General features: G+C 31.1%; 3 protein-coding genes across 7 annotated transcripts; 1 reads left to right on the top strand and 2 right to left on the bottom strand.

The window, feature by feature from the left end:
• The first annotated feature begins 4,333 nt into the window (after positions 1 to 4,333).
• LOC139492186 (proton-transporting V-type ATPase complex assembly regulator TMEM9-like) lies at positions 4,334 to 23,027 on the top strand. 4 transcript variants are annotated; one of them, XM_071280367.1, is made up of 6 exons: positions 4,361 to 4,499; positions 6,525 to 6,649; positions 13,048 to 13,138; positions 14,827 to 14,949; positions 18,203 to 18,241; positions 21,157 to 23,027. In XM_071280367.1, the coding sequence occupies exons 1-6, from the start codon at positions 4,425 to 4,427 to the stop codon at positions 21,316 to 21,318; spliced, it is 615 nt and encodes a 204-aa protein (XP_071136468.1). In that variant the 5' UTR covers positions 4,361 to 4,424; the 3' UTR covers positions 21,319 to 23,027. The 4 variants fall into 4 exon arrangements, with proteins under 4 accessions (XP_071136470.1, XP_071136468.1, XP_071136467.1 ...); XM_071280366.1 differs by having other exon boundaries at positions 14,827 to 14,958; XM_071280369.1 differs by lacking the exon at positions 18,203 to 18,241 and having other exon boundaries at positions 4,334 to 4,499; positions 14,827 to 14,958.
• A 2,629-nt stretch (positions 23,028 to 25,656) lies between these two features.
• On the bottom strand, positions 25,657 to 52,427 carry LOC139492183 (C-Jun-amino-terminal kinase-interacting protein 1-like). 2 transcript variants are annotated; one of them, XM_071280361.1, is made up of 11 exons: positions 52,226 to 52,427; positions 50,260 to 50,557; positions 48,129 to 48,258; positions 42,616 to 42,963; positions 41,365 to 41,532; positions 40,879 to 40,959; positions 39,367 to 39,467; positions 37,767 to 37,871; positions 37,073 to 37,149; positions 30,702 to 30,800; positions 25,657 to 30,078 (listed from the first exon to the last, which is right to left on the bottom strand). In XM_071280361.1, the coding sequence occupies exons 1-11, from the start codon at positions 52,267 to 52,269 to the stop codon at positions 30,006 to 30,008; spliced, it is 1,524 nt and encodes a 507-aa protein (XP_071136462.1). In that variant the 5' UTR covers positions 52,270 to 52,427; the 3' UTR covers positions 25,657 to 30,005. The 2 variants fall into 2 exon arrangements, with proteins under 2 accessions (XP_071136462.1, XP_071136463.1); XM_071280362.1 differs by having other exon boundaries at positions 28,405 to 30,078; positions 41,365 to 41,484; positions 52,226 to 52,426.
• On the bottom strand, positions 32,632 to 35,150 carry LOC139492116 (zinc finger protein 862-like). Its single transcript, XM_071280256.1, has 2 exons — positions 34,172 to 35,150; positions 32,632 to 33,284 (listed from the first exon to the last, which is right to left on the bottom strand). The coding sequence occupies exons 1-2, from the start codon at positions 34,419 to 34,421 to the stop codon at positions 32,632 to 32,634; spliced, it is 903 nt and encodes a 300-aa protein (XP_071136357.1). The 5' UTR covers positions 34,422 to 35,150.
• Positions 52,428 to 54,649: the final 2,222 nt, after the last annotated feature.

Genomic DNA, 54,649 nt, shown 5'->3' with positions numbered 1-54,649 from the left:
AAATTTTGAAGGAACAACTAAATAATCAGTAGTTACTCATCTTCTTTGAACTTGTTTATCAAGCTAATTCTTTACTATTGTTGAATTATAGTATAGCATTTATACTCATATTGGTGGTATTTAAGTATTCCAAGAACTGGATGTGGTTTTGAAGATTTTCTATCAACTTAAAAATTCTTCTTTCCAATGATAATTAAAAAAGGAAAAGAAGGCATGGCATATACGTCAATGAGACAACAGTCGCAAAACCTTGTAAAATAAAAAGCTCCAAAAAGTACAAAAAGTCAACACAGTCTTCAACAATAGATAGGTGTCATCAAAGCTCAGCTAATTCTTAAAAGATGTGAGTTCGTGGTCTAGTGGTTAAGACGGATGGCTACAGTGCTGAAGGTTCCGAGTTTGATTCTGACTGGGGATGCTAAAAATATCAGTATATCAGAAGGATGATTTTCACCCTCTCGCACACATCTCTGGTACCCAGACGGGAGTTTAAACTAGTGTTACGAATTTGCAGTTTAAGAAGGTTATAAAATTTCTACAGTTATATATTTTCCGATATCTCTATGAGTTTCCCATTAAATCTTTTTATCGTTGAAAACTAATCTAAAATCATCCCTTTATCCTTGATTGCTATCAGACGCTTTACCTGTACAGTTGTTGCTAGGGTGCTCTCTTCTAGGTCCACATTTGAAGTATAAATAGTGGGTATATTCAGTGTAAGTTGTCATTTGTATTGGAGACGTTGCAAGAAGAAGAGCAGTAGTTAAGACAGTTAATTGTTTAAGACAAGTAGCAGGATTAGTCAAACAAAGTGGAGTGTTTGAAACCTACCGAGAAGAGATAGATAGTTTTGGTTCCGTAGAAGTTGTATAAACAGGGTTAGTGCTAAGGTTTTGCATTCCACATCTCTCACTATTGCAGTGAGTGTTTGCTGTTAAACCATACCTTAGTGCTACCCTGTTCCAACAGTTTTATAAATATATTTTAATAAAGTTTCATACGTCTAAAGTTTACAACAGTTGGAATAGTTTCCATAAATTTGTTTTGATACGTTTCAGCCCGTTTGATACATTTATGTTCAACCCCGTTTTATACATTTAGGTTTCAGGCCGTTTGATACATTAAGGTTTAGCCCTGTTTTATAGGTGTTGAAATTCGTTTTATGAAGTATAGCATTTGTTTCATATTTGATGGTGATAGTGTAAACCTTTTGATGACTTTAGAACTTTTGAATTGCTTTTCAAATCCCATGAAACTGGTACGAACCCGAGGATAAAAATATCTAAACGTCCCTGCCCGGTTACACGTTACACTAGAATGGAATGGAAAAGTGATTATCGTATGCGTCAAACGTTCAAGCAGCCGGGATTAGCGATAAGGTGTATGGTTCCCCTGTTTCACGAAAGCCATGAAAATTGGTATTAAACGAGTAATAATGAATCCACAGTATTGCATTTGGTCAGGATAACAGAAGACAGTTATTGATAGTAATGAAGAATTCAAGCAATAATTTCATTACAATGTTGACATGTTAAGCTTGAAGAACTATGATTCAAGCTTCACAGAAAGATGCCACTATAAGCCTCTGCATCTAAAGAAAGAAATAAGGGGCCTAGATGGCACAGCAATTTATGTAATTCAACTTGTGGTATCACTAGCTTGTCAACACTGAGGTGAGATCGAACCCCACACATTGCATAATTCAAATCTCAATTGACTGGGATTGTCAGTTTTCTTGTCGAAAGATGTGGTTTCTGGGCTCTCTAGCTTCTACCTATAAAAAATGACCACCACAAAATAGCCTTTAGTAATAAAAGTGGCATTAAACAGTAATCTACAAATCAACTTAGTGAAATATCCTTTCAATGAATACTTCTTGGTAATAATAGAGGGGAAGGAATCTCTGGTTTTCAACAATTAAAAAAGCAAGTCTTGAAGAGGTATGTTAGGGGCAATCAAAATTCATGTTGGAAGTAGGGAGAGAAGCATAGGTGATCATAGGTAAAAGGCCAACATTAGTCCACAAAAACATGAAGATTGTTGAGTGAAACCAACTGTAAAAAGGGTTTTAACCACTCACCCCAAGAAAATGTTGCACATGACAAAGTTTTCTATGGTGAAAGGAAGGTATAATTATATGAATAAATCTGGTTATCTGTGACACAAATATGTAAAGGTCAACTTCAAGTCATGAAAGTGTCAAAAGTTTTCAAAGAGATAACTTTAAATTTGCGGGGGCTAGGATGAAATTTGAAAAAAATAGGCAGGACAGGAGTTTTGAGTTAAAAAAAAAAAGGCAGGATGAGACACTTGCAAAAAAAAAGTCAGGACAATAATTTAGGTAAAAAAGTCAGGATAAACTAAAAAAAAATGCAGGACCGAACAGAGGGAAATATAAAAAGGCAGGACAGAGATTACAGCTAAAAAAATGCAGGACAAAATTTTTCATCTTAGTCCCCCCCCCATAAAAATCAAATGGTAGCTCCCTAAATTGATGTCCTTCATTTCTTATTTTGCAGCTTTTTAGACCATTTTATATATCAATGAAATATCAGTAAATGTAACTTGATCCTTAAGTAGCATTTCATAATTGGGTTAGTTTCATCGCACATTTTTCATCAATTTACCAAAATTGAAACTTATTCCAGAATAAAATAACTATCATTTTATACTCTATAAACCAGACACTCACTATTAAATGCATTCAAGTGACATTTGAAACTTATATAAAAGTTGATTAAACAAGTATTTAGGGAGCTACCATTTGATTTTTATGGGGGGGCTAGGATGAAATTTGAAAAAAATAGGCAGGACAGGAGTTTTGAGTAAAAAAAAAAGGCAGGATGAGAAACTTGTTAAAAAAAAAAGGCAGGATGACAATTGGTGTAAAAAAAGTCAGGATAAACTAGTAAAAAAAAAGGCAGGACCGAACAGAGTAAAAAATAAAAAGGCAGGACAGAGATTACAACTAAAAAAAAAAGCAGGACAAATTTTTTCATCCTAGCCCCCCCCCATAAAAATCAAATGGTAGCTCCCTTATGGTTACCTGACATTACTACTTGCTGTCATAAAACACATTTTGATGGATGCATGTCATATTGAGAAAATTTCTAGGATAGAATAACAGGCTAATACATATCTAGTGTGCTTTGGATAGAGCAAAATGTACAATCCTAAATATCAAAATCTTAAGTTAGGATAAGCAACACACTTTTCATCATATGTTAGAACTTTGCAAGCAATTTTTTATGCAGAATTTTTGTGGCCAATGATTTGATTTTTGTGTGTTTTATTGTTACTTTTAAGCACTGTTGTTGGGCTATTTCTTGTTGGCCAGTTTTTATTGGTGGAAAATGCTGAAGTGCCTGGAGAAGAAAGGTACATGTACTTCTATACTATTTCTGTACTCAGTATAGAAAGTCCCTGGAGAAAACAACTGAAAAATTGACAATCCTAATTATTTATGATTGAAGTTGCAACAGCGGGGTTCAAACTCACAACCTCAGTGTTTTCTGGATAGTGATTATAGTAGTAAATACTTGGACCAAGCAGCCACTGAGGCCCCCATGTGGCTAATGAGATTCCTTAATATTAAAAAAAAAGCTCTTTTTGTCCACTTCGGCTTGTCATACCTAAAGCCTCTGACATTTGATAGATTTATTGATTGATTGGTATTTATGTGTTTTATATGGCATTATGGACACATGAATACAAAATCAATAAAAGCAGATGGAAATTATAGGAAATATATGCATTATAGGGACAGAAGAATTCAGTCTTATAAAAATATAAAATGTTATTTACATGTACCTGGGAACAGTATATCTAATATATATATATATGTTCCTGCATGTACATATTATATTTTTGTTCTTTTTGTATTATGTAAAACACTTTTTGATAAAACAGTCATATTCAAATTCATTATAAATATTTAAAAACTACAAAAACCTTCAACTTTTATATATTCTTGTTCACAAAACTGAGACACAACTAGACCTGTAGATCAGTTTTATATCAGTAGTAAAAAAAAAATACAATGTAGCGAACAGTTTTTACCTTTACACTACTTACTAGAATGAATTAAATAATATTATGAAATACCTTGGAATAATATTTATGCAAAATAATCAAACTGTATCAGAAATACGATTTTATAAAATATATAAATGCTATTATAAAAATCATCTTTTCTTTTTTTCAAATTTTCTTTTATTTCCCAATTACACTTAATTTACTGAACACGATACAAAGAGAGATAACTAAAAAAAAACTAATGTAAATTTTGTCATGTCATATGAGGTCCGTTTCGGTTTATGGAAAAAAAAATCCATTTGGTATTTAGTTAGAACTTGAAAAGAGTTATTTCCCTTGCAATGCAAAATTTTATTTCCTGAAAAAATTATAATACACAATATTTAGTGATGACAAATTATTTATTTAAAATGAGACTAGATATATGCTTGCTTTATCTCCTGACATTATTTTCATTCTTACAGGTAAAGTTATCTGTTATACCACTAACTGTGAAAGTAGTACCTTAAAAATAATGTAAAGAATAAATGTCATCAAGGTTTTTCACTTTTTCAGTTTTTGTCGAAGTAAAAATATCTTTGTATGTCTCAGATCATTTGAGAATATCGGAATGTGGCAATCACGATATTGGCATGTCAGTTAACTTCTTTTATACATATTTCCTTACCAATACTAGAATTACGTGATTTTCTTCAACAACATGTCATGTTAAAAAAAAGATACAAAATTTATATGATTTAAAAAAAAACATTATTTCTACCGGATAATGGCCACAATCAACTAATTGAATATTTTGCCATGACTTCGGTGCGCATACGGACCCCTCCCCCCTCCCCCCCCCCATATTGTTTGAATTTAGTTCAGCTTTGTCACCATGGCTTTAAAAGCCTCGACTGACGGCGCTGACACTACCCCAGGAGGAAGATTGTTCCAATCTTTGATGGTTCGTGGAAAGAAAGAAAATTTCCGGTAATCATTTGATGTTGCTGAAATTTGGAAGCTTCTGTCATGCATATTTCTTGACAATCGTTTAGGTGGAATCAAACGATCTTCCTTTGTCACAGCAACTTTCTCGTTTACTATTTTAAAGAGCATGGTTAGTCTTGCATCTTTTCGTCTTTGTTCGAGTGATCTCCATTCTAGGTGGTTTAGCATCTTGCTTACACTTGAGTGATTTTGGTGTTTATTCATCACATAACGTGCTGCACGTCTCTGGACCATCTCTATTCGGTCTATTTCTGTTTTGTTGTATGGATCCCATACAGGACTGGCGTATTCTGTTATTGGTCTAACAAGTGTTTTGTACGCACTTTCCTTTACAGACGTTGATCCGATGTTCAGGTTTTGCTTTAGGAAGCCGATTGTTATTGCTATTTGTCTGCCATTACTGCACATCACACAGGTTACCGTAAAATTTTGACGTCATAATACAAAATATCTGACACCACAATAGTAGTCCGAGATTACTCTGACGTCCAACAGCTGTTTTGCCGGACAAGCTGGGGCCGTGGGACGTCAAAGCTCGTCCCATCAATCAAAAAGTGGATATTTGCCCACCCAAAATAGATGCGCTGCCTTGTCGCTTCTGGTGCCAACTTACAGCCTTGGAATTATATAAATCTGGCATCAATCTGTTCATTTTTCATATGAAAAGTAATCATTGTATGATGTCAATAATTCAAGGCGGACTGATTCTCAGGTCAGCCTGGAAAAAAAATTATAGCTAAGGTGTATAAGAAAGTTATTTTGATACGGTTCACTTATATAACAAAGCAAACATAAGCAACTATACTTTATAAATCAAATCACTATTTGGGGATCTGCTACACAGTACACTTGAACTATAGACTTCATGCAACAATCACCTTTTCCTTAGTGGAATTAGATGTTTTCTCTTGAAACACAATGCTCATACCACAAAACAGAGACCAATTTTTAATTTTTGTGGCATCTCATACTTTTTCGAGTTATGTCCCTTTACAAATGAAAAAATTGCTGCAGTTTACCTTTCTGTTCAATAACTAAAGTTTTCCTCAACCAAATGTTAGGAAACACAGATCAAGTATACATTTTGGTGGTGTCACTTTTACCATTCTAGAGTAATAACCCTTTCAAACATTAGATGATAGCATGCTTAATTATCTGTGTCCCATGGACACATATTTAACATTTATTTTAAAATAGAAAGACCATTTTTGTCAAAATCATGAATATACAGCCCAGTTTAATTTGCCTTGATTTTGACATTCAAACAAAATTTCAGTTGAAAGGAATTGAAATTCATGTGTTCATCTTATTTTGTTGCAGGATGTTGAAAAAAAACTGTCTGGTGTTTGATATGCAATACATACATATATTTTTCAATTTTGAATCATTAAAAGTTATGAGTCTTTGCCATAGAAAAAAATATGTTTGAAATATAAGTAAACTGTGTATTAAAGTTTTTTGTGAATGACATTATGCTATATCTTCCATGCATTTATTTACAGGCAGCATCACAAGACACAAGTTTTGAAGATGTAAGATGTAAATGTGTTTGTCCTCCGCTAAATGAAGTTAACTCTACACAAGATAGAACAGTTTACATAAGTGCTAATGTTAACCCAAACATGTGGTGAGTTGTTAAATCAAGGTAATTTGAAGACACTGTACATTTTTGATTCTACAGATAGGAATGGATAGAAATACATGGTTTCAACTTGTATAAAGAATAAGAATAAGAATAAGAATATTTTATTATTCCAATCAAGGGCCCTTGATGGGCAGCATAACATGTACACATAGAACAATACATCATGATTTGTAACAGAAAAACATTTTTATATAATAAAATGAAACATTAAAAAAAAAGTTCAGACAGGTGTTATTATCTTCATTCTATAAAAATCAAATACATTTAGTTCCAGGCAGGATCAGAACCATAAAATCATTACACTATCATTGTTATTACATACATTAATTAACATTTCGTCTAACATCTAGACATGTAATAATATAGCTCCCTAAATATTTAAGTACAGACAAATTTTCATTAGTAAATAACCAAACAAATTTTGAGTCATTTGAAAGATGTATAAAATTAGGACAAATACAGTTTATCTCCTTGAAAAATATCTCCCTATCATTTTTGGATGCTGGACAACTAGTTATAAAATGTTGTTCATCTTCAACCAGATTTAGAGTACATTTCTTACAGATCCTTTGATTTCTTTCTATATATAATGTGTTATACCTGTCTCTTTCTATTTTGAGATCATGTGCACTGATTCTGATTTTACATATGGCACTTCTCAATTGAAAATTGTTTAAAGATAGATACATTTCTTTCGAAAAACAAGTTTTAAGTTTGAAATAGGTATCTAATTTACTACTCTGTGTATCTGTTCTTTTTGTGTTCCAAAATTTTATAAAACTATTACAAAGTTTTTGCTTAACTGACTTGATAAAAAAGTTGAGTTTCACCTCCAAATTGGAGCTTTTTAAAAATGAAATGTATGGATGAATACCAGCATTCAATATTATTATTAAACATGTTTTTGTTACACATATATGTATCATACAGTAAACCATCTTTCATATTCTTTATTCTAAACCAATATTTTAGCATTGATAATACAACTGAAAAATATAAAGGGAATCTACCAAGCTCTCCTAGCACAGCTAGGTTAGAAGACTTTTTGTTTACACCTAATATATACTTCATATATCTTAAATTGGATTTATCTAAAAAATCATTCATATAAATGTGCTGTAATAAATATTCACTTTCTTTCTGGCATGCTGCAGAGCTAGTTTTAAACATACCTGTAATTTCACTGCCATACATTAAAATGGGTTTTATTGTATGGTCATATATATGTAATAGAGTAGAAATACTTGGATTGGAAGATGATAAAGATCTTTGCAATTTGAATACAGCTTTTAGTGATTTTTTGTATAATTCTTCCTTTCCCTGCTTAAAAAGTCCACTAGATATAAATTTTAAACCTAAATACTTATAATTATTAACACATTCTATTGTATCTTTTTCGAAATAAAAATATTCTTTTAAAAGTTTACCAGGTTTGTTAAATATAATAACTTTGGTTTTAGATAGATTGACCTCTAAACACCATTTAGTACAAAATTTTGATAAATCATCAAGTTGTTTTTGAAGACCTGCCTTGGAACTAGAAAAAATAACAATATCATCTGCATACATGAGGCAGTCAATTCTGCGACCGTTTATATCAACAGCATCTGGGCTTTCCTTAAATACATCCGGTAAATCATTTATAAAAATCTTGAAAAGGTTTGGACTAAAAACATCCCCTTGCTTTACTCCAATTTGAGAATAAAAATTAGGAGTAAGCACATCACCTATTTTAACACATAATTCACTTTTATTGTACATGTCTCTCAGGATTGCATAAAAGTTACCACCTATATTATATTTTAAAAGCTTATATTTTAAACCAGAATGAATGACTTTGTCAAACGCTTTTTTGAAATCAACAAAGCAAGCATAAAGTTTCCCACCTTTCATACTGGTGTACTTATCCATTATAGTTTTTAATACAAACATGTGATCCGATGTCCTACTTTTACTTGAAAAACCAAACTGACATGGATTTAGGATATTATTTGTTTCTAAATATTTATCAAGCCTTTTATTTAGTATTGAATTGAATAGTTTTCCTATACACATATTAATTGCAATACCCCTGTAGTTTTCAGGTTTAGCTGGATCCTCAGCTTTAAAAATTGGACAAATATATGCTGATGACCATTTTTTTGGATATATTCCTGAAGAAAATACAAGATTAAAAAGTTTTTGAAATAATGTAGCCAAAATACTAGCACCACTCTTCAGTATTTCATTTGGGAGGCCATCTAAACCGACTGCCTTTCCACATTTTAACTTACAAATAGTGTCTAACACCTCCTTAGAGGTTATCCTAAAATCCAGTTCATTGAAAGAGTGGCTTAATTCCATGTTTTTAAGTAACTTGTCAATTTGATTAATTCTAGATTTATATTTATCTGGTATTTTATTAAGTGATTTAAAGTAGGTATACCAAACATTTGTATTTACTGTTTTTTCTGGACCCTTCTTTTTTAGCTCACCTGGCCTAAAAGGCCATGTGAGCTTTTCTCATCACTTGGCGTCCGTCGTCGTCGTCGTCTGTCGTCGTTAACAATTTTTCAAACATCTTCTCCTCTGAAACTACTGAATGGATTTGAATGAAACTTAACATGATTGTTCCTTAGTATATCCTGCACAAAATGTGCGCTTCGATTTTTGATCCGTCAAAAAACATGGCCGCCGTTACTTAAAATAGAACATAGGGGTCAAATGCAGTTTTTGGCTTATATCTCAAAAACGAAAGCATTTAGAGCAAATCTGACATGGGGTAAAAATGTTCATTAGGTCAAGATCTATCAGCCCTGAAATTTTCAGATGAATCAAACAAACCATTGTTGGGTTGCTGCCACTTAATTGGTAATTTTAAGGAAATTTTGCAGTTTTTGGTCATTATCTTGAATATTATTATAGATAAAGATAAACTGTAAACAGCAAAAAAGATCAGCAAAGTAAGATCTACAAATAAGTTAATATGACCAAAATTGTCAATTGACCCCTTAAGGGGTTATTGTCCTTTAATGACAATTTTTCACAATTTGTTCATCATATTTGCTAACTTTAAAAAATCTTCTCCTCTGAAACTACTGAATGGATTTGGTTAAAACTTAGCATGGTTGTTCCTTAGATTATCCTGCACAAAGTGTGTGCTTTGATTTTTGATCCGTCAAAAAACATGGCCGCCATTACTTAAAATAGAACATAGGGGTCAAATGCAGTTTTTGGCTTATATCTCAAAAACGGAAGCATTTAGAGCAAATCTGACATGGGGTAAAAATGTTCATTAGGTCAAGATCTATCAGCCCAGAAATTTTCAGATGAATCAAACATCCAATTGTTGGGTTGCTGCCACTTAATTGGTAATTTTAAGGAAATTTTGCAGTTTTTGATCATTATCTTGAATATTATTATAGATAAAGATAAACTGTAAACAGCAAAAAAGATCAGCAAAGTAAGATCTACAAATAAGTTAATATGACCAAAATTGTCAATTGACCCCTTAAGGGGTTATTGTCCTTTAATGACAATTTTTCACAATTTGTTCATCATATTTGCTAACTTTAAAAAATCTTCTCCTCTGAAACTACTGAATGGATTTGGTTAAAGCTTAGCATGGTTGTTCCTTAGATTATCCTGCACAAAGTGTGTGCTTTGATTTTTGATCCGTCAAAAAACATGGCCGCCGTTACTTAAAATAGAACATAGGGGTCAAATGCAGTTTTTGGCTTATATCTCAAAAACGAAAGCATTAAGAGCAAATCTGACATGGAGTAAAAATGTTCATTAGGTCAATATCTATCAGCCCTGAAATTTTCAGATGAATCAAACATCCAATTGTTGGGTTGCTGCCACTTAATTGGTAATTTTAAGGAAATTTTGCAGTTTTTGGTCATTATCTTGAATATTATTATAGATAAAGATAAACTGTAAACAGCAAATATGATCAGCAAAGTAAGATCTACAAATAAGTCAATTTGACCAAAATTGTCAATTGACCTCTTTAGGAGTTATTGCCCTTTAAAGACTTTTTTTACAATTTGTTCATCATGTTGACTTACTTTAAAAAATCTTCTCTTATGAAACTGCTGTATCAATTTCAGCCAAACTTAGGCTAAATGAGTTTCAGAGTTTCAGAGTATCTAGTATAAATTTTATATTTCATTTCCTTGTATGTCAAGAAACATAGCTCCTATGGCTAAAATAGAACATAGGAGAAAATGATTTTTTTTTGCTTTTGAAGAAAATAGGACGATTCAAAGAACATTTAAATAAATTGAAAAGCCAAAATAATCATTGATGAGAGATTAAACCAAAAAAATTCAGGTGAGCAATTCAGGCTCTTGAGAGCCTCTTGTTTCATCTTTAAGTGACTTGATTAAATTCCAGTATTCTTTTGGATTATCTTCCCTTAACCCATCAAGACTGTCCAATATTTTTTGTTTAAATTCTCTCTTTTTTCGTTTGCGAGATTTATTGTATTCTCTATAGCATTTGAAGTACGACCCTCTTACAATTGGATCAAAGGGAAATTTAGATAGTAGCTTCCCTTTAGAAATGAGTATCCCCCGTTTTGTTTTTAAGTCAGTATCAAAGAAGTTTTTATTTTTCTGCTTTTTTCGCTTAACAGACTTTTTAAAGACTGTTGCTTTATTAGCAGCATTAACTATTATTTCATGACATGTATTCACAGCATTCTCAATGCCCTCAGATGTGTTCTCAAAACTTTTGTCGAGGAAATTTTTAATATTGTATTTTGCATCTGCCTGTGTTAGTGCATCACATAATTTTTGACCCGCCTTGGTTGACCAAATGTATTTACCAGGGAATATTGATTCATTTTGATTCAGATCTTGTCTCTCAACAGAATAACTTGCTAATATTCCAAATGAAAGTTTACAATGACAGTCTGACAGAGTAGAAATAAAATCAGAAACTTGAAAGTATAATGTGGTGTTTAACAAGTCTTCTGACATGACAACATAGTCAACTACACTTGAACCTGTTGGTTTGATACAAGTAAATTTACCAGAGGAATCACCCCATAATCTGCCATTCACAATACATAGTTTGGAAGAGATACATAAATCTAGAAGTTGTTTACCTCTATTATCAACTTTACAATCATTGCTACATCTAATTTGTTGTATAATATCACAATTATAATTATTGTACAATGGTATATGATCATCACTTGAATCATCTTGTATAAAATCAGGTTCCGACCCTGTCCTGGCATTTAAATCCCCACATAATATAATATGGCCTTGATTATTGAATTTTGTGGCTATATCTTTTTCAATACTTTCTAAAATGTCATCTTCTGATTGACCGGCATAATATGAGTTGCTAGGTATAATATAAGCCAAGCAAAGAAATAAATCCTTTTTTAGGTTGAAATAAAATTTGTCAAATTTTAACCATTGATAATCTTTGCTTGTATTTTGTAAAATTTTAATGCCATTTCGAATATCATTCTTTATCAATATACCTAGACCACCATAAAATCTTGCATTGGTGGATTGTGGTCTACATACTGGATAATACCTGTATCCATCAATATTAACAGAAGTGTTATGACCAAGATGTGTTTCAGTTAACCAAATCACTTCATATTTTACTATTTCTTGTATAAATAAAGGGTCTAAAGTTTTATCAAAATTTTGTGATATTAGTCCACCAACATTCCAGACACAGAATGATAAATTTGAAAATATGTTAGAGTTTGTGTCTTTTTTCTTGATCATGTTTTCCTATATTTATATATTCACGTAACTATACTTATAAAGTTTACCTTTTTTGGAATAATAAAATTCTCCACTTCTTAGTAATGGATATATTTGTATATTAAAATAAGGAGATGTAGAATGATTGCCAATGAGACAAATATTCACCAGAGTCGCAATAACATGTCTGTTTGCAATTATTAGTTGCTGTACAACCTTCAACAATGAGCAAAACCCATACTGTATTGTTAGCTTTACAAGACGAAATGTGAAACAATTTAAAGGAGAAAACCAACAACCTTATTTATGACACAACAATTAATAAAAAACCAATATGATATACAGCAACCAATGATATCCACTGAATTAACTGCCATTGAGTTATTTGAAGTTCCATGAACATTTATTTATAATATTGTAGCCTCTATATTATATTATTTTTTGTAGTACATTTCTACATGTATATAATGCTTGACCATAAATCAACAGTTACACCATTCGATTTATGGATGATTAATAGTGTTGTAATGAAGGTTAAAGCATCTAAAAAAGAAAATTTACAAGACATCTAGAAAAAATCATCAGTAATTACACCGATATCTTTTAAAATGTACTTATTTTAAGTTTTGTTTTACAATAATATATTTTTTTTATTTCTATTTTCAGTACTTGTGTTGAGGTAGTAAAAAATGCATCACCAAAATTATGTGCACAGTGTGAATGTAAATATGAAAGTAGAAATACAACTACAATAAAGGTAGGGGAGATAAGTCACAGTGTGAATGTAAATATGAAAGTAGAAATACAACTACAATAAAGGTAGGGGAGATAAGTCACAGTGTGAATGTAAATATGAAAGTAGAAATACAACTACAATAAAGGTAGGGGAGATAAGTCACTTTGTGAATGTAAATATGAAAGTAGAAATACGACTAAAATAAAGGTAGGGGAGATAAGTCACTTTGTGAATGTAAATATGAAAGTAGAAATACAACTACAATAAAGGTAGGGGAGATAAGTCACTTTGTGAATGTAAATATGAAAGTAGAAATACGACTAAAATAAAGGTAGGGGAGATAAGTCACTTTGTGAATGTAAATATGAAAGTAGAAATACGACTACAATAAAGGTAGGGGAGATAAGTCACTTTGTGAATGTAAATATGAAAGTAGAAATACGACTAAAATAAAGGATGGGGAGATAAGTCACTTTGTGAATGTAAATATGAAAGTAGAAATACAACTACAATAAAGGTAGGGGAGATAAGTCACAGTGTGAATGTAAATATGAAAGTAGAAATACGACTACAATAAAGGTAGGGGAGATAAGTCACTTTGTGAATGTAAATATGAAAGTAGAAATACGACTAAAAAAAGGTAGGGGAGATAAGTCACTTTGTGAATGTAAATATGAAAGTAGAAATACAACTACAATAAAGGTAGGGGAGATAAGTCACAGTGTGAATGTAAATATGAAAGTAGAAATACGACTACAATAAAGGTAGGGGAGATAAGTCACTTTGTGAATGTAAATATGAAAGTAGAAATACAACTACAATAAAGCTAGGGGAGATAAGTCACAGTGTGAATGTAAATATGAAAGTAGAAACACAACTACAATAAAGGTAGGGGAGATAAGTCACAGTGTGAATGTAAATATGAAAGTAGAAATACAACTACAATAAAGGTAGGGGAGATAAGTCACTTTGTGAATGTAAATATGAAAGTAGAAATACAACTACAATAAAGGTAGGGGAGATAAGTCACTTTGTGAATGTAAATATGAAAGTAGAAATACAACTACAATAAAGGTAGGGGAGATAAGTCACAGTGTGAATGTAAATAAGAAAGTAGAAATATGACTACAATAAAGGTAGGGTGGATAAGAAAAAGTTGTAATTCTGTTAATACATTATGATTTGCTTCAATTTATTTTAGATTTATTTTTATATTTTACACTATTATCAAATTATAGTTAAGTTTGTAAAGCATAGTATAAAAATATACTTTATCAAAGTAAAGAAATCCCAACACAAGGAAGATAGGATGATAATTTTAAATTAAAATTTTAAAATTATACCAATGAATAATAATGATTTTTAATAGGAATCATCAAAAAAAGATTAAACAGTATACCTGTAATACTAAAATCGAACATTGGGATAAAATGCTTTTTTTTTTTTTTTTTTTTTTTTAAAATGACTGATACATTTACAAAGAACATTTAAATGGGATTTTAAGCCACTTATTATTATATATTGAAAAGCAAAAATAATCATTGATAAAAAAATTCAGCAAAAAATTACATGTGAGCCCTTGAGAGCCTCTTGTTTGTGTTTAAACTTTCTTTTTACGAATGATACTGTATAAGTTCAATCTGTACATGGTTACTGCTGTCAATCACTATTCTCACTTGAATAAATAATGAATCATTTTTTGTTAACAGGTTGTGGTAATCTTTACCATATGTGTGGTGTCACTGCTGTTTGTTTACATGGTATTCTTGTTCCTGTTGGATCACCTAGTGTCTTGGAGACCATCGTCATATCAACAACACGTCAGTGAGGAGGTGAATTTGGTAACCATTTGGGCTTGGGGAAAGCCTGTTTTATATAACTTCGTATTAAGATACATTAATATAAACAAGCTGGTGGTTAAAATTTAATATGTTTTGGTGCTTTTTTCTTCCAAAATTATAAGAAAACTTTGGAAAATAGGAACAGAATCTTTGAATTTCAAAGAACTTCACTTTTTTACCTGTTAAATATTAATTATGATTAGGTAATTATTTTTCTACAACTGGAACATTAACATGCTTTTTTTTTTTTACCACAAAAGACACATAGGAATTTTATCTTTTCAATTCTATTATACATTTGAAAATGATAAGATAAATTATGATTGCCAATGAGACAACTATCCAAAACAGACCTTTTATAATGTAGTTTGAATGGTTTTACACTAGTAATTTTGGGGCCCTTAATAGCTTGTTGTTCGGTGTGAGCCAAGGCTCCGTGTTGAAGGCCGTACATTGACCTATAATGGTTTACTTTTTTTAAAATTGTTATTTGGATGGCGAGTTGTCTCATTGGCACTCACACCACATCTTCCTATATTTTTTATAATGTAGATTCAAGCTCATCCCTGTTCTGTTGATTTTTTATAGGAACAGACATCAGAATACATGTAAATCCAGGTTTTGGATTGTTTAATTATTGTAAAATGATACGACTACAAAATTACAAATACTTTAAACTTTTTTCACAAATTTGACATTATATATTTTGAAGTTATTGAAATTAATTATAAACTCAAAGGGATGTTACTTATATCTATATTTATAATTTTTTTTAAGTAAAAACTTGTTTATATTATTGTACATGTTGTAGTGCTTTGCTCTATATAACTTTTAATATATGCATACATACATACATGTATACTTAACTTCAACTGCAGGGATAAAATTATTTCGGCCCTGTTATCTAAATAGTATGAAAACTTGAAAGATTTTTAGCATCTCAGCCAACTTCATCAGAAATGCAATGTTTGCTTGCTTTGTTTAATAGGTACATGTATTATCTGCATAAATAAGAACTTTGCATGTGCATTTCTAAATCTTGTCAATATCCCAGAATAAGTTTAATATTTTTGAAAATACTATTACCTTATCAAAACTACATCATATCATAAAATTTGAAAGCCAGTACACATGGCAATATATAAAACCCTTTACATCAGTTGTAATGGAAAGATGCATCTTTTGGTTATTAGGTTTTGAAAAGCAAACTGCCAATTCATTGAAGATGAAGAAATATATCATTAGGGGCCAAGATAAAAAAAATAGTAGAGAAATTAAAAAATACTGTGGATTCATTTATTTTTGTCGGTACCAATTTTCGTGTATTACCGAAAACTTGCATGTTCGTGAATCTTTAATTTCGTTGTTTCGCCGAGGTTTGCATATAATCCTATTGAAATTTTGTAATTCGTTGAACATTTAATTTCGTGGTTCACCTGTACCCACGAAAGCCACAAAAATTGGTATCCAACGAATTATAATGAATCCACAGTAATCTTTTACCTTTTTTTTGTTAGTGTGAAATGATATGCTTTGTTCATGAGAGTGCAATATTTAACAATGTCATATGGGTATTTTTGCTTTCATGGTTAATACAAATCAAATGTGCATGTCTGCTGTGAGTCAGTTTCAATCATTACAGAATTAGCCAAAGTAAAAATGACTTGGTATAATTTATGAAGTGCTAACCAGTCATTTAAGGTGCTTTTAGCTTTATACATTGATTTATTAGCAAACTTGTCTATGTCATATTTATTGAATGATTATAAAGCTGAACTGTCATTAATTAGGTCATTTGAAGCTGAACTGTCATTAATTTGGTCATTTGATGCTGAAAATAAATAAAAAAATTATCACATTGAAAACAGAAAAACAAAATGAGGAAAATCAGGGAATACAGGTTAAAGAAATCTGTCGGAGCTGTGTTAAATTGACCATTGTTTGAAGTCCATTGATAATTCTTAAGAGGCTGTCCAAGTAAATATCAAGCAAATCCTATGATATGGGTGGCACAACATAATTTTTTCCCACTGAATTTTTGGTTCCAATGCAATGTTTATATCATACATAGGATAAATATGTCAAAGATATTTTTGAATCAACAGTGGATGGGTCAGAAAATGATTTTAAAGATCACTAACAACGCAACAAAATTTTGTACAAAATGAAGAGTTATCTTCCCTTTTCAATGAATTTTCAGTGCTTTCTATGTATTTTTTTCTCTTTATTTGTTGCAGTTAAAATAAAAACACAAGTTAACTTTGAGAAAGAATGAATTTGTGATATGAAATAGATGAAAAAATTATGAAAAGAAAATATGTCATGTGCCATCCACTGCCTGGTTTTTCCATTGACACCCTCTTAAGTGTAGAGTTACATGATAACCTGAAAGACGTCATTATTGATTGGCCTCACAATCATATTCACAATACATTTTAAATTTGATCTTCATCACAAATATTAATCTTCAAATCTTTGACGTCCATATGCTTGCATTGATTTTTACATTTAATACTTTCCCTAAGCATTGTCCTGAACATGTATGAAAATTTGCTACTGGACTTTAAGCAACCAACAATCAATTTATTTAGCATGCACAATGTACTTGTTTGTAATTACCGGTATTTCATTAAATAAATGTATAACTTGGCATGCCATCAATACACTATGATCATAATGATTTTACAGTTTTACAGAAAGGCAAAAGATGGTTTTAGATGATGAAAATTTTGTTAAATTGAAAATGAGTTACAATTTATCATACTAATCTACAATCTATTATAAATTCTATTTGAGCATGTGAGGTTCACTAAGTTGTAGAAAAAGGTTAGGTTTAAGAAATATTGTAAGGGAACTAAGGCAACATTAGAATTTGTAGGTTCACATCAACCTGGCACTGAATTTGGAGTGGAAGATAGGTCAAAGAGGTTCTGTACATTGTACAAACTTTTATCTCATAATTATTCATTTATAAGCCAAAGAGGTTTGGTACATTGTACAATCATGTAATCATTAGTTTATTTATATGTTTGGGAGTTTAGTGTGACATCATTTTTCACTGAACTAGTACACAATTTTATTTAGGGGCCAGCTGAAGACCGCCTCCGGGTGTGGGATTTTCTCGCTGTGTTGAAGACCTATTGGTGGCCTTCAGCTGTTGTCTGCTTTTTAATCAGGTTGTTGTCTCTTTGACATATTCCCCATTTCCATTCTTAATTTTAATCGATAATAATTCTGTTATTAGAATAATGAGATTCCATATATAAGACATCAAGAAGAGGAGGTATGTGAATAGAGTAGACCTTTATAGTGATTTATTAAATAGAAATATGGAATAAACTGACATGTTGGATATATACTTTTAGGTAAATTTTCAAGATTTTTTGAATTTTTTAATGAAATATTTTTACAATTGCTACATTGTATTTGATTTATTATAAAATTATTTAATTGAAAAAGGAAGTTTAGTAGAAGTATTTTAGATATTTATATGCTTATGCAATGGATAAAAGTGAATAGTAAATTTTAAAATAGAAATAAGCCCAATACGAAGAATACATATGGATATAAAATTTAATCATTACAGGGCTCAGTTTTAATATCCATAAAAAAGTTTTTTATCCAATATTTGTCAGAATATTCTGTAGTTCTATGGTACATTGAGTGAATATATATCCAGATTCTTCACTATTTTTACACCATCCTTCAGACTAATGAACTCTCTATTACATTAGTATTACTTACTATAGGGGTAAAATATTTCACTAATATTACATATTGAACTTAAATTATGACATTGATCTCTTTTGTATGTTTATACATTTGTACTGCATTTTTTTCAAGCCTGCAACTTTTGTTGCAGATAGCTCGACATAGGGATAGTGATCCAGTGGCGGCAACGTTAGCTAACATCTTAAAAGCTTTATATTTTAGAAGATGGAAGACCTGGATGCTTCATACTTTGTATATGGATGCCTCATGTTACAAAGTTTCTGTCAGTCACATGTCCAATGTCCTTGACCTCATTTTCATGGATGAGTGACTACTTGAAAAAAAAGTTCATATTTTTTGCAATGTTAAATTCTCTCTTACTATAAGTAATAGGATAACTATATTTGGTATGTGCATACCTTGCAAGGTCCTCACCCCCATCAGACAGTTTTCACTTGACCTCAACCTCATTTCATGGATCAGTGAACAAGGTTAAGTTTTGGTGGTCAAGTCCATATCTCAGTGTTTTGGTCTGTTTTTCTTAAACTGTATGCAATAGTTCTTCTATCATTGGTGTATGGAATGATTTTAAGGTGTACATGTCTAGCTGGTAGGTGTCATCTGACCTTTGCCTCATTTTCGTGGTTCAGTGGTCAAAGTTAAGATTTTGAATTTTAGTATAATACTATATGCAAAAGGTCAACTATATTTGGTGTATGGAAATATTTTATAATCTATATAGCAGTCGCAACAGGTTTTATTTGACCTTGACCTCAATTTCATGGTTCATTGCTCAGTGTTAAGTTTTTGTGTTTTGGTCTGTTTTTCTTAAACTATAAGCATTTATTATAGATCAACTGTATTTGTTGTATGGAAGGATTGTTAGCTGTACATGCCTGCCTGGCATGACTCATCCTAACCTTGACCTATTTTTCATGTTTTTTTGGTTAATGTAAGTTTATGTGACAGTTGTAATAAAGCTTTATATTTAGTACTATCAACATAATATCAATGATTAGTAAAGAAGGCGAGACATTTCAGCGTGTGCGCTCTTGGGTATTATAATATAGTTTCTCTGTATCAATATTCAGTCTATCAGTTCCTCTGTCTGTCCTGTTTCAGGTTAAATTTGTTTCGTCTATGTTGTTTTTGATGAATTTGAAGTCCAATCAACTTGAAACTTTGTACTCATGTTTGCTTTGATATAATCTTTCTAATTTTAATGTCAAATTAGAGTTTTAACCACAATTTCATGGTCCATTGAACACAGAAAATGATACTGTCCAGCTTCAGGTTCCTTTGTCTGTCCTGTTTCAGGTTAAATTTGTTTGGTCTATGTTTGTTTTTGATGAAGGTGAAATCCAATCAACTTGAAATTTAGTACACATGTTCCCTTTGATATGATTTTTCTAATTTTAATGCCAAATTAGAGTCTTGATCCCCAATTTTACAATTCACTGAAGATTGAACTGATAGTGTGAGTGGGGCATATGTGAACTTTGGATGATTATTGTTTTAATTAAATTTCAAGTAGAAATGACAAATCACACTTTTTCACATCACAGACTAAATACTATCTTCCCTCCTAAAAAATTGCTAAAATGTATAAAAATATATCATTAGTTGTGAACCAATTTTTCTTGAATTTCTTAAATTTTATTCAGATTGTGTCAGAAACTATTTAAAAAGAATTTAAAGATGAGGAGATGTGATATGATTGCTAATGAAACAAGAATCCACCATAGACCAAAGGATATTATAAATCACACTTTGCACAAGAGGGACTGAAATTTAAATAAAGCACCAGAAGGATCTGGTTTTACTAATTTTAGTTATAGATAATATATAGGCCATGCATGTATACTAAATATGATGTAATGGGTTAATTCTATAACCAACATACAGTTAAATGGTTATTGTTACATTGGAGAAAAAACACATACTACATTCATTAATTATAGGTTGAAATTGACATTATAACTTTACTTGTTATGTATATTTATGTATATTCCATGATAAAATGACAATTGAGTCACAATGACCCACAAAATATGAACGTTTAATGCTTGCTGCAGTTAATTATGGTGTCCAGAACTTTTGCTAGATTTCTGTTAACTCTTTATTAAACTTAATGACTTAATATTTTAACATAACTTTTCTGTAATAAATATCTTGCAATAGCACAAACAAAGAATTTCTTGTCTCTCATCTTTTCTTGTTTCCCCACTCAAAACCCTTGCTGCATAACTTATGCTCATGGTAAATTATTACTTATATATAACACTGTCTTTGTTTTATAACAATGCCACAATTTTAGAGAAGATGCCATTGTATATTGTATTTCAATTTTCAGAATTCTGTGAAGATCTGTCTCAGTAAATTCAGAAGTCATTTTCAGGTGTAATTTATAGTTTTCATCAATTCATAAATTTATCCACCAATGAAAACTCTGCAAATGCTTTGATTCATTTTACTTTCTATTTTTAGGATGAGCACTCTGTGACGTCTGCAACACCAGTGGTGTCAAGGGCAGAGTTGACAAGACAAAGGTCAATCATCAACCGTATGACTGATGAACAGAAAAGATGGAAGGGAACTGTGAAGGAACAGAGAAGAAATATTTACGATAAACATTCCATGTTAAATTAATTATCACAAGACTAGGATAGATTGAAATGAATGGAATTTCAAGAAGACAATTTTGGTTAGATTGCTAGTGATCTTGCATAATATATACATCATTATCTGGATGAAATAAATACATCGATTATAAGTATTCCACCATTAAAGGAAATTTTTAAATGTAAAAAGTACATTTCATGTCCCACACAAATACCAAGTGTTTTGCAAAACTCCATGAAAGGTCAAAATTTGTGCTCAATTAATGTCTAACTAAGTAAAGTCCCTATACTCAATGACTTTTACTATGATGTATTTTAGAAATGTGTTGATAACAGAATTGATGTGCTTATATTAATTGTAGAATGGATATATTTTGTTTTGACGTAAATATAACAACTTATGAACCATTGTTAGAGATATGTAAAGCATGTAAGGATGTCATGTTGAATTGGAATAAAATAATCTTTTCAACCTGATTCAAAACACAATCCTACCATGAATAAAATTAAATTGTTATCATGCTTATGATGTGAATGTAGCATTCCTATTTTTTCCAGTTCTTGGGTTTTTTTGGGGTTTTTTTTTGCGCTAGAAGTGAAAAATGATAAATTTCTGGTTGCAGTTAAATTCAAAAAGTTTTAATAGAAGTTTGATGGATTTGAGAGTCTAAAATTGTGGTCTTTAAGTATCTCATTAAAAAACCAAGTTTCACCATTGATTTGTTTAACCGTTTTAGAGTTACATGTATGTCACTTACTATACAAATCCTTGTTTTCACCTTACAAGATTTATACAAGAAGATAATAGAGAGACCATAAGAAAACATATAGCAATTTTTTTAATATTTGTAAAGGGAAAAAAAGGTATTAAAGAAAAAAGTCCAATTTAAATATAAATCATATTTCAATATGAAAAGATTAAGATTATATTAATTATGTAGTACATTCCATATATTGTGTCAAATGTATATATTAATTTATTTTAGTTTGTAAATAATTGTTATTTTGAATTATGTGAAGTGTATATTTGGTATAGTAAAGAAATGGAATATCTATGATAATTCAAAAATTTCGTTGACATATAGCCAAACAAACAAATTATGAAATGCCAGTAAATATCCGAATTGTAGCACAGGATTTTTTACAGAAATTATTACGTACAAAACTTTTTAAAAAAATTACTCATTTTAGATAGATAGGAAACAGGTTTGGTAGACTATAATATATGTATAGCTAGGAAATGTTTTGTATTCTATTTAAGAATTGAATGCTTCTTTTTGTAACTTCATTGGGGTGTAAAAGCGTTGACCGAAGTACATTTTGTATGAAGCGCTGAAAACGCTTTTACAACCCTATGAAGTTACAAAAAGAAGCATTCAATACTTATAATTACATTTTTTAGCTATGATCATGAGAACACGAATGTTTTAAATATTTAATTTAATTCACCTGTGCACTTTATTGTGGGACCTTGTGTTATCATGAATGCAAAGTTTTATTGAGTGATGCAATTACTTAAGGAATAACACGTAATGTGCAGTTAGCCAATCAGAATAACGTATTATAATGAAACATACATCTAATGTAATTATTCTGTGATATTATAATTTCTGTTTTATAATGTGGTTTTTGTATTTGATTTTTAAGTTTGTGCAATATAATGTCTCTTGTTTGCTAGAAACAATGATGAAAAAAAGATGTTGTCCTAGATTTTAAATAAAACAGAATTTTTTCCAATGATTTGATATTTCAGCCACTTAATACATGAAGCCCAAGTTAAAAACAGGATCGGCGAAACCAATATATGACTAGATTAAAAAAAACAAAAAAATAGTGTTTTGGATAATAAATTGTTTGAATTTCAGCATGTTGTTTCAGGTTTTTGTCTCTCCTGCAACAAAACTTTTGAATGTTTGACATAGGAATTATTATCCAGCAGCTGCAACAGATTGTTTGAAGATTTGTATGTTAGAAGCCTAAGATGCTTCATACCTTGTATGCAGATGCATTGTGAAACAAAGTTTCTGTCTGGTATAATTATGAATATTGTCCTTGACCTTTTTTTTCATGGTTCAGTGACTGCTTGATTAAGGAAATGTCATTTTGAATTTCTTTTTTTTTAAGTGTAATAAAATACCTGTATTTTGTATATAGGTCTCTAGGTTGGTCAGACAGGATTCACTCTGACCTTAACCTCATTTCATTGATTAGTGATCAAGGTTAAGTTTATGTGGTCATGAAAGTATCTCGGATACTATAGTAAAAGCAACAGGTTAATTCAGTGAATGGAATGATTATAATGTGTACATGTCTGACTAGCAGGTTTCATCTGACCTTGACCTCATTTTCAGTGTTCATTAGCCAATGTTAATTTTTGTCAAGCCTGCTACTTCTGTCGCAGAAAGCTCAACATAGGGATAGTGATCTGGTGGCCCATTAACTAACTTCTTAAAAGCTTAATATTTCAAAAGGTAGAATACATGGATCCTTCATACATTATATATAGATGCCTTATGTTATGAAGCTTCCATCTGTCATATGTTCATTATCCTTGACCAAACTTTCATGGTTCAGTGACTACTTGGAAAAAAAAAGTTAAGATTTTTAGTATTTTGAATTTCTCTCTTATTATGAGTAAAAGGATAACTATATTATTTGGTATATGTGTACATTGCAAGGTCCTCATGCCCTTCAGATAGTTTTCACTTGATTTCAACAATCAGTGATCAAGGTTAAGTTTTCATGGTCAAGTCAATATCTTTTATACATGTACTATAAGCAATAAGTCATCTATATTTGGTGTATGGAATGATTGTGAGGTGTACATGTCCAACATGGTTCAGTGGTTATAGTTAAGTTTTTCAGTTTTGGTCTGTTTTTCTAATACTGGATGTCACTATATTTGATATATGAAAATATTTTATAATGCACATGTCAGGTGTCTATATCTGTCTGGCAATTATCATCTGACCATGACCTTATTTTCTAAAGTTCCTAGTGAAGTTTTTCCCTTACTATGGTATATGCAAAAGTCAAACTTTAATCGGTAGGAGCATTGTAAAAAAGTTACATGTGTTGGGCAAAAGCAAACTTTATTTCAACACATGAAAAATTTTCTATTTATAAGCAATTTAAAGTTTCATAGCTGTGGAAAGACTGATACCTATAACATTGTGTAATAATTTGAAGAGGAATTTTTAATACTTCAGATGTGAGGTGAGGTTAAGCAAAAGCATGGATGAACTGTATCATTATATGTACAGCTTTGACAAGCACCATGAAGGTTAAAAAGTGACTAGATAGATAAAGGTACAAAAGACCAGTTCACCTATCAATCCACTATAAAATTCAATAAAAGCAACACACACTGCCATTGAAAGTAGAATGGACACCATTAAGAGATTAACATTATTTCTGAAATTTGTACTCCATGTATAAGAAATGTGTACAATATGTGATCCCTGAATAAAGACAGAAGTTGTAAATGCAAAATTAATATCATGGTTTTTGGTGACTAGGTAATATTACAACATACAAAACATGTGAAACTGCGAGCTACTGCTCACTGATGATACCCCCGCCGCAAGTGGATAATATTAATAGTGTAAAAATATGCAAGTGTTCGGTAAACAGGAAGTTGTCGAGTGATGAATCTGAAAACGCATCACACGGTATAGCTGACTTATAAAAATCCTGAAACCAAATTTCAGAAATCCTTGTATTGTAGTTCCTGAGAAAAATGTGACGAAAATTTTTAACTTGGTTATTATGTGTAAAATCATACAAGTGTTCGGTAAACAGGAAGTAGTCGAGTGATGAATCTGAAAACGCATCACACGGTATAGCTGACTTATATAAATCCTGAAACCAAATTTCAGAAATCCTTGTGTTGTAGTTCCTGAGAAAAATGTGACGAAAATTTTCAACTTGGCTATCATGTGTAAAATCATACAAGTGTTCAGTAAACAGGAAGTTGTCGAGTGATGAATCTGAAAACGCATCACACGGTATAGCTGACTTATATAAATCCTGAAACCAATTTCAGAAATCCTTGTATTGTAGTTCCTGAGAAAAATGTGACGAAAATTTTCAACTTGGCTATCATGTGTAAAATCAGACAAGTGTTCGGTAAACAGGAAGTTGTCAAGTGATGAATCTGAAAACGTACACACGGTATGGCTGACATATATAAATGTTGATACCAAATTACAGAAAGGGTGGATGTGTAGTTCCTGTGAAAAATGTGACGAAAGTTTCATGGGACGGACTGACTGACGGACGGACTGATGGACGGACGGACCGACTGATAGACAGAGGTAAAACAGTATACCCCCCCTTTTTTAAAGCGGGGGTATAATAAAACAAATGAAATCTTTGTACTTTTAATTTATGAATTCATGTAACTGGAACACAACTATCTTAATGTTTTATGATACATTGTTTTCTGAAAATTCTCAAATGAGATAATAATGTTACATAAATAAGGTTTATTGTAGGTCTACTGAGAGGAATTTTCAATGAAATATTGAACTTCCTAAGGAATCTCATTAAATAATTTTTGAATGCTTCAACAAAATTCTGATGAATAAATTTTACTAATGAATGTCTCTTAACATACTCAGTTTTATTCTACATTCCTTCAGATCTTGACCCTCTTCTTCAGATATGGAAAATGGTGCAAACAGGTTTTAAATGTGTAGTACATTTAATGCTATAAAATTTTTCATAAATTAGTGTTGATTTCAAATAGGCCATTCAAAATCTGTTTGGCTTGCTTAAGCAATGAATAATATATTTTCTGTTTGACACACCAAGTTGTGATTAGAAAAATACTGAGAGGACTTATGTAATTTTTGAAAGAAAATATTTTTATTAAGATAATACATGTATGACTAGTCATTTCATTCATTTGAAAATTCCTCGGCAATATACAGAAACAAAATAGTAAATGACTTAAAAAGGATTCAATTACACTTTTACCTTCTAAAGTATCTTTTAAAAATAAAAGATACATTAGAGCTTGGCACACTAACATTTCTCTGCACTTATAACATTTAACAGAAAATGCATAGCATTAACAATAAAACTTGTTCAATCATAAACAAGGCCTAAGCAGCCAACTATTTAAAAAATGGTTTACATCTTCTGTACAACCCAGTTTCTTTACCTAATATAGGGTATGGTAATGATTGAAATTGGAATGAACCATTTGGTCAGCCATCTAATAAAACCGGCTTTTCAGTAAATTTTAAGGCTTCTGACCAAACTATTGAACAAAATTATTAAAACTTGTAACAATTCCGTAAGCAATAGTTATAAAACAATACTTTGATTTCCGATTGAGTTACCGCAAATTAAGCACCAACAAGCAAAAATGTAACAAGTATTAAAAACAAAACAATGGAAATAACTTTTGACTAAAATTAATATCATTGTTTTACAAATAGTATCTACCAAGAGGCTCTCTTCATTCTATCATGTAAAAAGAAGATGTAGTATGATTGCCACTGAGACAACTCTCCACAAGAGACCAAATGACACAGAAATTAATAACTGTAGGTCACTGTATGGCCTTCAACAATAAGCAAAGCCCATACAGCATAGTCAGCTATAAAAGGCTGAAATGACAAATGTTTAACAATTCAAGCAAGAGAACTAAAAGCCTAATTTGAAGAAATTATCATACTATTTGAGACTGTTTAATTAGTTTTTGTTGGGCACTAATTTTCATTGATTTTGTAAGATAGGTGAACCATGAATTTTCAACAAATTTTTTTTTCTTTCTTGTATACAGAATTTGACAAATCGACGAAATCAAGTATCTATGAAAAGAGATTTTTTCCTCAACTTATAAAAATGGATGAATACACAGATCCTGTTATGAACCGGAGACAACAACCCAACCAAAGAGCAAAATACAGCCCACGGCCACTAATGGGCAAGAAAATTCTGCACATGCGGACAGGCTTCATTTGACTCCTTAACAATAATGAATATAGTTTATGTTAATTCTTGTACTGAAATTTCTTTATATAAACTAAACATATACCTATCTGATAACAAAATTAAGTCTCATGAAGCCATTCAATGGAACAATGCGCTTTAATATCATGATTGTAACAATATTTATGAGTGAATTAATGAGTTAACTGAACACATTTCTATCATCTCACATTCAAAATATTACTTAAACAAAGCAGTTACTAAATACCACTTTTAAGTACTGGATAATAACAATAATGTATTCTACAAATTCTATGAAGAAAAAACTACAAATATTACTGTTAGGTCTAATATTCATAATTTTTGCTTTCTTCAAAAGTTTTTTTTTTATCAATGTCCACTTAAAGATAAGTTGACACCCGTCTTGCACATTTTCAAAACAAAGCAGGTGAAACATGTCAACAAGGTTAATAAAATTGCAGACTCTCTGAATTGCTGTTGTCTATTTTAATAATTATCAAAATAAGTCAAAGTTTGCAAAGAAGCTTTAAAGAATAAGTTAATAATAGATACTTCATTCAACTCTTTTTTCTATTAATCCAATACATGTTTGCTGAATAATATATACTTCTTTTATAAAATGCTTGTTCCGATGGGCAATATCTTTTCAAGAACTTGTGTCACGAATTTTGGAATAAATGAAAGATATTTTCTTTTGTAAAAACCATTCATGGTTCTTTTTCAAATTACAAAAAAATATTAAAAAAATCTTTAAAATTAATAGGATGTTGAGTTTATATTTCTGTAAAGGTGACTTGAGGAATCATAAAATCACGTCACAATTTAGGGACCTTCTGAAAATTCATTAATTTTATCATGGATTTAGAAATAAACTACCTTTTTTTCGTGATATCTTAATGGATGGTACTGCCAAAGTCTGCATAGAAGCCTGTAGAAAGTTTATAGTTCGTTGAACTTATTAATTTGCTTATACTCATTAAATCTTCAAAAATTGATACCTAATGAGAACGACTAATGTAATTCATGGCTTTACCGTTAGATTCATTCTTTAAACATGCAAAACAAACAAGCAGTAAATTTATCACAGTTGAACAAAGGTTTAAATTATAATTTAACTTTGTATTAAAAAAAAATAACAAAAAACAGCATAGTTGTGGTAACTATAAATAGCCAATTTATCACAGATAAAATATATTAAGAAAACAGCAATATAAAAATTTAAGATGGTTTTAAAAAAACTATGTTTTATAAAGAAATCACTAAAATTATTTTAACAATATCAAATGTCAGTAAATAACATTTGTAACAAATTAAGCAGTCAGCTCTCTAAATCTCAGACTCAGCAATATACTGTGGATTCATTATTATTCCTTGAGGGGGGTGGGGTGTAGGAGGAGTCCTGATCCCGAAATCCCTGGCTTAAAAACACAAAATCTTGAAATCCCGGGCTTAAAAAACGTGAGGTCCCGAAATTTAAATAAATTTAAATCCAGACATCCCGAAATTCGAAAATAGAATTCCCAGATTTCGAAAGGGTCAATCCGGAAATCCCGAGCTTAAAAACACCCTTTCCCGGAGTTCCGATAAAGGTCCTATCCCCCCTCTTTGTTGGTAAAAATTTTCATGGATATTGTTGTACAGGTAAACAACGTATTTAAATGTTCGAATAACAAATTTTCTATAAGGTTGTATGGAGACTTTTACAAAACCATGAACTTAAATATTCTCAAAATGGTATGAAAATTGGTACCCACGAAAATAAATGTATCCACAGTATATGTAGAGGAATGGCATTTTTATTTCTGATACTGACTTTATTAGCTATATATCAAGTGAGCCCACTAGGGTGATCTGATATATGAGATGCTGAAGTCAGTAACAGTATCAAAACATGCCATTATGCTTTTTATTGACAATAAATGCCTGGACAATATAATTTTTTTGGTTGATAATATAAAACAGTTAGTAAAGTTATTGTTTTAGCATATAAGACATTATGATAGTTTCCAATATTTTTGAGTATCATGTAATGTCCTTTATATAAAAAGTATAAGGATGTTAATCAAAGGGGAATAATCAAATTGTGGATAATTTGAGATAACAGGAATTTTGAGATATCAGAAGTAAATATAATGCAAATCTATCATTTGGGAGTGAACAGAGATTTTGAGATACAGAGAGTTGACTGTACTTACTATGTAAACATAAGTTACTCCAAGAAAGGCATTTTGAAATCACTAACATAACATGAAATTCAACTTTCTAAGAAAGGACTTTATGAAATGATTAACTACTTTTATCAGTGGGACATGTTGACATTCACTCAGGCTGCCTTCCTGGGTAGAATTTATGCTTAAATGGAAATAGTAGTGAAAATCAAACTGATTTCTTTATTCATATAGTTTTATTAGCAGAATTCACGAGTAATTACTGTAGATTCAAATATGTTCAAGGATACCATTTTTTTTGGATTGAAAAAAAGTTGTTGTATAGTGGATATTTGATTTAATGGTTTTTTCAAAGTCTGCATACAAGGTTTCAGAAAATCTTCGATAGGCAATAAAATTCGTAGTTTACCTATACCCTCAAAATTGGATACCACTAATGATAATGAATCTACAGAATTTTTATTGATTTGTTGGGTATCCATTAGTTCTATGAATATTCATTAAGTATGGTAATCATTACATTAGTTGTATGAATATTCATTAAGTGTCTGGATTGAATATTTACAAACTAAGTTATTGTCTATCATTCCATATATATATCTTCTGTTGGATGCGTAAATGCCATATATTCCTGGTAAAATCTCTTGAAAGCTTGTCTAAAAAATAAAGAATAAATAATTAGAACAAATTACTTTGATGTCATATCAGCATTTTATCGTCAGCCATTTATCGTCCGACGGGGACGATAAATGGCTGACCCATGTTAAGATAGAGCCATATCTCTTGTACGTTAAAGACACCGTTGTAAATTTTGAAAAAAACTAAGGGTTCATTAACATAATAAGTGAAAACAAATGTAGGTAGATTCATTGTTTATGCATAAAATGTAGACTTTTCATACATCAAAACATTTCCTTAAAGATTAAAATCAGGGTTGGGTTTGGTTGGGCATACACTCTCTATCCCCTGGGCTGAATCTGTCATTGTTAATTATATGACATGAATAAAACATTTTCATGTAAAGTTATTTCTAAATACATCAAATACAGATACATTTCACGTCTTCATTTAACCTAAAGTTCACATTTCTTTCATAAAAAATAAATCCTGTTTCCTTTTTACATTAATCTAGAATGTTTGTTCATTTTTCAAGTCAAGCTTAATAAAAAATTATAGGTAACTGTAACAAACTAATGACCGAATTTATTATTTTTTTTAATTCTGTTTCCTTTTTTTTCCCCTAACTATAAAAAGATATAATGTTAAAAAATGTACATACCCTAATGCATCATTGACTTGACGAGTTGATTTTTCGCCAAGAAATACATGGCATGCAAATCTATACAACTTTGGATGTTTTGTTATGAAAGCAAAATACCTGAAACAAAAATTGATTTTTACCAATTTGTATAGAAATATTTGTGTTTTTTTTAGCAACATAAGTATAACAGTGTGTCGCAAAGTAAAACAAGAATGTGTCCATAATACACGGATGCCCCATTCACACTATGATTTTCTATGTTCAGTGGACCGTAAAAAATTGGGGAAAAACTCTAATTTGGCATTAAAATTAGAAAGATCATATCATAGGGAACATGTGTACTAAGTTTGAAGTCGATTGGACTTCAACTTCATCAAAAACTACCTTGACCAAAAACTTTAACCTGAAGCGGGACAGACGGACGGATGAATGAACGGATGGACGAACGAACGGACGCACAGACCAGAAAACATAATGCCCCTCTACTATCGTAGGTGGGGCATAAAAATTGATTTTTACTAATTTGTATAGAAATATTTGTGTTTTATTTTAGCAACATAAGTATAACAGTGTGTAGCAAAGTAAAACAAGAATGTGTCCATAGTACACGTCAGGGCTCAAGCTACTCCAGAATTTCAGGGAGAAGTGACTTCTCTTTTTGAGAATGGTAGGGAGAAGTGGGGAGACATCAGGGAGAAGTGGGGAGAAGTGGTTCACTTTGCTATATTATCGTGTCGCGTTCTAGGTTTATGTTCCTTATGTATAATATGCAGTATTTAATGTAATCTGTATATTGCATGTGCTATTCTAAGTAACTGTGCATTTTTAATCTCTGTTTGATGTTTTAGGGCTCTTGTGATGATCCAGACTCAAGTTTAGGAGTGAAAAAAGCCAATACAAGACATATTTTTGTTGCAGATTATAGCATAATAAACAAATACAATATCATTCAGATTTCAATTTTATTGAGTAGTCACTAGTCAATTCATTACATATATACATTAACAACATGCATAAAGACATAAATATAATAAATAACAACAGAATAATGAAAAGAAAACAAGATATATATGCACTATTTCAATGTTCACTGCACTATAAAATGTCACAAAATGATTGAACTTTAAAAACAAACTACTATAGGCACTATTTACTGTAATAACATCCAACTTATAGATATCATATTTTAACATCACTTTCTTTATAAACCTACATTAGACAAGGCATACAAGCAACATAGCAATTAATGATTTCATATATTTTTCAATACACAGATATGTACATTTATCATTAAAATCATCAAAAAACCAGTTTACTGTCTGTAAACTTTTCTAGCTTTCATACCCTTCCACTCATTGAGAGCTTCATCAAAGTCAAAATTGTAAATGTGAGGTCCATTCTCAGAAATCATCATGAGATCATTCAAAACCATGTTAGACATGGAGGTTCTTAATCTACTCAGAATCCTATTCTGAGTAGAAAATCCCCTCTCACAAGGCACACTAGAAATTGGTATTAAAATAGCCAATTCTAGGAGCTTGACAAGGTTTGGAAGGATCTCATGATAATTTCTGAAAACTGATTCCACACATGAAGACAAGTTTGAATTGCTGAAGTTCCCAATAACTAACCTCTTATACTGCCTGTACTCTGACACACACTCTACTCTCTCTATACCAAGACGTTCTTCAAATTTGTCAAGGATGAAGGTTAGTTCATCCATGCCAAATTTGAACAAAGTCTGGCTACCCTCTCTCTCTGCCTTAACAATACAAGCAGGTACAAACAAAGAAAACTTACTGAGCATATCACTCTCACTAAACCTATCTTCTAGATTACCCACAATGCCATCTACATACTCTGACAATACTCTCTTAACCATGCCCTTCTGCTGTGTGTAATACCTCAACTCTACCTCGCTTACCTGCTCCTCACTATCAGTCTTTTATCATGTGGATAATGAACACTTGTGTGCTGCACAATGAACCCCTATAAGTGTTGGCACATGTTCCCTTAACCTTACTACAACACCTGTTTTTTTACCGGTCATCACTGATGCCCCATCGGTACTGATACCATAGAGTTTGTTTATGTCTAAGCCATTTGATTTGAGATCGGTCAGAACTAAGTTGGTTATCATCTCAGCATTGGCGGTGCCTGAGGATATCTGTATGTTTGACAGAAAGCATGTCTCTTTGACGTGGTTGTGAATATATTCTACAAAAGTTATCAACCGTTTTTTGTTGGCGAGATCTGTTGATTCATCTATAGATATGGAAAATCCGGCAGAATTGTTGATGTCGAAAATCTTGTTTTTCTTAACAATACTTGACAATACAGACTGAAATTCAGTGATACTTTGATGACTCGTGTATGCTACAGTGTCAAGAGGAACTTCTTGGGTTGTATTTAACAATTCTAAGAGTGGCTTAAATTGAGCTTTTGATTGTTCTTGCTTGGCAAGGTGATATGCAGCTTTTAGATACAATTTAACAACTTTATCATCTTTAGACATTTGCTTTACCACTATATCCTTAATACCTGTGTCTGTATTGATACTAGTGTTCTTCTGTCTGGTGATAGCCATTAGGTGGTCACCAGCTGAAAATTAAAAGATCGTTTTTATTTTCGGTTGAATGTAAAGATAATTTTATATTCATGTAATACAACTTATTTAATTTTTTATTCAAATAATGTTCTACTCTTTATTCTCTATTTGTTCATTCACTATCGTATATTATGTGAACCCCATCAAGACCCTCCTAATACAACTTCATGTAACATCCTAAATCACTATCGATTATTACCTTTAACCGATAGCTATCTATACAACATAGGTAAATATTGTAGACCGCCTGTCGTGTGTGTATAATAAAAGTGTCAAATCGACACGAGTCGGTAATTAATAGGTAGACCTGATCGGACTTTAAGCGACAACAGAAAATGATATTAAATCAAATTTAGATTAATTTTTCATGAGCCATTTCCAAAAGATACATCGATCAATCTTATCTCTACCCCGATTGATTATGCAAATGAACCTATATTTTGGCAAATTCATTAGATTACAATAAAATATTAAAAGAAATATCGTGTTTCCTAACATCTTTCAGCACGAATTTACGTTTACCCTTAATACTTAAACACATATTTCCTAAAAAAAATATTTATCCACGATTACAAATGTGAATCGTTACATTTTTTTACTTCTATTCATTGACGATCAACGAAAAATATTTTCTATTATCTTAGGGATATAAATTAAGTAGTAGCGAATCGTTACATTTTTTTACTTCTATTCATTGGCGATCAACGAAAAATATTTTCTATTTTCTTCAGGAAATAAATTAATTGTCAATTAATGATACAATTATAAAGAAGCATTTCATAATATAAGTCTTAAAGGCGTACTTTTATGTACTGGTTAAATAAATCAAGAGCATAAGATGTCTGCAAGTAACTATAAAATATAAATATAAACGACTTACATTTTGCATGTCTAGAATGGTTTGTAGTTTTCTGAGGCTTGTCATGTCCTATGGAATATTTATTACTGAATTTAGCATCCCGACACAAAACACAATGCCACATATTGAAAGTATCCTTGACGTACCAGTCATAAGAGTTCTGAGACATAGTTTTACAAAACTTTTTCTGTGGAGGAGTATTTTCCAAATCACTAGTAGCAGCTTTCCGTTTTAACGGAGCTGGCGATTTTAGCCACGATTGGAGAGACATTTTTAAGAATGATTAACCATTTTTCAGTGTTGCTGAATTTATCAACTTCGAAGCTTGGGTATAAACAAAAAGAAACAAATATCCCGACATTATTAGACGAACTCAATTTCCATTGTCCCAGGCGCGATACAAGCTGTGAAATTCCTGATACATTAAATACCTTTAATCAAGAAAAATCAACTTTTTGTCACAACAAGTTATCTAATTAATTTTAACTTGTTTCTGATCATTAGTCCTGATCACTTTGTAATTAAAATAGATTGAAGCCCTTGTAAGTAATCATTAGGAAATTAAATGACTATGTCGGCATTTTCTTCATTCTATCTTTTTCTTAATCAATAAGATACAAGAAATAATTTGAAAATATGTTATTTGCAACGATAAAAATATTAAAAATGAAAAAAGATCGCATCTCGGGATACGGATACACATTCACTTTCCGACACGTTTTTTAGTTTAGTATCAAACACACACTTGTTATTCCCCTTTGATAAACAATGTCGACATTGTTTTGGTGCTAACGAGTATGTTTTCTGTTTAGTCGATACAGAAGCACAAACAGTTCAGGGAATTTAACAAATAATTATTAATAATTCACGGATTTCAATGAAAATATTTACCGATTTACTGCAAAAAATCGGCGGGCGACTGAAGGCGACTTGCACAAATTTGAAAGCGACTTGACTTCGCTTTTGAGGGTCGAGCAAAGCGAAGTGACGGACGGGAAGGCGACTTCTTCATCCAAGTCGCCCGGTAGCGTGAGCCCTGACACGGATGCCCCTTTCACACTATCATTTTCTATGTTCAGTGGACCGTGAAAAATTGGGGAAAATCCCTAATTTGGCTTTAAAATTAGTTAGATCATATCATAAGGAACATGTGTTCTAAGTTTCAAGTTGATTGGACTTCAACTTCATCAAAAACTACCTCGACCAAAACCTTTAACCTGAAGTGTGACAGACATACGGACGGATGCACAGACTAGAAAACATAATGCCCATAAATTGAGCATAAAAATCTATCAACAACAGCATGGGCATCAACAGACAGCTTGTTTACTAATGTTAAACTCTAAAAACAGTGTAATGAGACATCATACAAGTGGAGGAATTAAAAGTGGTCACAGAGATGAAACAATTTGCAAGTCTGAATTTACACATTAATCTTAAATTGTAAATCTGATTTTTAACATTTTTGTAAAAACAGAGATACTGGAGATTGATATATATATATATATATAGTCTTATTTTTAAATTGCTTTCATCCATGAATTGGCTAAATGAAAAACAAAACTATTATGGATATTGCACTGGTGAATTGGTGAGTTATCTCCAATTATAAAGATCAAATTGTTGAGTTATCTCCCATTAAAAGATCAAATTATTGAGTTATCTCCTATTTAAAAAGATAAAATTATTGAGTTATCTCCCATTAAAACAATAAAATTATTGAGTTATTTCCCATTATTGAGATCAAATGAACTCATATGAGTTATTTTCCATTATACAGACATGAACTTTTATTTTTCTTCAAATCTGTGTCCTTGTATCTTGAACCGAAATTTGAATATGATATTTAAAAACATTAAAAAACATTTTTAAATGTCTGATACTTAGGGGTGAATTATTGAGTTATTTCCCATTATGAAGATCAAATGGTTGATGTTTGTTGATGTGGCCATGAGTGTTCCTCCTTTTTTTATATAGATTAAACCATTGGTTTTCCTGTTTGAATGGTTTTACACTTTTCATTATTTGGGGCCCTTTATAGCTTACTGTTCCACTTGAGCCAAGGCTCCTTGTTGAAGACCTTACTTTGACCTATAATGGTTTACTTTTACATAGGGAAATTGTTTTTGGGAATTTTTCATCAAGGAGCCACAGAGAAGGTTTAACGGGCTTCCGTGAGTCAGAAATTGTGACTTGGATGGAGAGTTGTATTATTGGCACTCACACCACATCTTTTTATATCTATTTTCGTTTTTTACAAAATCCTTGACCTTGTATCTGGGACAAAAAGAATAAAATAATGTTTGAAATTTTTTAAATCATTTTCCAATCCCATGTACTTAGGTAGTGAGATACTTTATGAAAACCCTCAAGTTTGGACAAAACAGGAGATAATAAATAACATTATACCTCAGTTATCATTTTCTATATAAAATAAGTACACAATAGTTTTACTATTTTTTCTAATTGCAAGCATTGAACTATTGGACTGGTCAATAGTTTCCAACTATTGGACCTTGATGAAACTTTTTGACCACAAGCGTCATTATATTTCGCGGAATTATCAATGCAGCTACAGGATTGGAGGATTTTGAAAATACGGCAGGAGTATCAAAGTCGGGTTTTACCTGTTGTATCAAGGGTTGAGGTCAGTGCAAGACATAGCCTTAGCATTTCAGAATATTTATGAAGTAACATGTAAACGTTACGGTTGGGTTTCTGCTTTATATATTACAATAGTTGATTTATCTGTTGTCTTTTTTGATATAATAAAACACTTACTGACTAGATATTTGTGGAATAGTAAGTTTATTGTCCCCTTGGATACAACTATTGCCCTCGTCTACGCCTCAGGACAATAAACTTACTATTCCACTCATACCCAGAATGCAATAGAGTTCACTTTTATATATTCCAACTTACTTGTCTTTCCTAGGATGACAACCACAGTAGGTTATATTCTTTAATGCAAAGAAATGAGTAAAATCTGTGTCTTCGTGCTGAAAATATAGTAATAATTAAATATGAAAATAATAATAAAACTTATATATATATCAAAATTAATGCTGTTGACACTGTAAAAATTATTAGATAATTTTTATTTTTTTTGTAGTTTCATCAGTAAGTAAGTAGACTATTTATTAAAGTGACTTACAGTAGTGTGTCAATTAACATAGTTTAACATGATGTATACATATACACCCAACCCAATGGGTCTATAAGTCATCAGAGTGACTATCATTGCTACAAAGTGGAAATAATTAAACTAAAAATATATGAAGGTTGGAAGACTTTGAAACAGAGAGTCCAAAGCTTTTGATTGACAGTTAAAAAATGATAAACACTGGCATAGTATATATTTTTTTTTTTATGAAAACAGTTAGGGACGACAACAAAAGATCAATGTAAGATAAAAAACTTAATTCAAATAGTTTGGGGGTGGGGGGTTGAACTGTTGCAAAATTTGGTTATCCGACATTGATTTTTACATATATCCATATGGGTCAATCAATTTTTCCCAAATTAAGTTAATAAGGGGGTAGGGGGGTCAGTGAAAAAACTATTTGAATTATGTTTTTTATCCTTCATTGAACTTTTGATGTCGTCCCTTACTCACCCCAGTTTTACTTTTGTCTAACATTCTGATTCCATACTGACTTATTTCTACTGTACATAATGGTGGAGGTACTAAACATTTCTGTGACCTTCTCGATAATGCAACCTGTTAAAATAAAAGACAAATCTGTCAAACCAACCTTTAGGATAACAATGTGTAACCCAATACTTTTCAGTGAATTAAATTCTTGTATGATTTTTAATTTTAGTTTCTTGTGTAAAATTTGGAGTTTAAAATGACGTCCAATATCACTGTACAAGTATACATATTTTTAGGGGCCAGCTGAAGGACACCTAAGGGTGCAGGAATTCTCGCTACATTGAAGACCCATTTGTGGCCTTCGACTGTTGTCTGCTCTATGGTTGGGTTGTTGTCGCTTTGACACATTCCACATTTACTTTCTCAATTTTATCTCTTTTTTGCATACATGGAGCAAAAGTGACTTTGGTGCAATCAATTTTTGCTTACTTTGTTAATGTATTCTAATGAGAGATTTATTGATACATGTAGTTGGTTGCTAAACGTCCAGTTGCAAATATTCCATACATATTCAGGACCATCTGATATAAGAAGATCAAAGCTTGTGGCATACTGTCAACAATTCATATTGGACTTTTCAACTTCTCTTGAAAGTCATGAGAATAGTTACTAGTAAAACTTAGGTGCTATACAGTATTTTCCATGGAACTATTTCAATAAATCGTTGTCAAAGCCTATCCCAGCACCAGGCATGGGGTAATCGTAATCAGTAATCGTAATCAGCTGTAATCGATTACATTTTGCAGTGTAATCCTATGTAATCATGCCATTTCTGATTACAAGTAATCATAATGTAATCGATTACCTGGCAAAAAAACATGTGTAATCATGATTACAGTTAGATTACTTTAAGATTACATTCATATGATTACTTGCTGATTACAAATCTTGTATATATATAACAATAGTTTTGATAGACAAAATGAAGATAAGAAAATGTAAAGCTTGAATGAAAAATCATGAAACTAGTATTCACAATGATGGGACCTTGTTTAATGTGATAAATTGTATCATCTATATAACAAATTTGTATTACCATGTGTTTTATTTCGTTAACAGTTTACTAAATGAAATAGTTACTAACAAAATTTAGGTGCTATACAGTATTTTCCATGGAACTATTTCAATAAATCGTTGTCAAAGCATATCCCAGCACCCCAACTCCATACATCATAAGGTGTTTCGAACATCTATTTAGACCAATTAGAATTAACTAATTGACCATGGCCATGTCCATCGTCAGGAGCCCAAGCCATTGCATAGTGACACTTATTATAAAAATACTGTTTATTGAAATAAAAAAAGATTTGACAACGATTTATTGAAAAATTTAGGTGCTATACAGTATTTTTTATGGAACTCAAGCAGCTCATAATTTATCTGTCACTTCTTATGACAAATTACAAAATAATTTATTCATCAATTACCAAAAAAGTGCAGAAAGTTACTGGATTGACACTTAATCCAAATGCATAATACAGGCAATTTGTGTTTGAAAGTAAGGAACTTGAATACAGGAGGGATTATGCGGAGCTTCAGCAAATATTTCAATAGTACAAACCTTATTAATTGCCTGACATAAAACTTCATCTCCTTTGTGACTATTAACTTCTACTGACCCTAGAAATCTTAACTGGAATCTCCAACTTCCATCTTCATCCTCTGTAAATATCAAGAAAATAATCTAAAAGCCACATATTTGCTACTGTCCTGTTAGGATCCTCCACTTTCTTACTCTTGTATGGTTTTTTTTTAAATTTTGGTTTCAATTAAATGTTTCAGAGGTTAGTATGACATCCTTTTTTGCTGAACTAGTATACATTTTTGTGTAGGGGGCAGCTGAAGCCTGCCTCCGGGTGCATGATTTTCTGACAGTGTTGAAGACCTGCTGTTGGCCTTAGGCTGTTTTCTGCTCTTTGGTCGGAGTGTTGTCTCTTTGACAAATTCCTAGTTTCCATTCTAAATTTCGTATATTATTTGTAACTTTGTATAATAGTAGTTATCGCTATTTTGTGCATTTTTCCTTTGATCTTTTTTTGTGATAATTTTTCATATCATGCTACTCGCTTGAGATGGAAAATTATCTCTAGAAACTAAGGAAGCACGTGGCGTTGCTAATGAAATTGACATGAAATTGACAACTTTGTCATAGGTAAAATAGCGATAAACAGATTATCATTGGTCATGTCAACTCAATGGCATTTCTCGCTTTCGCTGTCCCGGCTCAAGCGAGAAAATCAATCTCGTTGAGATGATCAACGATAATCTATAAGTATCTCTTATATATAACTATCATTGGAACATGACTAATAAAAACCTGGTACATGGCAGTGAGAGGAACTTAAGATAATAGCTTATCAAACCTATTTATAGCCAGGTTTGACTGTATTATATAAGTAGCTAGTAGACATGAATATGTATAGGATCTAAAAAAAGTTCACCTCACTGTACTTAGTTTTTCAAAATCACATACACAGAAAGAGACAATAGTTGAAATAACCAGCCAGTGACTGGATTGCACTGTACAATCTATAACCTCCCTGAAAATTTAATGACCTTGAAGAAATTGTCCCTGGTTTTTGGTGGTGTCCTGTTGCTTCGTCTTTAGTTTTCTATGTTGTGTTTCCTGTTCCTGTTGCTGGTATTTTTTTATTTTTTTCATCAGGGTGTTGCAAGTTTATTTTGGACTTGTGAATTTAAAGATCACGTAGGTATCTTTAACATCTCTTTAATATTTTAGAAAATATAAGTCATTAGATGTAATACATAATATATATCTAACAGCTAAATCAATGGATATTGTCTTTTATGTCGATTGAATGAACTATCAAACAGTTGAGCCGTAATGTAGTGGTTAGGGCAATGGATTGCTACCACAAAGGTTCCAAGTTCGAAACCCTTGTAGATTTTTAAAAAGAGCAGGCTAATGCCGCTACATGGCAGCACTCAAACCCGCAAAGTGAAAAGGGATAAATATAAGTTGCAATAACTTGTTTCCCAATACACTAGAAATAAATATGTTTAAACTAAACAGTTCAGTAGCAAATAAAGTGCATTTAGTGCCTTAAATTACCTGTTTCTTCTTCCAAGAACTGTAAATCTGTTGCATACATTGATGGAAATATCCCTTGTTGTCCTGATCGTAAATTGACACCTTAAAATCAAATAACATTTCTTTTTTAATATTTGTGGGTAAGACTTTTTTACTTTCTAAATATTTTGATATATCAGAAATGACTCAATATCTAACTTTAAATATTTATAAATATTTTAATTTTTTGCAGCAATTAAGTTTTGGACTAGTGGTAACATACAAAAAAAAAAGGTTTTCCATTTTACAGTTTCAAACAAGATGTTTATAATTGTCATTTAAATGTTTAACCCTGCGCATTTTTATTTCTACAATCATTTTTTATAAGAAAATTAGACTATCAAAATGTTTTATTAATTGCCTGAAAAAAAAATCTCAGATACCTTTCAAATCCTCTACGACTGTTTGGGAATGAAATGACACTAAAATCGTTTTCTGCCCATATATTAACAATATTAAAGTACAAACCTTCACACCAAAGGTCGTCACTAGTTTTTGTTACATGGAGGGGATCTCCTATTTCTATTTCCACTTCGTCTTTATGTCTTGGTATAAATCTGTGCATTCCTCGGTGGGTTACTTCCAAATCTAAATAATTAACACCAGGGTAACTAGACGATGACCTTCTCCGTGAACCTGAAGTTCAGATCAAGAGGTTATTATAGATAACTACTGTAAATTCAGAAATTATTGCGTGCATTTATTATTGTGATTTCGTCATTTTAGATTTTTAAATGCGATTTTAATTTTTACGATTTTGAGAAAAATCCTGTTTAATTCATATAAAATATTTTAAAATGCGAGTTTAAATTATTGCGTTTACAACTTTGTCGCATTTTTCGCAATAATAAAAACCTCGCAATAATTTCTGAATTTACAGTATTTAACATTTAATCCAAATCAGCCTTAGTATCATTCCTCCTTATCTCCACGATTAAACCTGAGAACTTTAGTTTGAGGTCTGATATGGATCAAGGACTGATACCATTGACAATAAGATAAATATAATATGTTGAATTCTGTGAATTTTATCAATTTAAATCATAAACTGTCATTCAAAGTGCTTGTGTGCAGTGAAAGGTAAGGATAGCATTAATTTTGCAAATGGAGCTAGATTCCTAGAATTTATGTCTGTCATATTTTCTTTTCTTAAATTTGTTTTGTTCTAAATTAGGTCATCAGGTTTTTTCATTCAAATAGTTTGACAATTTTTCCATATCAGGGTCTCATGTAATCAACTATACCGATTGAATTTTCTGATTGTTGAAAGCCATACAGCAATCAACAATTGCTGATCTCCCCATATTTGAACTTAACTCTTGTGGATTAGTTTTTTATTGGAAATCATACCACATTTCCTTATCTTTATATAGATAGGATGTACAGAATTTTGTGCTCCTTCAGAAGAGTAGGAATCTACCTTTGAATTAAATCACTTTACAGAATCATAATAAGCTCTGAATACATGAACCTCCTCATTATAGGTTTTTATATTATTATTGTGATTACTTGACCGTTTTATTGTGATTTTTTTTTTTTTTATTACGAGACCAAATATTTCATGATTATTTGTTTGTTTTATAATTTAGGACTGTATTATTTGATTTTCTTGTTTAAAAAAAAATAAAAAAATATGTGATTATAAAGGCAAAAATTTGTGATTATGTGATTACTTGGACACCCCCAATGAGGGGACTCATAAAAGAAGAATGAACATACCATCTGAATCTCTTCCGTCTCTTCCCGACGCTGAGGCTACGGATAAATGTTTTTTCTCTACAGAGGAATCCTCTTCCAAATATATATTATTAGAATTTAGAAATGGTTTTGTGTTCTTTGAAACGCTATTTGTAAAGTGTGAACATTTCAACTCTTCTAAATATTTTCGACTAAATTTTGGATATATTTTATCATTAGCAGATGATTGTTTTGTTATGGTAGGTTCACTAGGTAAAAACACATCGTCCTCTTCTGCAGATTCAGTTTTAAGTAGAGCTTCTTGCAGTTCGTCAGCTAGACATTTCTCATTTGTAACTGTTGACTTGGCTTCTTCTACTGGTAATTCAGCTGAAATGAAAATCAATTTGAATCAAAATACTTAAGACCGTGATTGATTTTTATAAACATTTTAAAATCAAGTCTAATTCTAACCAAAAAACTAAATTCATTATTGTGAAACCAATTTTTTATTTTTATTGCTTTAAATTACTGTGCAAAGCTATCAGTTTTATTCGATATTTCCTATTTAATTATTATTTGACAAATATTGATTCTGATAATTTGCCTTATGATGAGTTTAAGGTTCTATTGGCTACACAAAGATATAGAATAAGAAAGTCTTATATCTAAATACTTGTCCCAAACAGAAGAAGATCGATTGATTGTTGCTGTTTTAAAGCCACTTTTAAGCAACATTTTTTGGCAATTTGTGGTGGTCAGTTTTTATGGGTTGAGGAAGCCCAAGTGCCTTGAGAAAACCACTGACCTTTGAAAGGAAAACTGACAATCCAAGTCAATTATGATTGGAGTCGAGTGCACCAACCTGAGTGTTGACTGGCTAGTGATTACAGTAGTATAATTTATTATACTGCACTCGTTCGATTTGAGCAGTCAAAATATGTTGACCGTATATTTTTATGTCATATATATATTTATATATATACAGTCACTGACCAGATAGCACTTTTCCTCATGAATATTTAAATAGAAATTGCCAAATTAATTATTCATACGACATCTTCAACCTGTTCTTCATTCCAATGTTTGAGCAACTCAAACTTGTTTCTTTTGCACTTTATAAAAAAAACATATTTCACTTGTTCATATTTTTGGTTTGCTAACTATAAATCATGCTTATTGTTGATATTTTAATCCATTCTCTAACAAATTCGTTCACCATCGATTGCAGCTTTCAACAGGTAATGCATGTACATTTCATTATGTTGACAACTTGTATATTTCTCCACCTGCATGATATAAGGCCCTTTTATATAATGGGGAAGTTTCCCAATATCTAAATCAAATAATAACATTACCACATTAAACACCAATTGAAAATGTTTTCTTTTTTAGATTGCAGTATAAAGACAATAACAGTGCATTGACTTGACATATCAACGATATAACAACTCGCATCTCCCCGTTTCTAAGCCTCATCCTTATATCGTTGATATGTCAAGTCAATGCAATATTATTGTCTATCTATAACTACATAGACCACTTGGCCCCCAAGAGAAGAAGATATTAAATATCTAAGATAAGGAATAAAAGAACAGTATGGGTATTCAAGTACTGATGAACAATGTTGTTTTAACTTTTGATACTGTGAATCTCTCTATAACTTTTAAGAAAGGTTAAAAAAAAACTTGTATCAAGATGAATCAAACCAAAATTAAAAAAAAATTGTACTTAAAGTGGTACCCAACACTTTCACTAAAATTAATTTGGCTCGTTTAATTTTCATAAAATTTTGTCAAAGTATTTACTTTGACCCTTTTACAAAAATATAAAAATTTCAAAAATTTTGAACCAACTGTTTTGTCAGAAAAATTACACTGGTTATATAGCAGTTTGACAAACACCAATTTTGATCATTGAGAAGCTTAATATTCCCTTTACAACACAACGTAATTAAAACGTTAAGCTGACTTTACAGAGTTATCTCCCTGTAGTGTTAGGTACCACCTTAAATCAAGATAAATTTGTGACAGAAGTACTTATAAAAAGATTCTTCTAATTGAAATACCTTTAAAGCAAAACATTTGCAATTATACTGTTATAGTTAATTCAATTCCATTTTCAAAGATCATCATCATCATCATCATCCTCATCATTTCATATCATCATGACATGAAAGAAACTAGATTCTCACATGACATTGTATTGATTACTTGATTACTTTGTTTTATTTGTAAGGAAATCTCCTTATTTTCAAATACATATATGAAAGCAAGACTTGTTCTACGTCTGGCCATAATGACTTCAACATACAAATCAAATAACCAATAGTTGAAAATGGCCTTGCCAAGAGCATAGATGCAGAAACCTCCTTATTCTTAAATACATTGTAAACAAGACTTGTTCTACAGGCCATACTGATTGCACCATTCAATTCAAATAATCAATAAATAGTTGAAAATGGCCTTGCCAAGAGCCTACCTAGATGCAAACCACTTTTTCTCTTATGCCAAGAAGAATCCTAATTGATGTTTTCATAGCTTCCGATTGAATAAAATTCAAATCTAGACTAATAAAATTGATCGCTTTAGACCATATGATATTTGTATTTTTGTCTGAATAACTACAACATTTTTTTGGTAAGTATCTCAGAAGGAACTTTTCTATTAAATGTAATTCAGTCAGTCAAGAATTTTTCAGAGTTTTTTTTTACGATGAATTCATTTATTTTCTTAAGTACTAAATTCCAGGGATCAACTAGAGATTGTATTTTTATGTATATTTGATTTTATGGTTTTTAAAAAGTCTGCATAAAATACCATACAAAAATTGCAGTAAGTTGAACATATGAATTTGTACCGAAAAAGCCATGAAAATTGCTTTCCCCTTAACAATAATTGTTCCAGAGTATATATTTCTATTATATTCTAATGTTATACTGTATAACTCATTTGAGCCTTTACCAGTTTGTCTGTCTACACTAATAATTTGGAATCCCCTTTTTTAGAATCAATGCATTTGAATGGAGACATATTGTTGAACCCCCTCTTAAAAAAATGTCTGAATCCGACCCTGATCAGGACCATTGTATCATTTTAAGTATAAGGAATTTTCTGTCAAATATTTGTTTAAATCTTCTTGGGGCTTCAAAACTAGAAAATCTAGCCAAACAGAAAGTCATATTTCTGGTTGTAAAATCCATATTCATTATTAAATTGGAAGCACAGTGAGTTACAAATTTTATTCATAGATATAGGAAGATGTGGTATGAGTGCAGATGAGACAACTCTCCATCCAAGTCAAAATTTATAAAAGTAAACCATTATAGGTCAAGGTTTGGTCTTCAACACTGAGCCTTGGCTCACACCAAACAGCAAGCTATAAATGGCCACCAAAAAATACTAGTGTAAAACCATTCAAACAGAAAAACCAACGGTCTATTCTATATAAAAAACGAGAAAAGGAGAAACACTTATGAACAACATCAACAAACGACAACTACTGAACATCAGATTCCTAAATTAGGACAGGTGCAAACAATTGCAGCGGGATTAAAAGTTGTAATGGTACTAAACCTTCTCTCTTATCTGAAACAAAAGTGTAACATCACAACATCTATGATCTACCAGAAATTGGCTTACTTGTAAAGCAGAAGTTTAAAACTTTATAAAGGATAGTCTGAGTACACAGTTATTTCGTAGTGCATTTCTTTTAGACAATAAATGGAAATAAAAAAAATCCCACCTGCGCTTTCTCAATAATATTTTTACAGTGTGTTGTACTACTTTTGGGACAAATTATATCAAAATTATAGAAAACTTCATCGGCTCTAACTCAAAATATGGACAATTATATGTAAAGGGGGTCTTGCAGAAATCTTTTGACAGCTTCCGAAATGCTAATTTTTAACCTTTTTCAACTGGACCAAATCACTACTTTACATTAAAATTTATGAATCAAACTTTTTCACAGTGTAATTTTATTCCCCTTCTTGCTTTTTAAGGCATAAAACATAAAGAAATAAATTTGGAAGGGGTGTACAAAAAATTGACAAGTAACACACTGTCCACACTAGGGACTATATTCGTGGACAACGAAAATCAAGGGACGATAACTGTGTACTCGGACCAGATGATCAATTAATAAGATTGACTAAAATCAAATGTTTTCAATTGCATAATCCACATTATACATGTACTAGCACAAAACATTGTTATTGCGTAACAGTTTTCTGAATCAATGATATCAATTTACTCATTATGATTGATAAAATCATAAAAACAATATCAAATATGAATTATATCTGATTAATGAAAACTCATTTTTCTACTTGTTATAACCTTATAATGGCTTTATATTCAGAAATTAATGTCAATAACGTGTGATAGAAATGGAAACGGTGAACAATATTAATAATTGACTAGAGGTGTAATGAAACACTGATGGTATTGATCCTGTCCTATATAATTGACACTAGGATATTGACTTTTAAAAATGGAATTAGGTAAACAAAGAAATGGAATAAGGTAAACAAATCCTAGTGACTATATTCACGTCAGAATATTATTATATTTTACTCTGATGTTTTGATATAAGTGTTCTACAAAGTTACATGGGATATTACTTTGGATTTATTAATATTCTTTAAATTCCGATCTTTGTGGATTTCGTGGGAACAGGCAAACCATGAATTTAAATGTTCCACGATTTACAAATTTTCTACAAGGATGTATTCAAATCCATGAAGGTGTAATACCCCCAAATCATGGTACGTCACATCCGCTTGCATACAAAAATAGGTTGAAAAAAATATTCCCTTGAATATGACATTTGTAGGTAATTAATCCTACATTCTATTGCAGTAAAACATTTCTGGGTCATAAACATATATCTTGATTCTTGGGTATTTTAAAGCACCATTACTATTTTTTATTTGGGGTTTCTATAGAATATTTTGTAAACTTGAGGTTACATGGTTACTAAAGATTGTACACAGGTTAAATAAGTGGGAGATTTGATTGGTTAACTTCCAGTGATTTTTTTTATATGCAATGAAATGTTATGTGAATTTTTTTTCTATAGTACTGGACAGGATAAAACTTTACTCATGCCAAATATTTCTTAATTGGAAACAAAGATAAATTCTGCACATTTTTTTGAAAAATGTAAATTTAACAAGGACTAATAGGGGAAAATCAATGGTGGTATTACACCTAGAAATCAATTATCCATGAAGAAAAATGCAAATTTTTCTCAATTGAAGAAAAAATTGGTATCCATGAGAATAAATGAATCCACTGTACATTATAAATATAAACCTTTTTGGCCCTTTTTGGTTGGTTTGAAATAATGGGTTGCTATCTCAGTGACATTTAACCTTTGTATAAATTATCAAACATATGTACTGCTTCAATGAAACATAAACAACTTTGCTAGCCTAAATGAGACTATAAAAATACGGGAAAATGACTAAAATGGGAATAATATCAGATCTGTAGCACACCAATACAGCAAATATCAATAAAATGAAATAATTATCACTAGAAGGTTTTTACCATTAGCTTGTCTAGGAATCTCTGGGAGTTTTCTTGGCCTTTTGGGAATTTTAAAACCATTTGAACTTTGGCATCTTCTATTGTTTGGTAAAGACTTGTGGATTGTTTTGTCTATAGATTTGTCTAAATCCTGAAATAAAGATGAAAACTTAAACATTAATTATAGTAGAAAATCAAACATTTTTTTTTCTTCAAAAATCATCCAATTTGTTTTTTGAAAGTAATCCAATTTTCGATGTTTTTCAATGTAAATACTTTATCAATTGTACATGGTTAGATCTGGCAATGTAATAACAGACATTCTATTTATCATTAGGAGAATAATGACTCACAAAGCACTCACGATCTGTTAAATTTTCAAATTATGACAGAAATAATTGATTCAGAAATCAGATACACAATCTACATCTGAAAACATTTTCTTAATTGAACATCCCAAAATAACAACTGTTAACATTCAGGTCAAATGTAAATTGTATTATATTGACTGCAATTAGTTAATATTCAAGTAATCTTTCAATGGGTGATTCTTTTATTGACATATTTATCAAATGGGATCAAATCAATGATATATTTCTAAAAAAACAGGGGAAAAAAATATGTCTGATTTATATAATAACAATGTACCTTATAAGGCAAAAAAACTGAGTCAGAGATTGAAAATATCACTGTTTCATTCTTTAAACATGTTAAAAGAAAATAAGTAGCCTTTTTTTGCTGCATTGACTAGCCATTGGTGGCCTTCAGCTATTATCTGCTCTTTGGTCCAGTTGTTGTCTCTTTGACATATTCCTCATTTTTATTATAAATAAAATATTTGTACATTTATCTTGCCATCAGCTATAGTGCAAATAATAGGTAAGTTCATACCTGCCAACCCCCCAACACCCTTTTGATTGAAAAGGAAAGTATCAAACAACAAACCTTTAATAGGATATAACCATATTTAAAGAAATAAACTCTTGTATGTGTTTTGTAGATGAGTAAATAAACAGGTCATAAATTTCTCTTGAAAATGTTGTTCACGCAAAATCTCCCACACAGCTGTCAAAGCTTAGGGGGAGATCTCTCTCTTTGAAGGTTTCAGAGGTTGGCAGGTATGGGTAAGTTGTAAATTTAGAAATTATTGCCAGGTTCTTATGAATAATGCGACTAGGTAAGTATGATATCGGAATAATACAAATTTACATTTATTGTATATCAATATTTTGATTAAGAATCCCTGAATATGTAGATTTGTGTCTGATTTTAAGTAAAACAACCTTTTTTTTGCACCTGTCCTAAGGCAGAAATCTGATGTACAGAAGTTGTCGTTTGTTTATGTAATTTATACATGTTTCTCGTCTCTCGTTTTTTTATATAGAGTAAAATGTTGGTTTTCCCGTTTGAATGGTTTTACCTTAGTAATTTTGGGGCCCTTAATTTATAACTTGTTGTTCGGTGTGAACCAAGGCTCTGTGTTGAAGGCCGTACATTGACCTATAATGGTTTACTTTTATAAATTATGACTTGGATGGAGAGTTGTCTCATTGGCACTCATACCACATCTTCCTATATCTATGTAACAATTTTTTAACTTATTGTCAGTATACAAATACAGTTTGTTTTAATGAGAGGGAATAGTAACGTTTATATTTTTCTGTTTGCATCAAATTTTTTTTTAATGCCTTTTTCATACTCCAAGGTTTATTCAGGTCTATTTATATAAAAATCAAAGATCAATAGAGAGTTGAATGTACATGTAATAGTGTCACAATTAAATTGCTGTATAAAAACAATGTGATTGCTATGAAACAGGAGAAACAGTCTAAGTTTCTAAAGCTTGTATAAATATATTTCATTTTTACCGATCTAACTATGTTGACCATGAATAACTTTATGTAGTTTTGTGTCTGATTTTAAAGTAATACAAAATTACTGTTGTACAAGTGAGAGGTTTAGCGCTATTAAACCAGTTTCAATCCACCATTTTCTACATTTGAAAATGCCTGTACCAAGTCAGGAATATGACAGTTGTTGTCCATTTGTTTTTGATGTGTTATATCATTTGATTTTGCCATGTGATTCGGAACTTTCCATTTTGAATTTTCCTGGGAGTTCAATATTTTTGTGATTTTACTTTTTAACATACCTCAGAAGTTAAAGAACCTGTTCTTGCATCAGATTTATTTTCTTGGCATTCTAGATACTGTGAATTTATAACATTATTTAATTTTTCTAGAGCTTTCTGTTGGGAAACCAGTATGTCTTCTTTATGCTGGTACCCTAATTTATCCTCTGTTCTTTCGATGTGATTTTTAGGTCTACATCTGTCCACAGTTTTTTGTTTTGTTTGTGACAAACATGAGAGTATATACTGTTCTTTTGCTGAGTAATCACTTCCACCATCATCTTCGTATCCATTATCAGGACTTATGTCATGAACAAGTCTAAAAAAAAGATGCACTATTAGGGCAGATGTCATGAACAAGTATGAAAAAAGATACATTATCATGCCTAATGTTATGAGCATATCTGAAAAAAAAAGAATGAAATATCAAAGCTGATGTTAAGAACAAGTCTTTAAAAAGAATAAATTATTAAGGCTCATATCATGAACAAGTTTGAAAACCAAAGAACGTGTCAGGGCAGATATTATGAACAAGTCTGAAAAAAAGAATGAATAAGTCTAATGTCATGAACAAGTCTGAAAAAAGATATAAAAACAGGGCTGAGGAGAAAAGGAAGTTGAATTCTCTTTTTCATTGTGATAATACAAAAATTTATATTGACTTAACAGCATGATTTTATAATATGGCAAGTCACTTGGTAAGATGTATTTAAAACGTCTAGATATTATTCAACAAACTTCTTAAGAGGGCGCTGGATTGTTATGAATAACAAAAAGATACTGTACACAATATATTTATTTATTTTCACTTATTTTCGTCATTTTTTAAAATTGAGAATTGAAATGGGGAATGTGTCAAAGAGACAACAACCGGACTAAAGAGCAGAAAGCATGCTTTCATTTTTGTCAATTTTCGATTTAGAATACAGCTGGATTTTTGCAGATAGATTGCTAGGCCCCTGAGGTTAGTGTGTGAACAAGTGTTGTTCAAAAGGAAACTTAGGGCTGATGTCATGAACAAGTCTTTAAAAAGAAGAAGGAATTTGCAAGTCCCGTAACTCTGGCCTTTGTTAGTCTTGTTTTTTTTCAACTTTTGGTTCATTAATATGTTTCAGAGTTAAGATTGATCTCCATTTTCTCTGAACTTGTACATATTTTTGATGAGGTTCCTCTGGGTGTGTGATTTTCTCACTGTGTTTTAGACCCGTTCTGAGTCTTGGGCTGTTTTATGCTCTTTGGTTGGGATATTGTCTATTTAACACTCTCCTGTTTCCATTCTCAAGTTTATCTAAATCAGTAAGATATACCAGCAGGAAGGAGCTTTGTATAAAAGCTAAATATTTTCAAATATAAAAATAAGAAGATCTAGTATGAATGCCAATGAGACATTTCTCCACAAGAGACCAAATGACATAGAAATTAACAACTGTAGGTCACTGTTCAACCTTCAACAATAAACAATGCCAAAATCACATAGTCAGATATAAAAGGCTGGAAATGTTTGAACTGTTAAACAGTTCAAACAAGAAAATTAACAGCCTAATTTATGTACAATATAAAGAACGCAAAACAAATAACTGTTTTACAACCAATGAATTACAGGCTATGAACTTGGCTAAAAGATTGTTTATGAAATATTTAGCTTCAGCTATGCTAGGCTATATGGTTTGGAGTAAAATGCATAGACCAGGACTGACATATCCTCCCCCTTTTTTCTATAATTTTCATATTTAACCAACCATAAGTAAAAGAAACCCTCCCAGACATTATGATCTGACATTTAACTGCTAGTCCTGGAAGAATTAATTATAAATGCTATACATATATATATACATAATATTGTGAACCCAAATTTCAACATATGTACATGTAAATATATGTAAATATTATGAAATGTTTATTTCATGTATAAATATGAACAATATGCAATCCTAATGGCAGACAATACACAATAAACATTAAAACATAAACAACAACATCAAAATACCTGAATGTCAAGTCTGAATTAAGAGGTCTATGTAATCTTAACATAATTCCAAAATTAGACCATTAAAATGTTCAATGTTAAAATAGTGTTATCCTTATTCCATTATTAAGTGTCATATGATCTTTTCCTTGCATGAATTAAATTTGTATGTGGGCTGATGCCATCACTGACGTCTACATTAGACAATATATTACAGAGACTGAATCAATAACCCTTTACCATATTCCTACTGGCTGACTTCTCTAATTATGATAATTAGCAGAGAAAAATCAATATCCTGTGATGTCAAAAGGAAAATTCCAATTGTTTTATTAAATCAGACTATTTACTGTTCATTTAATGATTTATTTGATTATAATAACCTTAACAGGCCATCCTTTGTTAATTTATTGACGGATTCAGTGGAATATTTGTACAAGAAAATCTGAATTAGCAAAATCTGACAACATTTTTTTTATTTGAACATCTTAAAGGAGATTTTTACAACACAAATTACAAAGAGAAATTTTCATGTTTTAAAATTTCGTCAGTTTTCATTGAATCCAAAATTTTGTTGGAATAAAAATTTATCAATATCATGTTATTGTGAGTTATCTCCCCTTTTCTATTTTAAAAAAAAGCACCTAGAGGTGTACATTTAGACACAGATTTGCAATTTATTGGTTACACTGTTTATTTATATAACAAAGACATAGTTATTCATTGCATTATCAAATGTTTTAACAAATACCAAATATTTGTACTTTGTCTTTTAGAATTAATTTTTCAACTGAGCCATTTAAGGGGAGGTAACTGATTTTAGTACAAAATTTATACTGGACATATAGACATTTTCATTTTTTACTTGTAGCAAGAAAACAAATATGGTGACACTATTTTTTCTTTTTATTTTCTTAAAATATATTATAAAACCTATCTTCTCATATTTTATTTCAAAATCCTGTCTCATAGATTTCTTTTTATTCACAAAAATGTGTTTTTTCATGAACAATCTTAGCAAATTTTTGCAATTCAGAACGACTTGAACGGTACTATGAAAAAAAAGCGCACTGACCCATAAATTTTAGCATAAAAAAAACAAAAAAAACAGACTTCAATTTAACTGATCATGCTGATTGAAAGAACATTTTCCATAAAAATGAATGCAGGTTGAATTCCAACTGCTTCAAATTGAAGGATTTTAATTAATGGGTAAAATATACCCTGGCACCTGGCTTTAAGGGTACAGAACAAACAAATCTGCTTCACATGGAGCCAGTACAAATATTTTCAGACGTTATAGTAAGCCTTAAATATAAAAAAGATGTGGTACATGATTGCAAATGCAACAATTTTTCACAAAAGACCAAATGACACAGAAATTAACACCTACACTAAAGGGCACAATACCGCCTTCAACAATGAGCAAGGCCAAGGTCATTATGTCCTAAATATTGCACTCTGGGTGTTAAAGATCCCAAAATCCCGGGCTTAAAATCACAAAATCCTGAATTTATATAAATTTAAATCCTGGAATCCTGAAATTCTAAAAAAAGAATTCCCAGATTCCTAAAGGGCAAGCCTGAAATCCTGAGCTTAAAAACACACGATTCCAGAGTCCCGATAAAGGTCCTATCCTTCCTCATAATTATATAGATATGATATAGTCATAAGATTGGTACATATTATCTGTATATCAACAAAATTTTAATTATTATGTATTATACAGGGGCGGATCCAGCCATTTTAAAAAAGGGGGGTTCCTAACCCAGGACAAAGGGGGGGTTCCAATTATATGTCCCCATTCAAATGCATTGATCGTCCAAAAAAGAGGGGGGGGTTCCAACCCCCGGAACCCCCCCCTCTGGATCCGCGCCTGTTATATGTCCCTGCTAAAACATGATAAGAAAAAAGGCCCTTTCACTGTTATTTTACAGCCATGTTCTGGCCCGTAGCAAGGAATTTCTAAAGGGGGGTTCGTTGGACTAACAAACTCGACTTTAACATTCACAATTCGAACAGAACATCGACTTTAACAGTGCTTATTTGTTTTCAAGGGGGGGGTTCGTCCGAACCCCCCTGGCTACGGGTATGATGTTGAATAGGGGGTAGATTTTCTAAACAGAGGTGTTAATCATGAGTTTGAACAATATGGGCAAACATCAAAGAAAAAGAATAGTTGTTTGGGAAACATGCACATGATTTCCCTTATTATGTTCTTGCCAAATGACAATTTAACGTGATTTTTCATGCATGACGATAAAATGAACACTTTCTTTTAAACGGTAAAAAAATGATTTTGACATATATATCACTTGAAATTTTTTGACAAAAAGGAAAGTAGTGTTGATAATTATTTGAGACATTTAAGGATTCGCTCATGATAAGGATACTTTAGAGAATCACGGTTATTATAACCAATTTGACTCAAATGGTAGCCTAAAA

Source organism: Mytilus edulis, chromosome 10 (genome assembly GCF_963676685.1).
Source record: "Mytilus edulis chromosome 10, xbMytEdul2.2, whole genome shotgun sequence".
Taxonomy (NCBI): domain Eukaryota; kingdom Metazoa; phylum Mollusca; class Bivalvia; order Mytilida; family Mytilidae; genus Mytilus; species Mytilus edulis.
Note: the sequence above shows the minus strand (reverse complement) of the source record. Positions and strands in the feature narration are given on the sequence as shown.

Coding starts and splice junctions, on each gene's coding strand:
- LOC139492186 (XM_071280366.1), top strand. CDS start 4,425: ATGACAAATTATTTATTTAAAATGAGACTAGATATATGCTTGCTTTAT. Junction 13,139..14,826: donor GAAATACAACTACAATAAAG/GTAGGGGAGATA, acceptor TTTTGTTAACAG/GTTGTGGTAATCTTTACCAT. Junction 18,242..21,156: donor TAAGACATCAAGAAGAGGAG/GTATGTGAATAG, acceptor TTCTATTTTTAG/GATGAGCACTCTGTGACGTC.
- LOC139492116 (XM_071280256.1), bottom strand. CDS start 34,421: ATGTCTCTCCAATCGTGGCTAAAATCGCCAGCTCCGTTAAAACGGAAA. Junction 33,285..34,171: donor CCATTCTAGACATGCAAAAT/GTAAGTCGTTTA, acceptor TTTAATTTTCAG/CTGGTGACCACCTAATGGCT.
- LOC139492183 (XM_071280361.1), bottom strand. CDS start 52,269: ATGTTAAGATTACATAGACCTCTTAATTCAGACTTGACATTCAG. Junction 42,964..48,128: donor GATTCCTAGACAAGCTAATG/GTAAAAACCTTC, acceptor TTTTCATTTCAG/CTGAATTACCAGTAGAAGAA. Junction 41,533..42,615: donor AGACGGAAGAGATTCAGATG/GTATGTTCATTC, acceptor TCTGAACTTCAG/GTTCACGGAGAAGGTCATCG.